This window comes from Canis aureus, chromosome 26, assembly GCF_053574225.1.
Source record: "Canis aureus isolate CA01 chromosome 26, VMU_Caureus_v.1.0, whole genome shotgun sequence".
Lineage (NCBI taxonomy): Eukaryota > Metazoa > Chordata > Mammalia > Carnivora > Canidae > Canis > Canis aureus.
The window spans coordinates 42,784,278-42,855,660 of record NC_135636.1 but is presented as its reverse complement, the minus strand read 5'-3'; the positions used below and the strand labels follow the sequence as shown (position 1 = coordinate 42,855,660).

Genomic DNA, 71,383 nt, shown 5'->3' with positions numbered 1-71,383 from the left:
TGTTTCAAGATGAATGTGTGGATCGATGACCATGCAAGCTATTTCTACTGCTGATGGCTAATTTTTCTTCTTCAGATTTTTCATTCCAGCCCACACGAATAGAAACACAAGAACTACAGCTTTACCACTGAGAAGAAAGTGTATCTTTTAAGCACTCAAGGTCCACGCATCAACAAAGCATTTGGCACACAATAGGTGCTCAATAAACCCACACGGACTTGACCAGGGATGTCACCTGGAAGCCATAATTCAGCCCCAAACCCATCCCACAATTCCTGAATGCCACAGCATCCTATCTTAAATATGAACATTTATGTTTTTGTTGCCCTCTCTGCCCACCTTTCCCATGGAGACTCTGCCCCAATAAGTCAGAGGGACCCACATTGTGTGGAATAGAATAAAAGCTGTTTCTGCAGAAATAAAAGGAGAAATTGGTAAGTTTCCTTTGGGTTTTTTTTTTCTTACTTCAAAAGGAAGCTTTTGAAAATAAATGGGAGGCCTCAAGGGGAACAAGGCATAAAGCATATGTCATAATAATGTTATGAAAAGAGAACAGAGAAATTGCCAGAGACCGCCATCACGGGGCAGCTGGAAGAGATTCCATCAGCCTGGGAGCCTTAGGGGACCAGACCTAAAAGAAGCAAGAATAGGATTCAAGTCAGCATTGTGAGAGTCTGGGAAGACGGGTCAACCCTGCACACCACCCACTGCCAGTGAAGTGTCCTACATAGAGCCAGGCAAGGGCCTTCCATTGACAGTTGTTCAGAGGCTCCCAAGGATCCTATTGAGTATTAACTGAACTATTGTGGGTCAACCTTCTTGTCAACAGTTTGAGATACTTCTACACTCCACCCCCAACCAGCCCTCTTGATGTTCAAAGGGCCACCAGTGGTCTATGGGAACAAAAGTCCCAGAGCTTGGACCTACCAGAGACTGGACAGTGAGTGGCCAAACCCAGGGTAAGGGCTACCTGAGACCTTTACCTCCATGAGCCTCTGTTTCCTCTCCTGTAAAATGGAGAGGGTTAAACTTGACCATCACAAGCCAAACAGCTGGCAGATTGAGAGAAGTGGGCCCTTCCTTCCCTGGAAGGGCCTTCCATAGTATTTTGTGCAGGAGGAGCTTGGGGGGGAAGAAAGAGACAAGAGCCAGCCAGGCACAAAGCAAAGATGGTTCCCCAGGAGCTTGCCTCCAAAGAGCTGGGAGAGTAAGCCAGGCTGCCTGTTCCAGAAGCACTCTTCTTGAAGAAAAGACAGTGGGATCAAGGCAACCAGCATTCATTCACCCAGCTCTCCAGTCATTCATCCTACAAGTATTTATTGAGCATCTCTTATGTGCCAAGCGCACCGTGTGAGACCCTGAGAATAAAGCTCTGAAGAAGGGAGCATAGAGTTTGTGAGGTAGACTAAAGTACCTAAAGATACTTAAAGATACGTCTTAAACTTTAGTTTTAAAATGTGCTGCAAGGAAAAACAAGAGATTACTATTCTCTAGAAGGATGAAAGGTCTGAGATTTATGCTACTTGCAGCTGGCAAGTCAGCCTGTTGCAGGTTGAGGGATGCTGGCAGAAGACAGGAGACCCCTGGATCGGAGACAAGGGACAGTTTATTATTCACGGCCCAGCAATAACCAGAGTATTAGCATTTTCCTGCTCCACTTCCCCAAGTTGCAAAGATGTGCAATGAGTCACCTTACAGGACAGGATAGGATAGGATTTCTGAGCTTAGGAAACCCAAAGTGTGTGTGTGCGTGTGGGTGGAAGGGGAAAACACAGAACATAAAATTTACTATCTTAGCCTTTTTTCTTTTTTTAAGATTTATTTATTTATTTATTTTAGAAATAGAACCAGCAGTAGGGAGGGGCAGAGCAGGAGGGAGAGAGTCTCAAGCAGACTCTGCACTGAGCATGGAGCCCAATGCAGGGCATGATCTCATGACCCTGAGATCATGACCTGAGCCAAAACCAAGAGTTGGATGCTTAACCAACTGCACCACCCAGGCATCCCTATCTTAACCATTTCTAAGTGTACGGTTCAGTGGTGTTAAATATATTCTCATTGCCGTGCAACAGATCTCCAGAGCGCTTACTTCTTGTAAAACTGAAACTCCACACCCATTCAATAACAACTCCCCATCTGCCCTTCCCCCAGCTTCTGTTGACTATCCCTCTACCTTCTATCTCTCTGAATTTGACCACTCTAGAGACCTCAGGTAAGTGGAATCATACAGTATGTCTTTCTTGTGACTAGCTTGTTTCACTTAGCATAATGTCCTCAAGGTTCATGCATGTTGTCACCTGTGTCAACAGAAGAATTCCCTTCCTTTTTCAGTCTGAATAGTATTTGGGAACTCAAATCTTTTTTTTTTTTTTTTAAGATTTTACTTATATATTCATGAGAAACACAGAAAGAAAGGCAGAGACACAGGCAGAAGGAGAAGCAGGTTCCCTGTGGGGAGCGCAATGTGGGACTCGATCCCAGGATCCCAGGATCCCAGGATCACACCCTGGGCCAAAGGCAGACACTCAACCAGTAAGCCACCCAGGTCCCCTAGGAACCCAAATCTTTTATAGTGGACAGTAAACATGCCTACCTTCTGCTCTGGAGAAGGATACTATCTCTATCTATTACTACACAAACAACCTCTAAAATACAGTGTAGAAGGAAAGTGGTTAGTAATTCTGCTTGTGAGATGTGCATAAATTTAAGACACCCATGGAGAATTGTCTCCAAACGACTCTCAATCCAAAACAGACTCAGCCCTCATCGATGCTGGGTATGGACCAGCTACCAAACACAGTGCTTTGAATTACAGTGATCTGGGCCCTCACACAGTTCACATCCAGTCTTTGGTCACATCTACAGACAGAAGCTTCCAGCATAGAGGGGTAGTCTCTCATTACTATTGAGGACACAGGATTTTTCTCACCTACATTCTGCAAGTTCTCTCCTAGGAATTTATTAAAAATGAGTGCACATGTCCACAAAAAGACTCACATACAAATGTTCACAGCAGCTCTATTCACGAAGCCCATAACTGGAAACAACCAAAGTGTCTGCCAACCGATAAATAGAAAAACAAAATGTGGCGTGTCTGTACAATGGCACACTGCTCGGCATAGAATAATAGGGGATGAACTGCTGACACTTGCAACAACGTGGACTCTGAATACCAAACTCGATGCTGAGCAAAGGAAGGCAGACACAAGAGGGTACAATGTGTATGATTCCATCTCCATGACATTCCAGAAGACACAAAGCTAATGGTGAAAGAAACTGGGATAGTGTTTGCCCTCTGGGATGGCAGGGCAGGGTAAGGCAGGCTTGCCTGGAACTGGGCACGAGGGAACTTTCTGGGGTAATGGAGATGTTCTATTCCTGGACAGGTGTGTGAATTATTACACAGGTGTGTGCATTTGTCAAAACTATACACACAAGATCTGCTCATTTCACTGTATATAAATTACACAATGATTTTTTGAAGATTTTATTTCTTTATTCATGAGAGACACAGAGAGAGAGGCAGAGACACTGGCAGAGAGAGAAGCAGTCTCCCTATGGGTAGCCTGATAGGGACTCGGTCCCAGGACCCCGGGATCACAACCTGAGCAGAAGGCAGACGCTCAACCCCTGAGTCACCCAGGTTCCCCACACAATAATTTTTCAAGTAGTTTCAAAGGACTGTGGGCTTTGGAATCAAGCAGACCAGCAGATCAACCCCTAGACTTTTTCAACCACGTGACCCAATGGATTCTCCTTTGTGTTTAAGCCAATTTGAGAGGATTCCTGGTGAACCCCAGCCTCTTCTCGTCTGTGCACAGCCAGCCCCCCTCACAGAGCACACAGCATGGCCCCCAAGCTTAGCAAATGGTGTCAAATGCCCCAATCAATGGCCCTGGGGCATTTTTAGGGGTGGACTTTGTTTCTACAAATAAAACCTTATCTAAAGCAAATGAAGGTGATTCTGCAGATGTTTCCATTTTCATTGCACTGAAAACTGTTTCCTTGTTTAAGGGCCATTTGAAGTCCCCAAAATTTACCTGGCTAGGTTTTTCCTGCATCCCACACACGGTTGTGGAGCCTCTCCAGTGCCAGGTGCTTGAGAAAGAACAGTGAATAAGCCAGCCTGCAGTCCTGCCCCCATGGGGCTTGAGTTCTGGTGGCAGAGATCATAAAAATGTAAATTAGACTTTGATAGGGGATCATTTCTGGTGCTGATCAGAGCTCTGAGGATAAAAAGTGGTGGATGTGAGAGAACGTGGCAGAGGGTGGCGCTGGGGGGCATTGGGCTGCCTCTCTGAGGAGTGAACCTCTCTGAGATAACAGACTGGGAGAAGGAGCAGCCTCTCAGACAGCTGGCGGAAGAGCGTGCCAGGTGGCTGGTGCATAGGGAGGGGGGCCCTTGAGGCTTGGTCTTCTGAGATCCTAAAGAGGCAGCTGGGACCAATGCTGCCGGTTGTGCTCTGCCTCATTTGCTGTGCAAACCCTACATCTCTCACCCTCTCTGAGCTTTGTTTGATTATCTGAGCCCTGAGACAAGGTTTGGACCACCATCTCTACGTGCCATTCCAACTGAGAGATCCAGGAGGGTTTGACAGGACACTTGCAGAGCACAGGCCACACTCTCTTAAGATTTGGAGTCCCCAGGGGCAGAAGACCGAGGGACAGAGTCCACCAAGGCAGTGCCCTCTGAGGCAAAGGGGATAGAGCCGAGACTCGAAAGCTCTGACAGCTTTGCTGCTCCAAAATGAAGATGTTCTCCTGTCTCCCATCCCTGTCTGCAGGAACAAAACAAGGTGGCAAAAACCCAGAGTGCTCGGCTTAGCTGTCGGCAGCCCTCCGACTGGCTGCAGCCTTGGAGATAAATGGTCCCGTCAGCTGCCGAGGAGGGTGAGCTCAGGATTTCAGATGGAAATGAAATAAGAGGGAACGCAGCCCAGAAGCAATGCAAAGTAACGACAAGGGTACTAAAATCTTCCACTGCAGCAAGACGGATGCTCAGCGGGGCACTGACCTCAGACCTGGGGACACCGGCAATGAGCTCATGCCCAGGGGCTGCTGGTGGGCCCTGTGCTTCGGGGATCCATGGGCTGTCTAAGGGGACCTGGCCCGGGCTGGGGGGCGGGGGGCACTGCTTTCTGGCCTCACCCGCACCCTGTGCTCCCCTTGCTGAAGCCTTTTTCCCCTGCTTGTCTCCGGATCTAACAGACCTGCGGGCCGGCTCATTCAACCTGTGCCAAGGAAAGAATGCCCCAAACCTGACAGGAGGGAGATAGGCTGCATCCCCAGAAAATGAGGCAACAACCCCAGCCAGAGAAAACAACAATAACGAATCCATCATCTATCGGTGCCTCCAATCCTGCCAAATTCGAGATCCCGGGTCATTCCGGCTGTGCTGCAATCGCAGCCTCACGCTTCCTGGCTGCATAATCCTGTACAAGTTACCAACCTGGGCCTCCGTTCCCCTGCTCTAAAATGGGGGAAATAATAGTACTGCCCGCAGAGGGTGAGAAATATATGCGGAAATCTGAGAACAGTAGGCTCTCAATAAGTTAATTTTAATTTTTTAAATGGATTGTTTTATATTCACATTAAATACATCTCTGCACGTACAGATAAAGCAAAATGGTACCAGCCAGGTTCAAACCCCCATGTGAGTTCATTGATCCTAAGAATCTATGGACTGGATTCATAGCAAGCACCCTCCTGGCTTTCCCCTCCCTCGTCTACCCAGCAAATCTTCAGCAATCATGGCCAGACCATGCTAAGCATCTGCTGGGACAGAGCACTCTGATGAGCTGTCTCTTTTTAAAGAAAAATGCTGAAAGCAGGGGTTAAAATTTCAAACGCCTATGGGGGTCAAAACAGTAAACCGGATGAATAAAGGGAGCCCCCTGTTAGACATGAAGGAGTAGTGGGGACTCTGGCAAATCAGAGAATGAAAACTCCATCTAAAGGAAAAAGTTGTCACCAGCTCTAGCCAATTTTGGCCAGGGAGGAATATGAGGTTCGGGGTTGGCACATCTTCTGTGTTTTCAAGGGAAGCCAGAAACCCAGATTTTTATGTGAGATCTGATTTACAAATATTGTCACATAATTCATTATTTTTAAAACATGGAGGCCCTAGCAAGGTGCACCTGTTTGCATCCTGGGAGCTAAAGGACAGAGCCTTCCCAGCTGTTACTGACTAGCAGACAAGTAACCTCTCCCTGCAAAACCCAGAACACCCAGCTGCACTAGAGCAAAAGGAACTCGAGACAAATCTTAATTAAACTCCAGGCAGAGAGCCTATTAGTTGATAAAGGCTTTGGACAAGAGTGAGGGAGAGTCCCCTGAGGGCTGGGGCAGTGGAGGAAAGCCAAAGAAAGTGGTGGACTTTGAGACAGGCTTTGAGGGCCATCAGGACTAGGAAAAACCACAATCTAGAGGAGGGATGGAGGGAGAAGGAGAGTTAGAAGGAACTGGAAGCTCTGACTCAGGGCTCTGCCCATTCAAACATGGATCTGAAATCCCGCAGCACTCTCTCGAGAAGATTCTATTAGAAAGGCGATCATAAACTGCTCTGGGCTGATGGCATTTGGAGATAGCAGGTTGTAGGGTCCTCACAGGAGAAAGGACAGAGCCCAGTTCCCTGCATGGCCGGAAGTCCTCTACCTCATGCAGATTGCTCGAAGCACACAGATCTGCTTATGTGCAGTCTCCCTCAGTAGAATGTAAGCTCTTCTAGGGCTGGAAATGTGTCTTGTATCGCGAGTGCTTGCTCGGTGCTTGGCCTCTAGAAGGTTCTTAAAGAATGTGTGTCACGTGATCCGATGAATGAAACCAAAGAATAAAAAGTAAGACATCAAAGAAGACGGTGTATGATCACACTTCCAAAACAGGAAATTTCCCCCAGGACAGGGAAAATAAGCCAGAAAATCAATGCTCATTGCTCACAGTAGCGACAAAGATTCAGTGTTTGCACAGAGGAACACCTGCCTTGGGGTACCCAGAAGAAGACGGTGGTGTCTCATAATGACCAGAGTCAGTAAGGCCTAAAAGAGCCCCAAAGCCCCCAGGAGATGGACACAACGCACAATCCATCAGCTCTACTGGGTGTCTTGGAGGGCTCTGGAACTAGCGTCAGATACACCCCTTCCCTGGATAGATGGTACAGCCGAGAGGCACAGGGCACCACCGAGAGGACTCGTGTCCATTCACCCACCTTGTCTGGTAGCACAACCTGAACCAGAACCCAGCTCTCCTGACTGCCAGTCCCGAGCACCCTGGACGAGGAGCCAATCTGGGGCACTCAGCTGGGATGCAGAATTTCAGGAAGCACTACAAAGCTCAGCAATCAAGATAAATGACATCTTGATGCAATATTTTTTAAAAAATCAGAATTGAGTCCAAAACAAATCCACGATGAACAAAACACCAACTTTGAAAATAAAGACTTGAATACAGCCGTGCCCTTGCACTCCCCAACCTCACCCTCTGCACCCTGATCTGGGCCAGTAGGCCCGCAGGACCAGGTGAGATGGGGAGGACTAGTTATGTGGAAAGCTTAGGGCGGGTCACTCCGAGTAAAAGGACAGAGCTCTTGCTTGGGGGTGTCCAAGGCACACAAAGACAGAATGCCTGGGGCAAAGTGATGGGAGGTGTCAGAGGTGGCCGTGAAGCCATCCCCACCCCACCACCACTCAGAGAGCAGCACTCTTCCCACTGGGTGTGCACTCCTCAGACACCCAGTCACATCCCTGCCAGGAGCCAAGGGAGAAAATCCCATCTCCCATGGCCCCCCTCTCCAGGCTCCTTTCCTAACTCTTGCCAGTTATCTTGCAGATTGAAGCCCTCCCATCTCAAGGAGAAGGTTGCATAAAAAAAAGCTTGGACAGCTCTGGATAACCCTTCACACCATGGAAAAATGACCTGGAACTTTATGACTTACTGACAGTTGGTTATGAATGGGAAGGAAAGCATATGCTTAAACTGCTGGCAGTAAATCCCTTTTAAGGTATTTCTGAGGACCAGTGAAGCCGCATCCTCCTCCTGCCCCCATACTAATAGCAGCTTCCTTCCCATGACAGGCTTGGGCTTTTAGGTCAGACGGGCCTGGATTCGGATCCAGCTCTGCCATCAACTGTGTGCCCCTAGACAATCCGCCAAGACGAGAGGTCAGCGATTCATGCTTCCAGGGGCCCTGCAGTCGTGCAAATGACATGACATGGGCTCAGGGGCTGAGGTGAAGGGGTGTCCCCAGCCCAGCAGCAGTGCATGGCTCACTGGAGGGACGTCAGCCAGATCTCTCCATGTTTCTAAAGAAAAAATACCATGTGAAATCTCCCCATTTTTAAAGGTTGGCAACTAATTTGCAATTTTTAAAAAAATTAATCCAGCAGAGCCAAAGAAAACGGGTCTTAGAGCCAGAGCCAGAACCCATTTTGTGCCTCTGATGCCTACAAACCACCCAGCAACCTGCCTGGCACCTAGTAGGTGCTCAGCAAGCATCGATGGTTCATCTTTCCAGAAAACCTTCTCCGGCATCGTCAACGTGCATTTCCACACAACAGCTTGAGAAGGAATGCTTCTCAGGAGGGAAATGAAGATATGATGAGACGAGCTGAAAATCTGGAAAGCTCTAAAGGGAGGGAGGAATTGCAAAGAGGGAATTCCTTAAAAGGATTTAAAAGAATTTTATTGGACATAGTTTAGCACAAGTCAGGGATAAGATCAGGCCGTAATTCAACTCCTGGGCACAGCAAGTGAGTCTGTGTATGTGGGTGGATTGGGGGGGTGCGGGAGGAAAGGACTGTCCCTACTGATGGTCTCCAACCAGCGTTTCAGGGTCCTCTGTCCACAGATCACCCCAATATTTGTCTCTGGCACATAGTGTTCTGGGTGACCCAGCCCCCAGGGGCAATACTCCTCTCCCAGGAGTGGTCATAAGGGTGTAGGGTCCCAGCTGACCCTACACCCCAGTGGATTCAGTAGACCATGAGGGCTCTGAAGTCAGACCTAGCTGGGATAGGCTTCAGTCTTCCACATCGATGGTTCTTTTTTTTTTTTTTTTAAGATTTTATTTATTCATGAGAGACAGAGAGGGAGAGGCAGAGACACAGGCAGAGGGAGAAGCAGGCTCCATGCAGGGAGCCCAACATGGGACTTGATCCCATGTCTCACCCTGGGCTGAAGGCAGCGCTAAACCACTGAGCTACTGGGGCTGCCCCAACATCAATGGTTCTCAAAGTCCCAGACTAGGAGCATCAGAATGACCAAAGAACTTAGGAGAAGGGTCCCGCCCCAAACTACTGACTCAGAAGTGGGGGGGGGGGGGCACTTCTGCATCTTCATCCTGTGCTCTTCAGAAAGCCCTATATCTCCCTGGGACCATCACATCTACCCCCAATAGATGTTCCTCCCAACAATTATTTCAGAAACCTGGTCTGTCGGTGCCTGGCAGTGTGGAAGATGCCGGAGGGAGCACACATAGTCCCAGCCCTGATGGAGCCCGATGTCTAGTGTGGAGAGGGACAACAAGGGACAGACAACAAAGGAAAAGAAGATACAAATGCCAATTTTCAGACAGGAGAGGAAGGCAGGGGCCCACTGCGTAGGCACCTTATTTCTCAAAGTGTGCTCCAGGGGCCACCTGATGCCAAAGCTCACACAGCTAGGAAGACCCTCCCCAGTACCTCCCTCTGGTGTCCCTGCGGTCCCTCAAACAGGCCTCCCTCTCCTTCCTGCTTCACGGTCATTGCCTTTACTGGGCCGCCCACCTGGAAAGCTCTCTTAGGAGATCCTCCTTGTTCGGGGCTGTGTGAATGTCCCCACCTCAAAGGTCTATGGAAAGTGCTCTCCCCCTCACTCTGCGCCCCCCACCCCTGCTCTGGCTTCTTCCCTGCCCCCCCCCGCCCCCCACGGACTGCAGTCTTGCTCCCTAGCTAGCGGTTTCCTGGTTCAGCCTCTCCGTGAGCAGGTGAGTTCTTGCGGACAAGTCCTCTGTTTGCGGTCACCTCTGCGGCACCAGTAAACCACCTGCTGCCCAACGGACCCTCTTTCTCTTCAAGTCCCAGGAAACGTGGGCTTTCAACTGCGGAGCCCGCTCCCCACCCCCGAGGGTCGAGGCTGGAAGGATGAGGAAGGGGGGCGGGGGGCGAGGCAAGCGACCCTCGGAGGCGGGCTCTGCGGGGGCGCGGGTTCAGGAAGAGGCGCTAACCCGCCCCGCGCTAAAGGGCAACTCCTACCGACTCCCAAGCGAGGCCCGACGGGCTGCCTACGCACGGGTTGCTGGACCCGGGACCCCAGGCCCGGTGTGAGCGCCCCGCGTCGGGCCGGGCGTGCAGGCGGCCGGGCCCCGCGGCCCGAGGGAAAGGCGCCTGGCGCGGCAGGTGCGATCCCTGAGCACTTGACGCTGCGGGCCGTGCGGTCCCTGCGGTGGCACCGGGGCACTCGGACCTCGCGGGAACAGCACACGACGGGCGGCATGTGGCCCCGGGGCGGCGGAGCGGGGGTGGGGGGCGCTTCACGTGGAGGACCCGCGGGGGGCACCCGGGCGGCGGGGGAACGCAGGTGACCAGGCGCGCGATCCCGGGGTATGGGGGGCGCACGGACGGCCCCGGGGCAGCGAGCGGGGGAGCGCGGGGGAGCGCGGAGGGCCGGGGGCGCGGGAGGCGCGGGGTGGGGGGCGCGGGGCGCTGGGTCCCGGCCCGAGCCCGGGGGGCGCGGAGGGCGCGGGGTCCCAGCCGGAGCCCGGAGGGGGGGGACGCTGGGGTCCCGGGGATGCGCGGGGTCCCGGCCGGAGCGCGGGGGGGCGCGGGGAGGCGCGAGGGGGGCGCGGGGCGCGGGTTCCGGCCGAGCGCGAAGTGGGGGTGGGGCGCGGCGGGGGGCGCGGGGTCCCGGCTGGAGCGCGGGGAGGTGCGGGGGGGACGCGGGGGAGCGCGGGGTCCCGGCCGGAGCGCGGGGGCGGGGGGGCGCAGGGCGCGGGTCCCGGCCGGAGCGCGGCCCACCCGCCGCGCGGGCCCCCTCTCCCCGCCGCGCCCCCTCTCCCCGCCGCGCGCCCCCTCTCCCCGCCCGGCGCGCAGTCCCTCCCTCCGTCCCGCCTCCTGCCCCGCTCCCTCCCTCCCTCCCTCCTCCCTCCCTCCTCCTCCCTCCTCCCTCCTCCCTCGGCGGCTGCGGCGCGGCGCTCCCGGCGCACTCGGAGCGCGGCGGGGACCGGGAGGCGGAGGCGGGGCGGCCCTGGGTCCGAGTGCGGAGCGGAGCCGGGCCCGGGGACCGAAGTTGGCCCGCGGCTCCGGGAGGCGGCCCGGGCGGCTCCCCGCCCCTGCGCGCGCCCTCGCCCGGGACCCGCCGGCCGCCCGGGGGGACGGCAGCCGCGGCCGGGCCAACTCCGCCGCGGAGACGCCGTGACGGGAACTTGAGGTGGGAACTTTGCGCGCGGCAGCCCCGCCGGCGGCCCCCGGCGCCCGCACACTCGCTCGGCTCGGCTCGGCCCGGCTCGGGGCGGGGGCTGCCCGGGGCGGGGAGGCGGGGGCGGCGGGAGCGGCTGCGGGGGCGGCGGGGGCGCGGGTCCGGCTCGGGCTGTCCCCGGCGGGCCCCGGGGGCGAAGGGCCGGCCGTGCTCCGCCGCGGGGCCGGGGCCGGGGCGGGGGGCGCATCCTGGCCGCCGCGGCGGTTTCTGGATCCCGGGAGGAGGGAGAGGTGGAAGAGGGGGCCCCGGCCCTGGCTTGTTCACTCCACCTTGGGCAGGGACGGAGCATCTCCACCAGCGGGCTTCATTAAGTCCGTCATCTACTCAGCCAGCTTTTATGGAGCGCCCAGTGTGTGCTCGGCGCTGGGGATTCCGAGACAGCTGTGGTCACTGGAGGCTCTAGCATCTCATAGGAAAAGTGGGGGTGGCCTCCTCAGCCTCAGGGACTCCATACCCCCCCCCCAGGGGCTCTGCCAGGGTGGACGGGAATCTTTGGATAAGGCAGGAAAGGAGAGAAGTTCGTGCATTCATGAATTGGACAAAGATGGGTTGAGTGAGCACCTACTAGGCGCGGGTCACCATGCCGAGTGCCCGACATGCATTATTTCATTTAACAAACAGTTCCTGAGCTGGGACATGAGGGACTCTGAAGGAGAGGGATGGGGTGGATGGAAGCATCTTGCAGCTTGGAGCGAAGTAGGGATTAAGCCCCAGCCCTTGCCTAGAGGAGGCCTAGCCTGCGGGGGTGGCTGACTGCCGCAGCCCCCATGTCTATAGGGAGAAGCAGAATGGCCCTTCCTTGGTTCCTGTAATGCAGTCATTCTCAAAGAGAGCGGGAAAACTGAAATAGGTTCTTGGATAGGAAGAAAATGTCCTCAAAAAGCTCCTTAGGGGAGGCTGATCATGGCGGGAGAGAAGAGGGGTGGTGTGGTGTTGGGAAATACTGGCCTAACGTTCCGGGTGAATGCAGACTCCGACCGATAACGGTTTATTAAAGTTGTCTGTTCAGCAGGCATTTTCTTAAGCACGTAAAGGGTGCCCGGCACCAAAGTCACCCAGAGGATGAGAGGACACAGACTTCCTTCACTGATACCTTGAGATAAGTGCTGGGGTGGGGGGCGGCCAGGAGGAAACAGGAACTGCTCTGATTCACTGGGGGGGGGGGGGGGCTCCTGCTTGTATGAATCTGAAGAGGTTTATGCACTAGGGTGTGTCTGATACCCACACACTTGACTGCAGTCAGTCACTCCTGAGGAACAAGTCTCCAAGGAAAGTTCCGCATGCTGGAGACCCAACGCCAGTGCTGGGGCCAGGGCACGCTGTCTTTCTTGAGTGGATTTCTTGGGTTCTCCCAGACCTGAGCTTGACCCTGGTGTCCTCTGTCTTGGACCCCAGCAGAGGCCCCTCTGGAGTGGGGAATGAGGGAAAGGTGTGTTTGAGAGACAGGCTACGATGGCCTCTGGGGATGGCCCTTATGAGTCACTCCCTAACACTGCCCATTCCAGTGGAAAGATGTCTATTGTGGGACATGCCCCAAACCCATGGGGGACTGAAACAAGGCAGCCTTGATCCCCGTCCCAAAGTTTGGGAACCCAGGCCGGGGGCACCCTGGAGCCCAGCCAGGACAGATCTGGGAGCCCAGCTCCATTCCCACTGCCACTTTGAATTCTCTGCATCAGACACACAGCTGGGCCCCAGCGAGAGGCTCAATTGATGCCCCCAGGGAGCATGAGAGCAGAGAAATGTGTTCTGGATGCAGGGCTAAGACACTCAAACCAGAACTAAGGAATTAACCCCCTTGACCCCTAAAAACTGTGTTGACTGGGCTGTCTTTCTCCACCTCCCCTTTCTGAATACATGATAAAGAGTCAGCATTTCCGGTTGCCAAAGACACAGGGGTCTGGGAATCTACTCCCGGGTGATTTATTAAACCCAGAAAATGTAGTCCCTGGGTGGAAAATGGTGGCTGGAAAAGCCACTCTAAATAGAATGAATAAGAACAGAGAGGCAGGAAAGTCTAGCCTGCAAGCACTCAATCACCCTTGGCCATTTTTATTATGTAGCAGACAGTATGTGGTTAACAAAATCATAACACAAAGTAGCATGCCACACACCGGATCTGAGCGATTTGCCTCAGACTTGTCCCTGCTCTGTGGTGACTGTGCCTCACACCTGCGTGTCCCCAGGCAGGCATGTACAACCAGGCTCTCCCTCGTTCCTCAGTGGCCCACCTCCTCAGTGGCCTACCACAGCCACCAGGTGCTGCAGCCTTAACACTTATTAAAGAGAAAGAATGGAGGGACTGTGTATGCAGCTGTCCCCTTCCTGCTGCCCAAGGTCCCGGCTACCCCCCCTCCCCCCTCCCCCGCTCCCCACCACCAGCCTCTTCCTCTGCCTATGCCTGTGCTCCCAGGTTTCAGGCTGCAAGGAGGCAAATAGAAAAGCACTTTTGGCTCCCCTACCCCACCCCAAAACACGTCCTGGTAGAAGGCAAATGTGCATTTGGTGTTATTTTGCCACAAGCAGAATAAGGAGGCTCCAGAAGCCACTTGGTCTTTTCCATGGCGGGAGAGGTGGACTCTGGCACGCTTACCTTGGGGAAGCAGGTAGAGATGGAGGGAAGAGCCCAGCTCCCAGCAAATACTTCACTATCACCAGTGTCTTGGGCCCAGCTCCCAAGCTGCGGGACTGAGATCCATCCGGTGTGGTTGCGTGGTGATGAGGATGGACAGCAGGTAGCTAAGAAAGACAGACTCTCCATGTGGGTGCCGCATCTCGAGGCGGTCCAGCAGGCTGGGACCTGGGCCAGCCTACTGGCAGGATCCATTTTGATTAACATTTTAATTGGGAATTGATGCAGCATGACCCGCCTCTGAGTCACCCCAGCCAGGAGCCCTAACCCTGACAGATGAAGCCCCTGGCAGGGGAAGGGCAGCGTGGAGAGATCTCAGGGTGAGGGAATAGCCCAGGTTGAGAATCGTGATGTGAGAGGTAAAAAACAAAGCCCGAGTTGCCCAGGAGAGAAATGCTCTTCCTTTAGAAAGTTGCATTTGAGGTTGTGTTAGTTCCCTCCTGCCACATATTACCACCAATTTAGTAGTGGCTTAAAGCAACACGAATTTAGTATCTTACAGATTGGGGGATCAGAAGTCGAAAATGGGTGTCATTGACCTAAAACCAAGGGGTTTGCAGGGCTGTGTTCCTCGTGGCGGGGATTGGGGGGGGGGGGCGGTAATCCCACTTCCCTGCCCTGGAATTCCAGCTTCTAGAACCTGCCCACACCCTTGGCTCCTGGCCCCACATCACTCCGACCTCTGCTTTCACCATCCCATCTGCCTCTCTGGCTCTGACCCTCCTGCCTCCTCTTTAAGGATCTCTTATAATTCGATGCGGCCCCACCTGGATAATACAGGCTCATCTCCCCGCCTCAATTAAATCTCATCAATTTAATTAATCACACCAGCAAAATCTCTTTTGCCACGTAAGGGCCCATATCCTCAGGGTCTGGGGATTAGGACATAGCCCTCTTTTGGGGGACCATTACGCTGCCTACTTTAGGGGCATGCCTCATCGGTTTATGTTACAGATGGGGAAACTGAGGCCCACCAGAGTGAGTGATGTCGTGCCAGGTGAGAGGAGAGTCAGCACTGAAGCCTCCCTTCTGGAAAATGTTTTCGGCTTCACATTTCTCCTCTGAGAAAGGAAATGTGAAGGGAGGTGCCAAGCTTGCTTCACAAAAGCCATTCTAGCAAACTCAGAGCCCTAACATGTGCAGACACAGCTCCAAGCACCTACAAGGAAGTATGATAATGACCCTGGTTTATAGCTGAGAATGCTCAGGCACAGAGAGGTGAGGTTATTTTCGTCAAGGTGCACAGCTAGAAGTGGTGACACAGGCATCCCGGCCCAGAGGCCACACCGTCACCTCTGGCTGGTACCTGTTCACGGCACAGGAGGGCTCTTCCATCGGAGGCCAAAATGGCAAGTCAGAATTTGACACCACCAGGAGTTTTGTTGATTCCTTCCCCTGCTCTTATGTGAATATACAATAGGAATAAATGTGTTTCCCCCAGCCGTGAGCAACTGCCTGCTTCTCGCCATCACAGAAGACTTTCCAAAAGCGTGTCTATAGAGAGATGGGAGATCAGTCCTGGCTTGCTACAGGTAGTTCCCCCTGGGAACCAGTAATCCAGGGAGACAGTCAAAGAGGTCAATACCGAGGTCAAAGAGGTTTGCCTTGGAGTCCTACAGACGTAGATTGATTGTGGCCTCGACACTCATATCCCCAGAGTCCTGAGTTTTTATTGTCAAAGCCTCAGTTTCATCATCTATGAAATGAGGGTGTTAGTGGTAGCAGCCTGGCACAGCGCCTAGCACTTTGTGTGCAATCAAGGGTGGCCATGGCTGTTGTCATTAGAGCACCGTGCGTGTCCAGCACTCTCTCTGCCTCCCCCTCCGACTCAGAAGAGGGGCCGAGAACTCCGTCCCAGGGGAGGGGCTCAGGACTAGAAGGACAGTCAGGAGAGAGCGGTGGTTTGGTAAAAGTACCAGGAGGTATTGTAGCAGTTAGGATCAGTGCATCACAGTTTATGGAACCCCGTTCATGACCTTGATGGGAGGTGAGCGATCTGGCGACACTGCTAATTCCTGCAGCAAACCTCCATTCACTGGGTCATCACAGCAGCCCTCTGCATGGGCATGCTTCTCCCCCCTTTATAGGGAGAAAAGAGGCGCAGAGAGGGCAGGTGACTCGGTGGGTGCAGATGACCGTCTCAGGCCAGAGGGTCATGAACAGAAGCAGCTGTGGTGGCCGGGCAAAGCCTGACTTTGTCCCACCCCGCTATCCCCTCCTACCCTGCACCCCTGTGTCTAGCACCTCCATTCGCAGCAGACACTGACCACAGAGCGGCCTCTGCCACTCAGAACTCCTTTCAGGGTCAGTGACCATTTCTCTTTGGAAATGAGTACTCAGCCCTCCGTCAGAGCTTGGGCACCTCATCATTCTCCCAGGAGGAAGGAAAAGAAGCTGCATGGGAAGTTTCAGCAAATCTGGGGGCTCCCAAAGGGGAATTGGACCAAGGCAGCCTCAGTGCAGAGGTTTTTCCCTCGAAGCAGAAGGGTTTCGACTTCTCCAGGGAAGTTCCCCAAGATTGGGACCCACAGAGCTTTCCAGAACCCCCAAAGAGATGGAGGAGTGGGTCAGGAGGCTCCCCACCAATATCCAGAGCTTCTTGCAGCCCCCAGCCCCTGGGGTATGGACTCCAGGTATTCAAGACACCCTCTCTTTTTATCCCTTTTGAACTTGAGCGTACATGAGAATCTGTGAGGGAGCCTGCCAAAAATGCCAATTCCTGCCCTCTCCCCCCGCCTCCTTCGGGGATTCTGACCAAGAAGGTCTGGGGATGGTCCTAAGAATCTATCTCCACTGAGCACTCAGTGCAATTCAGAACCTGGTGGCTTGGTTGGTTTTGTGCTCTTCATTTTCCTTTACCTGGATTAAATCCCAGAGTTGTGTTAACCACGCTCTTCACTTCATGCCACTATCCATCACTGGCCTGTGCCAGCCTGCCTTACCCCTTGTTCCCACATTCCACACCACCCTCCTGCTTATCCCCTTCCCCTGTCCTGCCAGGCACCCTCCCTGTAGTTGATATAGATCCTTCCATGTGCTTGAGTCTTTGTCAAATATGTAACGTGTGTGTGTGTGCGTGTGTGTTCATTTACATAAATAGCATAGTGCTATAAACTTCTGTTTCTTTTCCACTCGGCATCATGCTTTTAAGATCTAAATGTGTTGCTAAACCTACATCTAGTTCAATGCTTCTAAATCCTGTGCAATGTATAGGAGTCCACCATCTGTGTCTACCACGACTCACTTGGCCCGCCCCCCAGCCCCAGGATGGACACCAGGGGGCCACAGGCAACGCAGGGCACGCATTCTTATACCTGGTTCCTCCCTTGGGTCTGATTCCCCAGAAGCAGACCCTGAGTCAAGAATCTGAGTATAGATAATATCTTACTGTGTGCCACACCCCTGTGGACCCTGGGAAATACACCCAGGACTGGGATTCCTGGGTCAGACAGCAGCAACACCCTTCACTTCCCTCAGCACCCCTGATGGCTTTTCCTGAGGCTCTACCAGACTGTACTTCCTCCAGCAGGGAGCTCTGGGGGTCAGACAAATGCTGCATTCAAATCCCACTGGATCGGGTCAAGAGAGGAGTCACCCTTGGCTGGTGAAGAGAAAGATGAAAGACCACCCTCGTAGCTAACAGTACAGCAGGTGTCTGTTGAGGGTTCACTGTGTGTCAGGCATTGGGCCAAGCATATCACCCATGTCATCTGCCTTAGTCTTCACCATAACTCGGGGAGGTAGGAGCTATTCATGCCCCCATTTTACAGACGAGGATAGTGAGTCTCAGAGGTAAGGTGCGACTTGCCCGGAGTCAGCGTAACCGGCCTTGAACACAGGTCTCCTGGTTCCAGAGCCCATGGGCTCTTCTGCTTCCCCAGATTGGACTGGGGGAGCTGTTCCCAAGCTGCAGTAGGACCTGCTTTTTGTCAACATCCCTGTGTTACTCTCTCCTATTGCTGCTGTAACTGAGTACCCCAAACTGACTGGCTGAAAACAACACAAACTTCTTACCTCACATTTTGGAAGACAGAAGTCTCAAATGGGCCTTACAGGGAGGGCTAAGATCAAGGGGTCAGCAGGCTGCATTCCTTTCTGGAGAGGCCAGGGGAGAGTCAGGTCTTGTCTTTTTCCAGCTTCTAGAGGCTGCTGCTGTCATCAGCCTGTTGCCCCTTTGACCTTCAAAGCCAGCAGTGGCCAGCAGAGTCTTCCTCACACCGTATTGCACCCCTCTTTCCTGCCTCTTTCTTCCATCTCTTAAGGACCCTTGGGATGGCTTGGGCCCCTGGAGAATCCAGGATCATCTTCCCATCTCAAAGGCAGCTGATTAGCAACCTTAATTCCTCCTCTTATGTAGTCTAACTTATTCACAGGTTCCAGGGATTAGGATTAGGGCATGTTGGTGGGGGCACAGCACTCTGCCTACACATCTCCCCCAGTGGTGTCTACCTGCCTTAACCAGGCCTGGTGTGGAGTATAGCTTCTATGGGAGAAGTGGGTGCTGGGTGCTGGGCACAGGGAGCAAGCACCTTGGCCTCTGGGCTCTGCTCTTTCTCTGCTAGCCTGGTCCTCCTGCCCTCTACAGCCTAGCGCTGTCAGATAGCTGATACTACACCCACCCCCAACACACACACAATCATCAGGACAGCTTTGGTGTGGTCTGACTCCATCCATCCATCCATCCATCCATCCATCCATCCATGCAAGCCACCCTCATCCCTACTGTCTCTCCCTGCTTTGCCCATCTGCCCTCCTGTCTATCATCCCACAGGCAGCAAATGCTGCCCGCTATGCAAGGCTCATCATAATGCCACCTAGTGTCACCTCAGTGAATGGCACTACTGGAATCCATTCTCTTTCCCCCTTACCACACTCCCCTCCCACATCAAGTCCTGGCAGCAGTTCCTTCAAAGTCTATCTGGAACACAGCCAATTCTCCAGTCTCCTCCACTGGTCCAAGCTTTAGTTGACTCTTTTGAGAATGACTGCAGAGAATTCCAGCCTGATGTGCCCGGCCTGCCTGTAATCTACTCCTGAGGACCCCCGCCTCCATCCCTTGGAGAGTGAACCCCAGCCCCTTGTCATGGCTTACTAGACTGTTCCATCTGGTGTCTTCTGACTCCCACACTCAGCTTCTCCCACCTTCCCCTCATTCCCTGCACCCCACCACTTGGCCTTCTTTGGCTTGACCACCCAAGCCCACCCCCAGGTCAAGGAGCAAGCTCTTCCCATTCCCTCAGCCCTAGACACCCTCCTCCAGGGCCTTATAGGGTGGATTCCTTCCCACCCAACCTCAGCCTCCAGGCTCCCTCCTCTTAGAAGCCCTCCTAGACCCCTCCAGCTCATGTTGCCATCATGTTCTTGCTCTCTTTCCTGAAATGATCTGTATACTTACTTAGAGACCACCTTCACCATTGGAATGTCCACTCCCTGAGGACAAGGCTGAGTCTGTCATGGTCTCTGTCATGCCCATAGACCTGGCACAGGCCCAACATGTGTAAAATGTTGAATGCCAGCCCAGAACTCCTCATCATCCTCATCATCCTCAATATCACAGCCCCCTTCTTGAGTAGCTTTCCCTTCCTAAGCATCCATAGACCCTCAGAGACAAAAATCACTAAAATCCATCATGCTTTGGACGGACAGACCTAACACTGTAGAGAAATCTTAAAAGACCAAACTTCTCATGAGGGTATCAGGCTGGGTAGAAGGTGGCATTGCTTTCCAGAAGCAGGGTTTGGGGGCCTGTTTGATTTATGAACTTCACTGGAGACTAGAGTCTAGCATGCAGAGCCATCTCCCTATAGACCCATCAGGCTGGGTATCCCCAAGACCAAAGGCCCAGGAGAAGTGTGCCCATTCCTCTTCATTTAGCAAATCCCAGCATCTAGCCTTCCAGGTACAAGCAGCTTGCATGAAGCAAGGTTTTTTTTCCTTCTCCATGCCAAACAGTGTGCTGAGGCAGGATAACTTTCCACATAGAATGCTGAAGCTTTAACTCACAACTGACATGGGTCATGAGAGAAAGAAATGAGGGATTGCTAATTGGGGGAGCTTTGTGCCAGAGGGAGAGCTGGGAGCTTGAAAGAAGACATTCTGTAAAAGGTGATTACAGCCAAGGGGGTTTTACAGGGGCTCTTTAGGACTTGCAGGACAAGAGGAAGGTTCCTTTTCCTCCGTCGTCATTCTTGCCAAACAGAATGTCACTTTTCCTCTTGTCTTCTGTGACAAAGATAAAACAGGGGAGCTGAAAAGCGGTACCACTAACGTGAAGTGCCTGAAAGGGATTATTCTCACTCCTCCAAGGGAGTCTGGCAGGCTGTGCCTGAGGAGATGGGTTCCAATTTTAGGTGAAGTTCAGAAACATTCTCAACACTCTAAAATCTAATCATTTTCATTTCAAACGCAGGTGTACCTAGTTTTCCAGAACCCAATCTCTGAACCTGTAGCTTTCCCCAAAGATAAATGAGTGGAGCAACGATTTGCTTTCCGTAAAAGAATTTCTGGTAGGAAGGATTCTCTTTCAAATGGAACCCCCCCCTCGGCTCCTGTTGAACACTTTCTTGTCCACAAAGGTGTGTATGTGCGTGCGTGTGTGTGTGTACGTGCGTTTCCCCTGAGCAACAGATCAGATACAGATCGACGCTCAGGTATTGGAAATGGGTTTCCATCAGAATTGGTAGACTTCTGGTACCACTTGCTTCCATGGGGGACTGGGCTGGAGGGAGGGGTGGTGATTTTATAAAGCAGAGTATTAGACTCTTACTTCTTTCCTATGGATCAGCCTAATTCTGGATGGCTCTACTGCTATAATCTGGGGCTCTCAAACTCAAATGCCTACGGGGAGCCAGGAAGGAAACATACATGTGAAAGACAATGGGTACAAGGAAGATCCCAGGGAATGGGGGACTGTGGTAGATTGTAACATGTGTGCCCTGCCTACAGCGGGCAGTCATTTCTCAGCTGGAATTCAGGCCAAATGTTGCCAAATAGTCTTTTTTTTTTTTTTTTTTTTTTTAAGATTTCTTCATTCATGAGAGACATAGAGGGAGAAGCGGGCTCCCTATGGGGAGCCCAATGTGGGTCTTGATCCCAGGACGCTGAGATCGTGACCTGAGCCAAAGGCAGACGCTCAACCACTGAGCCCCCCGGGCACCCCAATAGTCTGACTTTTCAAGAGAAACCAAGAATGTAAATTTTTACACAAAATTCTTCAATTTTCAAAATCTTCTCCAAGCCAGGCATATTACGTGTGAACCAAATTCAGCCCATGAGCTATGAATGAATAAGCAATGTCATGCTAGTAGCACACACCTTTAGTTAGCTGCGAGCACTGGGAAGGGAGGAGCCTGTGTAAGCGGATACTTTGACCTCAGGTTCTCAGAAGTGCCTTCCTCGTGTTGGCCTCATTCCGCAACTACTTCTTTGAGCTCTTACACTGCTGGACACAGAGATGCAGAGCTGGGTAAAGCCCAGTTCTTGCCCCACAGAGCGAGCAGCCTTATAAAGGAGCCAGGCTTGCACACAGATATAGTAAGGATAATGCTGCAGGCACAGGGGTGAGAGGACTCACCCCTGGGAGTGAACCAAGGAAGAACCAAGGAGAGGCTTCCTGGAGAAGTGGACGTGCCTGTCCAGCTCACCCCTATAACGTCAAAGTATCACTGTTATGATACTTAGGCATTTCTTTGGACATTGCCTCTTATTTATGGCCATTGATAATGGGCTTTCCACTTATGGAAGCAATACAAGGTGTCTCTTTAAGGTAAACACAAATAGTAATAATGGACAGCAATGATTGAGTACCTACTGTGTGCCAGGCATTGTGTTATTAAGTGCTCTTAGGCACGGAATTCATTGAATCTTCTCTAATCCTATGAAGTAGGTCAAATGGTTTTACCCACTCTCCAGATGAGGAAATTGAAACAGATCAAGGCTGAGTAGCATGCCCAGGCCATGAGGCTCCAGAGGCTGTGCTTGTCCCCACAAGTGCTTGGAAGTCAAGGTTCAGGGTGCCCACGTGGTTGGCTTCTGGTGAGGACTCTTCCTGGCTTGTAGGTGTCTGTCTTCTCGCTGTGTCCTCACCTGGTGGAGAGAGAGGGAGCTCTGGTGTCTCTCCCTCTTCGCACAAGGGTCCTGCTGGCTTGGGCTAACCGTAATCACCCCCCACCCCAGGCTCTGCCCCCTAATACTGGCCCACAGGGGTCAGGGCTTCCGCTGGGAATCTGGGGGCAGGAGCGGAGGTGGGGGTGACACAGTTCGGTCCCTAACAGTGAATGTCTGCAGAATCAGCACTGTCGGCCGAGACTCCGGCGTCACTGAGGGTCTGTCCTCCCTTCTCCACCCCAGGCCCGAGGGCGATGTGAAGGCCCAACATGACCCTCCTACCGGGAGACAACTCTGACTACGACTACAGCGCCCTGAGCTGCGCCTCGGACGCCTCCTTCCACCCGGCCTTCTTCCCGCAGGGCCAGTCCCTCAAGGGCGTCTTCTACCGCCGGGCGCAGCGGCTGCGGCCCCGGCCCCGGCCCCCCGACGCGCCCCGCCAGGCCGGCCAGCCCGAGGACCGGCGGCGCCAGATCATCATCAACGTGGGCGGCATCAAGTACTCGCTGCCCTGGACCACGCTCGAGGAGTTCCCGCTGACGCGCCTGGGCCAGCTCAAGGCCTGCACCAACTTCGACGACATCCTCAACGTGTGCGATGACTACGACGTGACCTGCAACGAGTTCTTCTTCGACCGCCACCCGGGCGCCTTTGGCACCATCCTGACCTTCCTGCGGGCCGGCAAGCTGCGGCTGCTGCGGGAGATGTGCGCCCTGTCCTTCCAGGAGGAGCTGCTGTACTGGGGCATCGCCGAGGACCGCCTGGACGGCTGCTGCAAGCGCCGCTACCTGCAGAAGATCGAGGAGTTCGCCGACGTGGTGGAGCGGGACGACGACGACGACGAGCCGCTGTCCAGCGAGGACCCGGGCAGCGAGGGCCCGGCCGAGGGCGAGGGCCGCCTGGGCCGCTGCATGCGGAGACTGCGCGACATGGTGGAGAGGCCGCACTCGGGGCTGCCCGGCAAGGTGTTCGCCTGCCTCTCGGTGCTCTTCGTCACCGTCACGGCCGTCAACCTGTCCATCAGCACCCTGCCCAGCCTGCGGGAGGAGGAGGAGCAGGTAAGAGCCACAGCTGCGCGGGGAGGCTCACTGCAGTGAGGGAGGGTCTCTAAGCTCAGGAAACAGAGCAGTCTGCAGCCCCCTCCCCAACATCCACATCCTTCACACGGGCGCGGTCACCTCCACCAGGAGGCCTTCCCTGACTGCACTGGCCGAGCAGCATCTCCAGTCCCTTTCTGACAGCCTGTTTACATGTGTTGTCCACCTCCACGTTCAGACACGAGCTCCGTGCCTGTCCTGGTCTGTCCCGTACCCCCAGGGTCTAGGACAGTGTCAGCATGGACAAGGCACTCGGCCACTCTGTGGAAGGAACGAATGAGCGAGTACATGAATGATGCGGTTTATGGTGTGCCTGCCCCGAGCTAAAGACATGTCATCAACCTTTATTTCACCCACATGAGCCCTATCTCAACCTCCCTAATTCCCTCATTTAAAAATATCCCAGAACCGTTTTGTAGGTCCTGCATCTAATTTTTATCAATAGTTAATGCATGCGTGCACTTGTGCTCCGATAAGGAGCATCTCTGTTAAACAAGAGAATGCGTGTAAAGTGTTTGCTCCGTGGCCTGACCGAGGTGTGTGCCCGGTTCTCAGGGGCAGCATGCGGCACGCAGTTAGCAGCAGCCAGTTCTGCCTACAACTTAGCATTCTCGGTGACTCTTCCAGCAACCCCGTACATGAGGCGTTCTCATACCCAGCTGACAGACGAGAACAGTGAGGCGGGGCAGCTTGCCCAGACCCAGGTCTGACTGAGTCTGAATTCTACATTCTTGAACCAAGAAGTCTGGGTCCCACCTGGCAGCCCAGGACTTCATGTAGCCCCACAGAAGTGCGTGACTGGCCCACACTGTGCTCCCTAAAAATTCTACTCGGTTATCAGCATTTCAAAGTGAAGTGTTTTGCATTTAAAAATTCAAACTCTCAGCTTCTCAAAATATATACAGTCCCAGCCCCCTGGCCTGCAGTCCACGCAGCAGCTGTGGGTGGCAGCTGAGTCTATGCAAAGTGCGTGTTCCCCCCATCCAGCTTCCTAATGTATGAAATCTCTGGGTTTTTTAATGGGGACCCTCTCCCCCATACTGGGGAGCAGGGTGGGGAGGTTTCTAGAAGCATAAAAGCATACCAAAACATTTAGGCAAGTACAGATTGTACAGGCAATGGAGAAATAGGTTTGGCTGTATGAACTCACTTGATCTTAGCCAAAAGGCCGAGAAGCGATGTATGAACTCAACACAAACATCGTGCCGGCCAGCATTTATTGAGCACTGGCTGTGTACCCCGCACGTGCTAAGTGCTTCACATGAAGTGTCTGATGGAAAATTGGAACTACTCACGACACAAGGGTTTTTCTGCATAAGGGAGGAGGTAGTGATGGCTTTTGCATTTATAATACATGGGGCGGGGATGTTTCTGGCACTTTTTAATACACTGAATTTTTAAAGTGAATATTAAAAAAAAATGACACTCAACCAGTAAAATCAATTTTTGATCAGCAGAAGAGGGAGTGATGACGAGGGCAGGGCTAGAGCCCAGTGGCCTGAATTTGAATGCCAGTGCATCCACTCTGGCTGCACATCTGTAGATCAGTTGCTTAACCTTGCTGTGCCTCAGTTTCCTCACACATCCAAGGGGGCTGTGCACAGGCTCAACTTCACAGTGTTGAGAGGATTCAGTGAGTCCAAGGGAAGTGATTGGAATAGTGCCGGGCGCTTGAGCATGCAGGAAGCGCTAACTATAAGGATTACACACACCTGCCAAAGAAAGAGAGAGAGAGAGAATGCTCACCATTTGAGAACTGTCTGGAAGTACCTGCACATGGTATAAGTTTTTTCTTGGCTCCAACATATGCAATCCTGATTTTATCAGGAAAATACTCATAAAGCTACTGTTTTATTCAACTTCTGACATTTACTTTTTTTTTTTAATAATACCTGGACTTTTCTTGATTCAGTGAAAATGCGGTTCTTTGACTTCATTCTGGAGGCCAGTGGGGTTCACTGTTTCACTTGCTCCTTGAGCATACATTTGAGCGCCTACTGTATTCAGGCATCACCAGGCATGCAGGGGGGCCAGAATGAGAATGCCAGCTACAAGGACTTCAGGTCTGGTGGAGGAGGGACAGTGACACCCCTGTGACCATAAGTGTGAGACATAAGCCAACGGAGCTGTTAGGAAAGGCCCATCAACTGTGCTGGGGGTACTTGGAGGAGGCACACTCCAGGAAGGCTTCCTAGAGGAGAGGGCTTCCCATCCCAGAGGGCTGAGACCTCAAAACCCCACCAAGTACTAGTTCATTTGTCTCCAGTCTCTAACATATTCCTAGAGAGAGAGCTGCTAGTACAGGACTCCTAGAGTCCAGCTGTGCCCAGGAATGACAGATGCCCCGGGCTAAAACCATGTGTGCCTTCCCACTCTGTCACAGGCCCCTCTGAGGTTGAGGCCCTAAGTCACTGGGGACAGTCTACTGTCCACTTCTGTTGCAGACCAGAGACAAGCTGGCAGCCTGCATGCCAAATGCAGTACACAGATGTGTTGGAGTGGTCCACAGAGTGTTTGCTTTGTATTGAATTAATACATTTAAAACCCAAGAGATTTCATGCAAAACTCCACATTTCCAGCCTCCAGCCTGAATTGTCCTGGCACGGCAATCAGGAGCCACTTAGCAGGACAGCTGTGCTCTCTGGCCGGCCTCCACCCCGCCTGGCCCAGCTTCCTCGGGTTCCCTGTGCCCACCTGGCCTTGAGTTGGCGCCCTCATTTAACACCAGTCCCATGGGCTTCCATCCACCCCAGTGACAAACATGAATTTGTCACTTGTCAGGTGCTGGGCTGTTCCAGGTACTGGGGTCCTGAGAGTGGATGATGCACAAGCTACCCCTCCCTATGGGGCCATGATCTGCTGGGCAAGGGAGGGGGAGGGTGGAAACAGATAATAAACATGATCAATAAGTAACTTATAAAGCATTTTAAGAGATGATGAGTTCTCTGAACAAATAAAGCAGGAAAGGAAGAATCAGGATAGAGGACAGAGGGAGGGGGGACATTGAACTGAGGGGGTCATGAGCCGGAGGAAGGGAGGGCAGAGCCATGTGGGTGTTGAAGAGGACTCCTGCAGAGGGAGCAGAAAGTCAAGGCCTGACTTGGGGGCACAGGGGTGCGGGGAGGAGCCTGGGGTGTAGGCTGGAGCACAGGAACAAGGCAGGCAGGGGACTGGGAAGTGGGAGAGGCAGCAGCCAGGCCCTGTGCACCCCCGGAGCTATCTCTCTGAGCCATGGAGGGTGCTGACCAGAGCACACACGGGATCTGATTCACGCTCTCAGATCCCTCTGGCTGTGTGTGCAAAATGAACTGTAGGGACCAGGGATTCCAGGAAGGAAGTGGCTGCAACTGTCCAGGCAAGAGATGATGGTGGCTGGACCAAGGTAAGGGCAGCGGACACATGAGAAGTGGTTAGATTTCTGGAATCATTTTAAATGAAGAACCGATGGGATTTCCTGAGGACTGTATGAGAGGTGTCAGAATGAGGCCTAGTCTCCCATCCTGAGCAACTGGAAAGGTAGGATTGCTAAGAAGGGAAAGCACTGGTGGGCGGGTGTGCAGGAGAAATCAAGAGCCCGAAAAGGCTAATTGTTTCCACCCCAAAAAAGAAATGATAATTACCTGGCATGACATGATAAAGGTGTTAGCTTAAGGCTATGGTGGTAATCCTATTGCAATATGTAGATGTATCAAATCAACATGTTGTACACCCAAAACTGACACAATATCATATGTCAGTTATATCTCAATAAAAAGAATTTTAAAAAGAAATCAACAGTCCAGTTTGGGATGTGAGATGCCCCTCAGACACCCTAGGGGAGCAGTCCAGGAGGCAGCCCCTTCTGGGGTCTGGAATCCAGGGCCGAGGTCTGGGCTGGGGAGGGAGATGAAGAGTGGTCGTTGTAGGTGCTTCAAGCTCTAGGCCTGGCCAGGGTCCCCGGGGAAGTGAGCTTAGCCGGGGACCGGGTGGGACCAGGGCCAAGCCCGCGGCCTTGCAGGTGGGACCACTGACATCTCCCCTGACCTCCTTCCCCCCCACCCCCCGCCTCGCAGGGCCAGTGCTCGCAGATGTGCCACAACGTCTTCATTGTGGAGTCGGTGTGCGTGGGCTGGTTCTCCCTCGAGTTCCTCCTGCGGCTCATCCAGGCGCCCAGCAAGTTCGCCTTCCTGCGGAGCCCGCTGACGCTGATCGACATGGTGGCCATCCTGCCCTACTACATCACCCTGCTGGTGGACGGCGCGGCCGCGGGCCGCCGCAAGTCGGGCGCGGGCAACAGCTACCTGGACAAGGTGGGGCTGGTGCTGCGGGTCCTGCGGGCGCTGCGCATCCTGTACGTCATGCGGCTGGCCCGCCACTCGCTGGGGCTGCAGACGCTGGGGCTCACGGCCCGCCGCTGCACCCGCGAGTTCGGGCTCCTGCTGCTCTTCCTCTGCGTGGCCATCGCCCTCTTTGCCCCCCTCCTCTACGTCATCGAGAACGAGATGGCCGATAGCCCCGAGTTCACCAGCATCCCCGCCTGCTACTGGTGGGCCGTCATCACCATGACAACTGTGGGCTATGGAGACATGGTCCCCAGGAGCACGCCGGGCCAGGTGGTGGCACTCAGCAGCATCCTCAGTGGCATCCTGCTCATGGCCTTCCCGGTGACCTCCATCTTCCACACCTTCTCCCGCTCCTACCTGGAGCTCAAGCAGGAGCAGGAGAGGGTGATGTTCCGCAGGGCCCAGTTCCTCATCAAGACCAAGTCACAGCTGAGCACCATGTCCCACGACAGTGACATCTTGTTTGGAAGTGCCTCCTCGGACACCAGAGACAACAACTGAACCCAGAGGACGTGCCCCGCTGCCGCCGCCGCCACCACCACCGCCACCGCCAGGACACCCCCAGCCCTGCCTGCCCTCCGCGGCTTGAAGCCATCGCCGTCACTACAAGAAGCCTTCAAAGGCACCTGCTGCTCTGAGCGCGGCCCTGGCGCAGGACCCGCGCCAACCACACCCCGAGAAGGAAGGCTGGGACATCCACAGAGGGGTCCCTACCCTCCGCCTCCACAAGTGGGGCAGAAGCCGGTCAAGAGCCCAGCACACACCTATGACAGCCCCCTCCAGCCCCCCCAGCTCCCACCTCTGTTTCCCCCCAACAAGGAGATGGCTTTGTCCTTTCCACCATGTAAATAACATGCCCGGCAAAGACTTGCGTTATGGGTCCTCCCAGAGGGAAAAAAGACAAATTTCAGCAGCAGTATGTCTGCGTTTAGCGTGGACCGTGTGCAGTTAAAGCAAAGCGATGAAAAAGGGAGAAGATGCCTTCCGTGGGGCTCTGAAGAGAGGACGCTGCTCTCCAGCAAAGCCAGCCACCGTGGGTACCGGGAGGACGGGGCCTGTTTCCTTGGCTCGTTCAGGCCTGGTCGGGCCCGGCAGGGTTTGGGGAACAGGGAGAGAACAGATACCTTTGGGGAAATTGCCAGTAAATACTGCATTCTCTCCTGTTTCTCTTTGATTCCTCCTACCTCCTGGCCTCGCTTCCTCCCCTTTCCTTCTCCTCCATCCTCTGTTCTCTTGTTTTGTACCTTCGGGTTCTCAAACCTTTCCCCAAAGGCACCCCAGTGGTTAAGTGGACACGGAGGGGCCCATCGGCATCTCCGACTATGGAAGTGAAATCGTTTCATTTTATCTTTTAAAAATACTATGGACTTTCTTCTCTACTCCACATGTATTGTAACAGTCTAACAAAAAAAAAGTGATTTAATCACTTACCTGAATCTAAATCTAAATCCAGAGTGGGATTGATGCTTTGGGAAGATGGGCCGTGGTCCCCCGGGGAGTCTGAGAAGCACTGTCTGGAGCCTGCAGAGGCCTCCCTGTGCCCTCCAGAGGCCTGCAGAGCACCCACCCGGCTGGGTACTGCTCCCGATGTCACATAGCGCGGGTGAAGCCCCCCCGGCCAACCAACAGACTGACCTAGTTCGAGGGCATCAGAGCCCCTCAGTGCTTCATCCCCCGGGGACAGCCACACCCTGGCTTCACCCTCACAGGTACGACAACATTGCTGTCTTCGTCCCAAACCCGCTGCTGCCCTGGCCACGGCCGCTCCCCTGGGCTGACCGCAGGAGGCACGCTCTGACACAGATCTGACCACCTCACTGTCCTGCCTGAGTCCATCGGGGGCCATCCCCTACATTGAGAATAAAACCCTAATGCCCTGAGTGACTCAAGGGCCCTGTCCTCCCTCCAGCCTCCATCCCGCACCTCTCTCTGCTTTGCTCACTGCACCTGGCCACGGGGCCCTCCAGCCCGTTCCCATCTCAGGCCTTCACGTCTGTGGATCCCTCTGCCTGGAATGCCCTTCCCGAAGAACCCTGCATGGCTGCCCCTCCCCTCACCTCCCTGACCACCTCTCTAAAGAAGGCACACCAGCACCTCCACCTAACTCCCTCCTACCCTGCTTGATCTTCACCGGCCTGTCCACCTGCCACGTTGTCCCGTGTCTTCCCTGCCACTCGATTACCGTCTCTCTCCTGCCCAAGGAGACCAACACTCCTCTCGCGCTGTGAGTCCCTACTGAGTAATGAAACTCGCTGCTGACTCCCAGCACCTAGCACAGGGCCTGGCACCTGGTAGGTGCTCCCGAAATGTCTGTGGAGTGAATGAATGAAGGGAAACGGGAAAGACGGCCAGAAAGTAGAAACGCCTTCGAGCATGTCATGTCTCTATCTTGGGGGGGTGGGGAGGCATGGCCATCTCAGCATGGGGTACACACAGTGAGGCAGAGTGGAAATATCACTTGAGTCACGAGGACCTTGTGAAAGCCTCCCCTGACACCTGCTTCCCGTGACTCACATCTGAAAAGTAAGTTTTCCGACTAATTATCTCTACTTTCCCCAGCCTGGTGGGTGTCACAGCCATCAGGCATTGCTGTCATGGTAATAATACCGTAGATTTATGGAATGACCTTTAATTCTGCTCCCCCCCCCCCAGAGGCTGTGAGAGACAGGAGATCACTGAAGATGCTAAACAGACAGGAGCGTGACACAGAGAGCTATACAATGGAGCTGTTTAAAACTCAATGGAGTGGAAAGCAAATACCATGTGGGGTGGAGAAGCCCCAAATGGGACAGCACCTGGTGGGGGAGGACAGACTCTAGGGTCATAGAGGAAGAGCTGGGGTCTCGCACAGATTCTGATCTGTGCTGGTGGCTGAGATAAAGGCCCAGACTTAGGCACCTCTCCAGACCTCCCCTGAGGGACAGAGGGGCTCCAGACACTGACCTGCACATCCAGAGGGAGCTTAGGGTCTTTGGCCCTAATAAGAATTAGGAGGCCTTGGAACTTCTAACCAGCTGCTTCTAGAGTAGAAGTGACCAACTTTACGATGGTGGCTCTTCTACTTTTTTTTCTGGCAATGTGCAATCTGATGCAGAAAGCCCAACTATAAATCACACTGAAAGATAATGCTTCTCATTGAAGCGTAGAGGCAAATTCACGCTTCCTAGTGGGGCTAGTGGGGCTTCCCTTTTGACCGTGCTACAGGCAACTGGCCCCGTATAGCTGGGAGACCGTATGCGAAAGTCACTGTCCTAGGAGAAACAGCGGGGGTTTGGGAAAGCACATTTAACATACAGATTCTCAGACCCCACCTCTGAGCAGGTTCAGGACTTCTCGCCTTGAACACAAAATTTAGGAGCCAAGAAAGACTCAGTAATCAAAATCAACCATATTTTAATGCGGTGTTTTGTTTTGTTTAATCAAAATTAGGGACATCTGGGTGGCTCAGTGGTTGAACGTCTGCCTTCAGCCCAGGGCATGATCCTGGAGTCCCAGAATCTAGTCCTGCATCGGGCTCCATGCAGGAAGCCTGCTTCTCCCTCTGCCTGTGTCTCTGCCTCTGTATGTGTGTGTGTGTGTGTGTCTCATGAATAAATAAATAAACTCTTTATAAAAAAATAAAAATAAAAATTAGGGGTGCCTGGCTGCCTCAGTTGGTGAAACATGCAACTCTTGATCTTGGGGTTGTAGGTTTGAACCCCACGCTGGCTGTAGAGATTACTTTAAAAAAATGAAATATTTAAGAAAGAAAAAATCAAAATTAAGACCCTAAATCCAGAATGAACAAAATATCAGAATTTTAAGTAAAGATAGGATCTGCCTTTGCACTTAGAGACTTGGCCCCACTTGCCCCATCACCCACCTCTCTGTTCTGATCCTGAGCCACCCCCCTGGCATATCCTGCAAACCAGCTCCTATTAGCCAAGGGCCAGCCTCCCAAGAAGTACAGGTGGGAGCCTTTAGCACCTGGCACCCACAGCTGCTGGGGCCTGAGCACCCATCCCACCGAGGGGGCTGAGGGCAGGCATGAAGACCACGTCCCACCGCAGAACAGGGCCCACACAGCAGGCTGTGTGAACTGAAGACGATCACTTCTGATGTGGGTAAGCACAGAGTGACCTGGCAAGGAGTGACTGGGACCAGCAAGAGGTGGAGAGCAGCCCACCTGAGAAGATCAGGGAAGGGGCCACCTCGCTGACTCAGGGAGAGGAGCCTGTGACTCTCGACCTTGGGGTTGTGAGTTCGAGTCCCACATTGGGTGTAGACATTACTTAAATTGTTAAAAAAAGGTCAGGGCAGGACTCTCTAAGGAGGTGGTGTTTAAGAGGGGACCTGGAGGAGGGGGGTGGACAGCAATCTAAGCACCGAGGGGACAGCCAGCGCAAAGGCCAAGAGGTGGGGAAGACAGAGACATTCCAGCAGGTGTCAAGGGAGCACGTGGGCATGGAAACACGTCCCTGCTGGGGACACCCTTCTTCCCAGGGAGAAACCTCAGATGCAAAGTAGATGCTCTGAGCAAACATTTCCAGACAACTGACCCTGACACAGGCCCTATCACAGCAGCTGGGGACCAAACGAACAGAACAGAACCGGACTCGGTCCCTGCCCCAGAGGTGCTGATAATCTGATGGAGAAAAAGACACGGGAACGAGGTGTTTCCAAACCTATGGAATGAGTGACAGGGGTGCGGGCACGGGGGCGGTAGGAGCACAGAGAAAGACGTCAGTCAAAGAAAGCGTGGTTTTCACTCGTTTCCACTTGCTAAAACGGCTCCACGTATGTTTTCCTTCAGAAGCAGATAAAGCGCTCCTCCTAACGCAGGTCCTGTGGCTCCCACTGTCAAAGCTCTCCCCACCCAGGCCTGCCAGCTTATAGCAGGGACCCGTCCACTGGCTCCTCCGGTGGTGCAGCCCTCAGCCTCGCCCCCCTGGGTTGTTGCCAGAGCCTCATCCCCGGTCCCCCTGCTCTCCCGCCTCCCCTCCCACCCCTCCTCTGCACGGCAGCGGAGGGGCCCCGTGAGAACCCAAGTCAGCTCATGCTCATCCTCTGCTCAAAGCACCCCACCTCCTGCAACCTGGGGACACCCCACCCCGTGCACAGTACCAGCCAGAGTGTCTCAGCCCTACCTCCCTGAGCAGCTTGGACAGACCAAATCCAGTCCCACCTCAGGGCCTTTGCACATGCTGTTCCCTCCGCCTGCAAGACTCTTCCCTAGGATGTAGCTGTTCGCTCCCTCTCTTCATTCAGTTCTCTGCTCAAATGTCACTTACACAGAGAGACTTACCTGACCTCTTCCCCCAGCCCTGGGTAAAGGCCACATTCCCAGAACACCCCCGGCGTATTAACCTTGTCTCTATTGTCTGTATTCTGATGCTTTGATATCTGAGGACTCGCAGACGGTAGGGGGACTGCCCCTCCTAGGATTAACCATTTCCCAGAGATGACGAGCAATGCACCCACAAATGTGCTCTTCACATACAAAGCAATCCAGAGCCCACACCGAACCACCTTTTTTTCAGGCTCTCATGCACTAGGACGCTCTCCATCTGCCCTAATCACCCAGGGGTCAGGTACCAGACAGCCAGGAGCAGCCCTCATGCCCGGAGCCGCTGAAATCATTCAACTAGACAATCCTAAGCCTGCTTGCCCAGCTTCACCTCTTCCTTCCCTCAGAGATCACTACAAAACCTCTTGCCATGGATCTCCCCACTGCCACCTCTGTCTCTGACCAGCCCTGGGCCCCCCAATTTTGTGGTGTGCCCCCTCTTCTTGGGAACTGTGAGTATGACAAACTAGCTTTTTTTTTTTTAAAGATTTTATTTATTTATCCATAAGAGACACAGAAAGAAAGGCAGAGACACAGGCAGAGGAAGAAGCAGGCTCCCTGCAGGGAGCCCAAAGGCAGGACTCGATCCCGGGACTCCAGGATCACGCCCTGGGCCAAAGGCAGACGCTCAACCCCTGACCCACCCAGGTGTCCCCAAACTAGCTTTTTAATGGCAGTTTCTTCTGATCTTTTGGCCTCACCATACCTAAATGATAATAAAATCTATATTCTAAGGCACCCAGCCCCCTTACCCTGCTTCATCCTTCTCCAAAACCCTTATTATCACCTAACATGTTGTGTATTTATTTACTCATGGTCTTTTTTTTTCTCCACTAGATATTCAGTTCCATAAGGGCAGGGACTTTCACAGGAGTATCCCTGGTCTAGGACATCAGCTGGTACATAGTAGATGCTCAATAAATATTTGCTGGGTCAATGAATCCATGAATCCCTCACTTCTACACGGAGTTCTACAAAATATATGCACATATTGGGCATATCTGTTCATGCACATGGTGACATGAATCTCATTAAAATCTATTCCTAAGAATTGACACCACATTTATGGCAGGGAGAAAACCTGCACCCTCCCCTTCCAGGTCACCTGATGGTTTCTGCTTGGAAACAAAGTGTACTGTGTGAGTTTAGTCTTCCACCAACATCCTTATATTTCAGATTAAACGTATGAAAACATACTGTGGGATTTTGTTTGCAACCGTAAAACGGAGGCTGAAGGATTTTTTTCATTTCCTTTTCTGGAACGAACGTGCCACGTATGCAAAGGACCCATAAAATCCAAATAAATGAATTTCTTGAATAAATTTAAAGCCATCAACTGGCCTTGCTTTCAGAAATAAGGAGGGGTGGGGGGAATGTAATAGGACTAGATCCTAGGTCTCAGTTACTTGTTATTAGGTTTCTTATTATATACACATGGGACCCAAGAAAAAGTAATTAGAATCATTCTGTAAATGACAAGTGCATTTAATAGGCGGCCAGAATTGCTGCTAAATGGACAGAAACTGTTCCTCCATGAAGTCGATTAAATAGGAACTGCCTCCTCACCTTAGAAGCTCAGAGGTCTTTTGCAATTGGCATAAAAATTACTCAGCAGCGACAGTCAATCACGGTATCTGGGGACAGTTGTGGGAAAAAGAGGAGAGCCTGCAGAAAAGAAGCGGTATCTTTCTCTATTCTCTTGCCCTCTACTATTCAATTTTATCCCATCAGGGGCTGCTGGGCTATGTTTCAAAGGAGAATAAATCGGGAGGCCTCCCTCCGAAAGCACATCCCCAAATGCTGAGACTGATGGTTTGCTAGCAAGGACTCAGAGTGGGCCCTCCAGCCTCCTCCTCGTGCGTAAAGCAAGAGCATGTGCCCTTCCCAGGAATTGCAGGGCAGGGTCTGGGACAGTTAGGAGGGGACAGGGTCTAACATATTTGCCTGCAGCAACCACAGAATGATCTAGAGGGGAACCGACAACCACTTGTGTCTGTGATAGATTGGGAGCAGACCCTGCTGGTTGCCTACGTGAAAGCCATTCCCCCAGCTTTCCCACCAGGAGGTCGGGTGTTTGCCCTGTCCCAGGGTTCATGCCAACCGTGGTCATCCCATCCCATCACGTGAGTCCTGGGGGTGGGCACACGACCAGCCCCGGCCAACGGCACCCCAGAAGAAGCAGGCCTGAGGTTGCCGCAGCTGTCTTTCCTCTGATGAGAGAAAGCCCTGCTCTCCTCTTCCCTCCCTTCTGTCCTGGATGCTGTTGAACGGGGACATGGGACAAAGATGCTGTGGGGGCCCAGCCCCAGCTTCTGTGTGCCATCGTGCTTCATGGCGGCCCCCCCTCCAGGGAATCGCAGCATGCAGAGAGGTCACCCAGGCAGCTCACAGCCAGTGACCCGGCGGACCCAGGCACTGGGTCCATGCAAGTCCTCGGGGAGAACGTGTCCCGTGTCGGGGTGTGTGCACCCCAGCTCCCCATGGGGTCAGGCTGAAACCCAGCTCCAGCTGAAACCACATCTTCACTTGTCCTCCTCCCCACCCAGTCCTGCCTCCCTCCTGCCCCCTGGTTTGCTTGGAGAGCACACCTGGCAAATCACAGGCACCTCACTCCCCATCTCAGCCCGTGGCTTCTGCAGCTCGGGAGCCCAAGCTCAAACAGTGGGTGCCGGAGCTGGGTGGCCACGCTCAGGACAGTGGGCTGGAGGAAGGAAACCCAGCCTGTGAAGGAGGTGGGGCTGAAAATCGCAAAGAACCTGCAGGACCCACGCAAGCGATGCCTATCCCCAAACAATAAAGGTCTATCTGGTTTAAGTTACTGTTACTGGGATAACAACTCCTGGTTTGTCCAGCCCTGGGGCGGTTCCTGGGATGCCGTGTTCAATTCTGACCCCGGGAAAGCTCCTGGAAAACCCAGATAATTCGGTCACCCTACTGCTCTTCAGGCATTCTCCGCTTGCAGCCAGAGGCATATCCAGCAGATGTGATGCTCATCCCCATTTTATAGTTAAAGACACTGAGACATGAGAGGGAAAATGATGTGTATGTGATCACACAGCCGGTTAGTGGCAGAGCTGGGATTAGCGATCACGAATTTACAGCCACTATTCCAGACCTCTTTCTAAAATACCCATTTCAATGAGGAGGAACTATACGACCCCAGCACAACACCACCTGCCAACGTTAGTGGACACCTGTAGTTCTTCTCCCCACCAGCACCTAGCAATGGCCACTGAGACAGACACTCTAGCTGCACATCCAACATCCACACTCCCCTTCCTTCTTACTAATGTCGGGATAAAATCCTACCAGTTTGATCCAGACACACTGCCACTGAGAATGGGGATTATGTTTCCTAGGACCCCCACCCCTTGCAGCTAGATGTGGCCAAATGGAAAAGTTCTGGCCTGTAAGACATAGTCTTGTGGGGGACTTTGAGAAGGTTCTTTAAAAAGGTAGGAGATGGTACTTCTCTTCTTCCTGTCCCTGGATCATACATGTGATTGCTGGATCTCTAACAGCCCTCTTGGACCATGAGGTGACCAAAAAGATACAAGCCAAATGCTGAGGGTGGTGGAACAAGAAGATGGGAATCTAGGTCCTTGAGGATACCTTAGAGCTGTCACCTTCCTGGACTCCATGCTCTAAATGGATGTTAGGATTCGATCCCCTACCCTCAAAGATCCCTCTTGCTCACTGAATATAAACCTGAGTGGTATAGAGATGAGAGCCTGAGAATGGAGCCAACACAGAGGAAAGAGATCCAAGGGATGGAGAGAGTGAAACTAGGTTCTAGTCAATGATGAGTCTCTGGAACCAGCCGTACCTGAAGCTATCTCTTCTCCTGGACTTTTTTTTTTTTTTTCATATGATTCAATAAATTGGGTTTCTGTCATTTTCAACCCATGGTATGTACCTGAGTCTGAATCAGAAGTTCAGGAAGGATCCTATGAACTTTAGCATCTACCAAAACAAGCTTAACAAGAAGACCGTCTTAAAGTTCAACTTAGGGGGCACCTGGGTGGCTCAGTGAGTTGAGAGTCTGGATCTTGATTTCATCTCAGGTCATGGTCTCAGGGGCCTGGATCGAACCCCACATCAGGCTCCATGCTCAGCAGAGAGTCGGCTTGAGGATTATCTCTGCCCTTTCCCCAGTGCTCGCTTGTGTTCTCTTTCTCTCAAATAAAAATAAATAAATCTTTAAAGCTGAATTAAAAAAAAAAAAAAGCTGAATTTAGCTCTCTAGCCACACTTAGGCACACTTGCCTTCGGAAGAGTCAATCCACACAATTTTCTTAATTAAACCACCCCATACCAGTACATGAGTGGGACGAGCTGGAGTAGCAAACGGTGGTGCATGGACCAGAACAGAAAGGAGGATCTCGGGCTTTGGAGCCAAGGAATCTCCAGTTCGACTCCCTGACGAGCTACTGCCTTGCTGTGTGTCCCCGGGTGAGTTACTACACCTCTCATTTGTCCTCTGTGAATAAGTAATAATAATACGCACCATCCTGGAGCGTTGGGAGGATTGAATGAAACAAAGCATATAAAGCCCCAAGAACAGAATCTGGCCCATGGTAAGTGTTCAATAAATAGTAGCTATTGCTATTATTGTTCATTACTCGCCAAGAACTCAACTAGCAACAATGAAAAGTGTCTGGTAAATTAATAGCATACACTAGATAACTAGGGTATGCGGTAGCCTGCTTTTTTATAACATTTCAGGGGACTTTCACACATTTCTCATTTGCCCGCATGGTGGCGGCTGCTAATTACAAATGCATGTTCGCACTTTGTTCCAACAGATTTGGCAGAAGCACAATTCGGAGATCTTTTCATTAGCAGTCAGGTAATGAACGTGGGGGAGCTGCATTGTTGCACAATTACTCAGGGATCCAGATTTCTCCCCTGCCTCCCCCCTGGGACCAGGGTGTCCTCCCTCGGCTGCGATGCACGGCTCAGGCCACTTGTGAAGGCGGACAGCCAGCTTCCCTCTGTTGGGAGGCAGCCTGGGGCTCTGTCCTGCCTCTACCACTGACTAGCTGGGTGGCCTTGAGCTGCTTACCTGGCTACTCTGAGCATTGTTTTCTTTTTTCTTTTTCTTTTTTTTTTTTTTAGATTTTATTTAGTTATTTGAGAGAGAGACAGAAAGCCCATACACAAGCAGCGGGGAGGGGCAGAGGGAGAAGCAGACTCTCCGCTGAGCCCCAACACGGGACTCCATCCCAGGACCCCAAGATCATGACCTAAGCCAGAGTCAGATGCTTAACCGACTGAGCCACCTAGACACCCGAGCACTGTTCTTCTTCATCTGGGAGGGGATAATAATAATAATAATAACTTCCCCCAAGGCTGTTTGGGATGGGGATGGGGAAAGGATCCCATGACATCATGCAGTCGAGTGCTTGGAGAGGGGGGAGATATTTAGTCATAGTATTTTCCTACAGCCATTGTGTAAGAATTAAATGGGTATTATATCAGGGAGGATTATTATATTTCTAAACAGCAGAGAACCCAACTCAAACTGGCTTAAGTGCCAGGCAGGGCCAGGGAGCGGGGTGGTGGTTGCTGGTGGAGGAAGAAGTGTAGAGAAAGAACATTCATAGGTTCACATAACTGAGAAGTCCAAGTTCCTGCCAGGCTCAGGTGCAGCTCAATGTCAGGAGGAGTCACTTTCTCTCCATCTTAGAGTCTCCACCCGGTCGGCTTCACTCTCTGCTTCCACCTGGCAGCTCAAGACTCTCCCGCGTGATGACAACATGGCTGCACCTGCCTTGCCTCTCATCTCCCCAGATTCAAGTCCAACAAGCAAGAGCAAGGCACCTCTTGGGTAGCTCCTGCCAGAAGCTCTGAGATTCACCCTGACTCTGTGTCAATCAGGGAGGCCAGCAGAGCCTCTGGCCTGCTGATGGGCCAGGCCTGGGGACAGGCTCCACCTGATGGGGCTGAGAGGGTGCAAAGGATGAAAGCCGCAGAGCCAGCTGTGGCCCTCTGGCGCTGTCTACTGATAGAGCCTGACATTGCACGCATTGCACAGGAGAGATGCTTAAGCAACCCTGGGCATATCACAGAACAGCTAGTCCTGAAGGATGAATTTGGAGCTGAGAGGCAAAATATGCTGGTAATTGGAACACATCCTCGGGCCTGGAGCTAGAGAGACATCTGCCCAGCAGAGAGAAACACACAGCTTCAGGCCAGAGTAGGGAGGAAACAGGTAATAAATAAATCCCCCCAGCACCCACCTCCTGCCAGTGCCTCTCTTTGCAAACCCAACCAGACTCCAGAAGGCAGGATGTCCGAGTGATGCGGTTTCTGATGGTCAGTCCCCCTGGGGCAGGGAATGGGTCTGGGGAACAAACAAGGAATGCCCAGCTCAGAAGGCCCAGTCGCTATCCCCACATTACAGGTGGGGTAAGAATGTCACCAAGGTCACGCCCCACTCAGCTCCCCCATGCTCAGCTGCCCTGCCATCGGAGCCATCCTATGTAAGCAATAGTGCAAGGGGGGCAGAGGCGATGGGAGTGGGGCGGGGGGCTCTAACAGGCTCCTGCTCTTCGAAACAACATTTCTAGAACTCAAATATCATTGTTGTCACCTCCAGCAATTTCAACAAACCTGCCTCTACTTGCTCAGGAGAGGGAAGAGGGGGAAGAAAATCTTTATTTCAATCACTCTCCGGCAGGCAGCGCAGCAAGTGTTCTCATCTTCCCTGGGATTGGCCTCATTGGCACATGGACCCAGGCTCCTGTGGGGTGAAAACTAGGTGAGCTACAAGGAGGAGAAAGGAGAAGAGGTTGCCAAATGCAACCCCGCTGCATCCAGTTAGGAAGCAAAGCAAGTCAATGGTGCCTGTGAGGGGCGTTGTGTGTGAGTGGTGTGCATGGATTTTAAACTGAAATACGTTCAGCAACTGAGCTGCACTGCAAATCTGAGGCCAGAGCGACCCAGTGGAAATACCAGTGTGTTGTTTGGATGAGCAAAGCCTCTATCTCCCTCCCCTAGTTGGTTTGCAATGAGCCTACGTGTACTTTTAGCCCTTGCTACTGAAGCAATGGTGCGTGGACCAGTGGCACCCACGCTTCGCGAAGCCTGTTCAAAATGCAGATTCTCAGGCCCCATCCCAGATGTAGAATCAGTCTGCATTTCAACCAGAGTCCAGGAGCTGATGTACATGGTGAGGTTTGAGAAACACCTGTCTCAACCCACAGTGGCGGGACCAGAGCAGCCCAGGATGAAGGTGCAGGGACGCTTAGCTTCCGCTAGAATGACCACCTGTCTCTGGTTTGCCTGGGGCTTTCCTGGTTCGGCATCCTGTGCAAACCGAACAGTTGGTCACCCAGCTGCTACCCCAGCCATGTTTACCAGCTTCTAGGCCCTACATGCTTTAAAACAAAAACAAAAACAAAAAACAGAGGAAACATCTCAGCCCTCAAGCTAACGTCTAAGAGGCCTCAGGCCATCTTGAGTCATCCTGGCCAGGCCCCAGCTCCCCTCCCCATCCTCCTCCTTCTCTACTTGTCCTTCCTGTCTTGGAAGCTCCAGGAGGGGTCTGCAACCAGGCCATGGGCATGAAGAGGACAGGAGGCTCGGGCGCAGGCAGGCTGCAGTCGATGACTAAGAATTCATGTCAAACTTTTCAGGTCCTCTCGCTGCCACCTTGCCGAGCTCGCTACCTGGGAGGCCCTTCCAGCCTGCCTTCTCCTCATGCCCTGCCTCCCTGCCCAGCCCCACTGTGAGCAGCTGTGTCTCTCCCCTCCTTCACCGCTGCATCCCAGCACCGACCTGGGGCCTGCCCATCCAGCGAGTGGACGGCGTGTAAAGAGGACTCATCCCGCTGCGCTGGGCCAAGATTGTTTCTGAAGGTATCCAGAGGGTCTCAGCCATGCTCCCCAGAATCTTCTGGGGGCTTTTTTAAAAATTATTGATACCAGAGGTTCTGGTCAGGAACCACTAAGATAAATCTGCAAGACACCCCCGGCCCCCATTCCTGCCCCAAAGGTCTCAGGGAACTGGGCAGGGGTTGGAAACTCAAATGTGGAACTACAGGACTCAGACCAAAGACTTGCATGTGGAAATCGGGAGCCGTGTCAGATAAGAGAGGGTGGCGGGGCTGGTGAAGTACACGACCCACTCAAAGGCTGTCAACGTGGCAGCCGAAGCAGGGCACAGTCAGTGAATGGCATTGACTTTTCTCAGACTTAGTTTCCTCATCTGTAAAATGGGTATGCTAACAATAATATCTATCTCACAGGGTTGCTGTGAAGATAAAATAAGTTACTGCACAAAAAGTGCTTAGAATACTGCTTGGCACACAGTGAATATTCAATTAGTATTGCTGTAATTACTATTATCCGCCAACTACAGCCTCCTGCCTATGCGCTGCCAGAAGTTGGCACCCACCGAGCAGCCAGGTTTATGTTAGGGTGTGTAGTAAACTTATTTTTGTTTTGTTTTGTTTTTGTCTTCCAAACTTCCTTCCAGTTCTGTGGAAGCCCCAACTTTACGATGCAAAGCCAGACCCCTACCATTAGACTCACTTTCCCAGCCTCTCTCGCCACAGGGCACAGGCACCTGACGGGATCCAGCAATGAGAGGCAGGGGCCCAAGGGTGGCCCAGAAAAGGCAGGGACTGTGCAAGATTCCTCCCATGCCTGCTCTGGGCCTGGGCCCGTCTTTGGCAGCAATAACAGGGACCTGCCAGTGTTCCATTGAACTGGGAAGGCTGCAGGGACTTTTAGGAGAATCTTTCTAAATAGGCCCAGCCATTAACACCAACACTTCTGTTACCATTTCTAGGCACGAGCATAATGGTTGGGAGCAGAGGCTCCATGTCACTCAAATCCAGGCTCTGACTTTCCACGTAGGTGACCTGGGCCAAGTAACTTTTCAGATCTTCAGTTCCGTCCTCTGCAAAAAAGAAGTGCTAACAACAGCACTGGTTTCGAAAAGCTGTTGTGAAAAAGATATATAAATATAATTATATATGTAAAAGCTCGTAAGGGGGCACCTGGCTGGCTTAATCGGTAGAGCTTGCCACTTTTAATCTCAGGGCCGTGGGTTCAAGCCCTACGTTGGGCATGAAGCCTACTTAAAAAACAAACTAACAAAATAAATAAATAAACTGTTTTGAAAGTTAAGTAAGGCAGGGCATATATGTTGCACTAAAAACCCAGGCCCTTAACCATTTTGTGCCAAGGACACCTGCTCAGAACATTGCTTTTTTTTTTTTTTTAAGATTTTTTTATCTATTTATTCATGAGAGACACAGAGAGAGAGGGGGAGAGGCAGAGACACAGGCAGAGGGAGGAGCAGGCTCCACGCAGGGAGCCCGTCGTGGGGCTCGATCCCAGGACTCCAGGATCACGCCCTGGACCGAAGGCAGCACTAAACCGTCGAGCCACCGGAGCTGCCCAGAACATTGCTTTTCAATTCAGAAAATAAAATGCATAGTATTGCAATAGAAACCCATCGTAATGAAATACAGTTCCCAAAATACTTTTTTTCAAACAAATTGGTGGTACAATAATACATGAGCTGGGAACTTTCCAGAACACTCGGTAAGACGCAGAGGAGCAGCGGCTGCCCTAGCTGCGTCCAGCAACGTAGTCCTTCCCGCTCCCCCACACTGGCCTCCGCCCTCTCACCGGCTGTAGAAAATGGTGAAAGAAACCACTTACTATGATGTTTTGGGGGTCTAACCCAATGCCACCCTGGAGGAATTGAAAAAGGCTTATAGGAAACTGGCCTCGAAGTACCACCCTGATAAGAATCCAAATGAAGGAGACAAGTTTAAACAGATTTCTCAAGCTTATGAAGTGCTCTCTGATGCAAAGAAAAGGGAATTACGTGACAAAGGAGAACGGGCAATTAAAGGTGGAGCTGGTGTGGTTTTGGCTCCCCCATGGACATCTTTGATATGTTTTTTGGAGGAGGAGGCAGGATGCAGAGAGAAAGGAGAGGTAAAAATGTTGTACATCAGCTCTCAGTAACCTTAGAAGATTTATATAATGGTGCAACAAGAAAACTAGCTCTGCCAAAGAATGTGATTTGCGATAAACGTGAAGGCCGAGGTGGTAAGAAAGGAGCAGTCGAATGCTGTCCCAATTGCCGAGGTACTGGAATGCAAACAAGAATTCATCAGATAGGACCTGGAATGGTTCAGCAAATTCAATCTGTGTGCATGGAGTGCCAGGGCCGTGGGGAGCAGATCAGTCCTAAAGATAAATGTAAAAGGACTGGAACCAGGAGATATTATCATTGTTTTAGATCAGAAGGACCATGTTGTTTTGATTCCACGAGGAGAAGATCTGTACATGAGTATGGATATACAGCTGGTTGAAGCCCTGTGTGGCTTTCAAAAGCCAGTATCTACTCTTGACAACCGAACCATCGTCATCACCTCTCATCCAGGTCAGATGGTCAAGCATGGGGATATCAAGTGTGTGCTAAATGGAGGCATGCCAATTTGTTGTAGACCATATGAGAAGGGTCGCCTAATCATCGGATTTAAGGTAAACTTCCCCGAGAATGGCTTTCTCTCTCCTGATAGACTTTATTTGCTGGAAAAACTCCTACCTGAGGGGAAGGAAGTAGAGGAGACTGATGAAATGGACCAGGTGGAACTGGTGGACTTTGATTCCAATCAGGAAAGATGGTGCCATTACAATGGGGAAGCATAGGAGGATGATGAACATCATCCTGGGGTGGTGTTCAGCGTCAGACCTTTTAATGGGGCACGAATAACACTGCTGGCAAAAAAAAAAAAAAAAAACACTGCTGGCATTTTATATGCAGTAGTGAATGAGTGAAGGACCATAACCATAGCTCACTACTTGCTATTGTTTTTGTTTTAATATTCAACTATAGTAGTGTTTTAAAAGTTAAATGAAGAATGAACTCAAATATAAAAGCAAAAAAAGAAAACAATAATACAGGAGCTTCTTTATTCACCCATTAACAAGATAGAGCAGTGTTTCAAATTAAGCATAATTTGGAGATAACATGGAACATAAAGAATGTTTCAAAATATCTGCAGCACGTGTAAAGAATTATGAAGAGATCTGAGATTTTATCAGTGATCCATGTAGGAGAGGAAAAAAATCTCTTGCCTTCTACCTTCTGGGTTCTCGGCTGGGTTGTGGAACAAATGATAGATTAACAAGAGAGAAAGCACAAAAACTTACTTAAGGGGCACCTGGGTGGCTCAGTCAGTTAAGTGTCAGATTCTTGGTCTCAGCTCAGGTCATGATCTTGGTAGTGAGATCGAGCCCCAGGTCGGGTTCCAAACTCGGTGGGGAGTCTGCTTAGGATCCTCTCACTCCCTCTCCTCTGCCCCTCGCCCCCACTCGCTCTCTCTCTCTCTCTCTCTCTCAAATAAATCTTTGAAAAATTATTTAATAAGTTTTATGTGACACCAGAGCCCTCATAAGGAAGTGAAGACCCAAAAAGTGGCAAGGCCTTGGCACTACACTGAGTTGAACAAAGCATAAAAATTATGGAAAAGTGACTAAAATATACGGGAAGGCTAAAGGAAGACCAGTTATTTCAACAAACTTTGTGCAGATTTTTCTCAGCCAAGGCGCCCCCGTCTCTGGCGATAAGAATGTTGCTCTCCTCCTGCTGCAGGGAGAAGACATCTTTCACGTGGGTATTTGTCCTCTGCTTTCAAAAAAGAAAAAGGGAGGGAGGTCAGAGTGCCCTTTTTTTTGCACCTGCTGTTTTTCCAGTGCCTTCCACTCAAAATAATCAATATGTCAAAGCAGCACCTTTGGAGGCGGCAGGTCTAGAATTCCTTCCCGGGTCCTTAACTCCACCATGGGCCAAGGGCACTGCTCAGGCTGTGGAGGGTCGTTGCTGCGTACACGGTGGGAGAAGATGCTAATTTCAGTTAGAGGTTAGTGAAATAAAGATGGGGTTGTTTTTCCCAAGTTCATTAAGGAAAGAAGTTCATTTGGTTCATTCCCCAAGTTCAAGCACCCTCTGAATTCTAGCTCTGAACCCTTGGCCCAACACAAAGTAACACTTAACTATTAGCTAACCCCTTAGCATCAATTAGTGGCCTCCCCGCCTCCGCTGAGGTTTAGTTGGCTTGAGTGAGTTTAAAGTGTTGGCTCAGCCACTTACGAGGTGTAGGATTTGGCCACGTTCCTTATGAACTCTGTGCCTATTTTGCTCATTCTTAATGTACCCAGAAGTGCTCAAAGTGGTCACGGGACCTACAGCATCAGCCTCGCCTGGGAGCCTGTATAAATGCAGATTCTCAGGCCCCGCCAATGACAAATTGCATCCGAAACTGCGTTTTAGGAGCTCTCCAGGTGACTAGTGTGCACAGGAAGCCTTGGGGTGATGCACAAAGGCCGTCTCAACACAAGAGGGGAAGGGAATCCCAGTCTGATTTCCCCCACCCCCAGTGGCTTTCTCTCTCTCTCTCTCTCTTTTTTTTATTGTAGTAAAATACACACAATGTAAGGTTTACCATCAGTGACAATCAGCACATTCACAATGTTGAGCAGCCATCATTACCGCCACGTAGTTCCAGAACATTTTCATCACCCCAGACAGAAACCCCATCCCCATGAAGCATCACCCCCCATTCTCTCTCCTCCGGGCCCCTGGCAACCACGAATCTGTTTTCTGTCTCTATGGATTTGCCAACCCAGGACATTTCATAGAAACGGAATCACACGATTCAGGGGCTTTTGTGTCTGGCTTCTTCCACTTGACATCATGTTCTGAAGGCACATCCATGTTGCTACATGTGTCAGAACTTCATTCCTTTTTATGACCGAGGAACATTCCATTGTGAGGGAGAGACCTCATTTGGTTTATCCACTCACCAGCTGATGGACATCTGGGCCATTTTCACCCCCCAGCTATTCTGAATAGTGCTGCTGTGAGGCAGACGAATTTCAAGTGGATGATTTCCCAATGTCCGGTCACCAACTTCTGAAGGAGACAGTATGGTCCAGCTTCCAACTCTGCTTTGCCTCTCATTAACTAAGCAACCCCAGGCAGTGGCTTGAGCTTATCAGCCTACTCAGAATGGCCACTTCGTAGAGCGGACAAGACAGTAACATGAGGTGACAGGCACCAAGTCTCCTCCCAAGCACCCGGTGACACTCGCCAGGGCTCCCTTCTTGCCCTAGTCAAGAGACCAATAGCAACTCTTTCCAGAGGTGGAAAACTAGTGGCATGGAGAACGCCTTTAGCCCCTGGAAGCGATGAATTTGGGCTACACACTGTATTGTGAGTCGCTAACATCTTAAAACCTGGAGCTTTTACATAATCTAGATTCCTGGCTTCTCCACAAAATTTGAACCTCTGGAAGCACCAGGCCTGAATTCTTGCCAAGCAGGCTCTCAGGTGCAGCTGAGTAACAGGCATCCCCTTTGGATGGGCAGGTGTTGTCCTTTGGCTCAGACAGGCAGACCAGTCACGCCTGACCTCCCGCCAGAGGGCCTGTTGCTTCTCTGAAGCCTATCATGTTTCTTATAAAAGGAAAATCTTTCTCAGTGCTTGTGATGCCTACCCAAAATGGAGAAATGAAGACATCACAAAAGAGCATGTGTTTCTCACACCCCATGCCTTATCCACTCATCTACATTCCCTGCATGATCCCTGGTTTATACAGCAGTGGGAAGGAAGAGGGAGATGCTTCCATGCAAATAACCTGGAGGTGCCTCGACCCATAACAGGTGCTACATAGGCCTCCTTTGACTTGCCTCCTGTGGAGCTCGTGCACACTCAGTCATACTAATGGAGCAGAAGCTGCCATTCCTATGCAGTACTTTTCGCTGGATGCAGGGCGTGATTGGCTCAAGCGGACCTGCAACTGTCCGGATGCTGCCGTTTTGACTGTTCCCGATCCTTCAGCCCCGCCTACAGGCCTTTCTAGGGACTACAGCCTTCAGGACCATCAAGGTCCAGACTGAGCTCTCCCCCACTGACCTTGCTTGTAAAGTATCCAGGTTTGCAAAACTCCATAAAGAAGGGAAGAACCCTAAAATATCTATGCTTCTGGAAGAAGTTCTCTCCAAACACCCCCTCTATGTTCCCCATGCTCCTCTGGACCCTTCCATAGGATTGCAGGGAGCAATCCTTCAGGCTGTCTCTATCGTGCGCTCTCTGTCACGTGGAGGCACTTGGTAGACTGTCTTCAGGATGGTTTTATGGTTTCCACCTCAGATGAGACGTCAATCCCAAAACTTGGATAATGTAAGCACTAGAGGAATACACATGCCTGCCTACTTCTGTCCTCAGACCTCAAACTCCAAGATCACCCACTCTATAGGATTACCCAGACTTTTTGTATGAAGCCACCATTCACCTGCCCACCCAGTCAATCCCTCTTTTCACATCACCAGGAATTATTTCCTTCATAGCTAAACTTATTTGTCATTTGTTTTCTACCTGCCCATAATCTGTTGACCCCAATAGAATGTAAGCACCCTTCCTACTCGAGGTACGTCATAAAGGTGCCAGTACCAGTTGCCGCCGTGGGACCCAGGGCAGGTCCGGCAACCTCGGCCTCAATTTCTCCATCTGTAAAGTGAGAGTAATGTTAGGACTCACCTCATAAGGCTGTCGTGTGGATTAAATGAGGCCGTATTTATAAAGCTGTTAGAACAATGCCTGGCTCACAGGACGTGCTCTCTAAAGATTGTGGTGGTTAGGATGTATTCATTTTCACATATATTAGTCTCAGTCTCAAACTGAGACTAGAGTCTCTTTTTAATTTTAGTCTAATTTGCCCCCCCCCACACATACCCTTTAGGACTAATATTATTTATATAATATCCCCTTTTTAAATGTAAAGGCAGTGTTTTCTCCTGGTAGAAAATTGAGATCTTTGCCCCAGCCATTGCATATCTAGAGAGCTGTCCTACAGAAATAAGTAGGTATGTGTACAGGATGTTCATTGCAGCTGGGAACTGGGAACTAGCCAGGGGTCCTTATTGCAGGGTCCAGACTCAACGTGCCCATGAAGAGAATTTCTATACACTGTAATCGGTTTTCTTATACTCTTGTATATTTTTCTGTATGCACAAAAAAAAAAAAAAAACATGTTGGTTGTTTGTTTGTTTGTTCGTTTTTTCCTGAGGTCTGTAGGTTTCAGTGGACTGCCAGAGGGAACTATGGCCCAAGAAAGGATGATCCTTTGATCCTTCATCAAAAGAGATTGGTTAGGAGTGTCTGGGTGGCTCAGTCAGTTAAGCATCTGCCTTCAGCTCAGGTCATAATCCCAGGGTCCTGGGATGGAGCCCCGCATCTGGCTCCCTGCTCAGCGAGGAGCCTGCTTCTCCCTCTCCCTCTGCCTGCTGCTCCCTCTGCTTGTGCTGTCGCCCGCGTTCTGTCAAATAACAAATAAATAAAATCTTTTTTAAAGAGGGAGAGACTGGCTATTGTGGTTATGGTGTGTGATACAGTGAAATAGTAATGGAACTGTTAAAATGAATTCAGTTTATGTGCATGTGCTGATCTGGAACCATCTCAAAAGTTCATTTGCTAAGTGAAAAAAAGCAAGGTGCAGAATGGTGTGTAGAGTGTGCTCACATGTGTAGTTAAGAGGAGGCTTTCCTATGCTCACTTGGGCACACACACGAGCCATCTCAGGAAGCAGACACACAAGCCTGGTAACTGTGGCTGCTCTAGGGCATGAATGAGGGGGTCGAGGTGGGGGGGGGGCTGGGGGAACAGGTACTTACTTTTTTTTTTTACTCTTTTTGTACTGTTTTTTCTTTTCTTTAAACACTGCAAGGCATCTCTTTTTAAAGAGTTAAATTTGGAAAGTATAAATAAATCTGAAGCTTAATCCTTGAAGCCACAGCATTTAATAGAATCCTATTACATTTGTTGGGGGAAAAGGTAAATACATACACACATGATGAAGAGACCACATTTGTTTGTTTGTTTGTTTGTTTGTTTGTTTGTTTTAGGGCATGCTAGATCACATTCATTGGTCCACCCTGCTCAGAATCCTCTCCCAAACAAGGGCCCTTGGAGTGACACCAGGAGGGCATGGATATCACACCACCAGGCTGTGAAATCTGCCACTCACACCTTTCTTTTTTTTTTAAGATTTATTTATTTATTTATGATAGACATAGAGAGAGAGAGAGGCAGAGACACAGGCAGAGGGAGAAGCAGGCTCCATGCCGGGAGCCCGACTTGGGACTCGATCCCGGGACTCCAGGATCGCGCCCTGGGCCAAAAGCAGGCGCCAAACCGCTGAGCCACCCAGGGATCCCCCACACCTTTCTTTCTATAGTCCTTGAACGTTTCATGTCAAGGTTTTGCATTGGAAAAGATATATTCTTTATTTTGCATTGCACAATATCTAAATGGCTGGACCTCCGATAAGAAAAAAGTTTATTCTACTTCTTAAAAAATGTTCAATGGAGGCCAAAAAAAATTTACCATCTGAACCCTTTTATCTGTACAGTTCAGGAGTGTTCAGTATATTCACATTGTTATGCAACAGATCTCCACAACTTTTTCATCTTGCAAAACTGAAACTCTGAATCCATTGAACAGGCCCCCAGTTCGCCTCCGCCACAGCCCCTGGCAAACCACCATCCGACCCTCTGTTTCTATGGTTTTGCCTACTGGAGGTGCATCATAAAGGTGCCAGTACCAGTTGCCACCGTGGGACCCAGGGCGAGTCTGGCAACCTCTGCCTCCACTTCTCCACCTGTAAAGTGAGGGTAATAATAGGACTCACCTCATAAGGTTGTCGTGTGGATTAAATAGGGCCGTATTTATAAAGCTGTTAGAACAATGCCTGGCTCACAGGACGTGCTCTATAAAGATTGTGGTGGTTAGGATGTATTTATTTTCACATGTATTAGCGAAAAGATTGGCTGGGACAGAAAATCAATGATTTCATGGATGTTATTTCTCAAATTGAGACTAGAGTCTGTTTTTAATTTTTAAAAGTTGATTTTAAAAAAATAAAAAATAAATAAAAGTTGATTTAAAGAACGTTACATTTTTTTAGGATCCATCGTGACACTTTTTAAAGTGACCTAGCGCCCCCTCCTGGTGCCAAAGCGGCAGCTATCTGGCTGAGCCTCTGGTTCAGCAGCAGAAAATCAGAAAGGCAGAACGTGTGGTGTTCTGGATGGCCAGCCCCAAGAAATGGGGCCCTTGCAGCGTTGATGCAGCTTATCGTGAACCCACCTTCCACGCCGCTGTCGTCCAACGGTAATTAAGGGCTCAAAGTGGCCCAGGCTGGAAGGTGACTGAGACTCAGCCAATCGCCCTGCACTTACCCAGGATCCCTCTCTGGTTTCCCAGTCTGGCCTGCCCTGGACAATGGTTTTCTCCAGGGAAGGTCTGCAGGCTTGAGGAAGCCCAAGGGAAGGCCTACCAGGTGGTCCTCCCCACTCCAGCAGGGGTCTGGGCCCCTCCAGCTAAGACCCATCAGGATGAACTCACCTTTGCTGCCCTTTTGCTCTTTATACATCATGACATTTCCTTGGTAGGTCCTTAATACATGAATTCCCCACTGGGCTCTCCAGTCCCTACATCCTCTGACCCTGACCTCATCCCACTCCCTCTTCTCTCTCCCCAAGGCAGCACACTGGCCTCTGCCCTCCAGGGTAGGGAGCTTCTTCCCATCTTAGAGCTAGTTTTTCTCGTGCTGATTCCTCCATCCAGATTTTCACATGCTCTGTCCCTGCCTACAGGTCTCTCCTTGCTGCCATTCCCTCCTAAAGGCCCCACTAACTCCGGCCCCCAACCCAGATCACTCCCTCAGCTCTCTATGACTCTGTCCCGTTCTAGTCCGTCCCTGACATTCTCAATAGGGCAGTTACTTTCTTTCCTTCCCTGTTTGTCACCTATTTGTCTCACCAGCTGTGACCTCTGAGGAAACAGGTGCCCACCTGGCTGGCTCACTCGCCATCCCCAGCTCCTACTTCATGTTCAGTAAATATCAGTTTCCTGAATGAATGTTACACACAAGGAAACTTAGAGAAGTGGAGTGACCTCCCAGGTAGTTAGCAGTATCCCAGAAGTTCATGCCTTTGACTTAAGCCACATTGCCCAGGTCTGGCATGGCCGCACCAGAGTTGGGTCAGGCATCTCCAGCTGAAGTTGCTTTTTTTCCCTTTCGGTGGGGAGTGGGACTGTGAGTCTGGTGACATCACGTGGGGGAGATTTAGTCATCGAGCCAGCTCACTGGCCAACTCCATGGTACAGTCCTCAGCCCCATGATTCATCCCCACTGACATTTTCAAAGAATGTGTAGACACAGTATCAATGGAACTTTTCACTCACAGGCAAGAGCAATAGATTACTCATTCCCTCGGGCACCAAACTGGCAAGTGAACTGCCTCTGGGGCCATGGACAGAAGGGGAACCCTTGTGCATACTCAAAACTCAGACACATCAAGCAGATTTAAAAAAAAAAAAAAAAAAAAAGGAGTCATTGGCTATTCCAAGCCCTTATTCAGACCGTAAGGTGGTTGCCCGGGTGATTTGATCAATCATTTGACAAATATTTATTGAGCACCTACTGTGTTCTAGGCACTGGGATACAGCAGGAAACACAACAGACACAAGTCCCCACCTTTGCAGAGCTGACGCTCTAGAGACAGATGGTAAACAAATAAACAAGGGAAGCATATGGTACAGCAGAGGGTGACACTATGGAGAAAAACAAAGCAGGAAAGCCCAAAAGGAGATGCAATTTGAAATTGCGTTTTTAATTTTAAATTATTTAAATTAGCTAATTAGGGAGGACTTCCCTGAAAAGTGACATGTGGGCAAGGCAGCAACAGCCTGTGCAAAGGCCCTGAGGCACACATCTGGTGTGTCGAGGCACAGCAGTGAGGCGGTGTGACTGGGGCTGAGTGAGCAGGAGATGGGAGGAGAGCAGATGGCAGTCCTAGTCCTCTGGGCAATTTGGTTTTTGCTCTGAGTGAGATGGGAGCCAGCCAGGACCTCCTTAGACCTGCTTTAGAGTACAGGTGTGACAGGACACCACCTAGGCATTACAGGTTCCCTCTGGCTGCTGAAGTTGAGGTGGGCAAGGTGACACAGGGATTCCAGGGGCCCTAGAGATGGTAGTGCCTGGACTAACAGAGGCAGTGAGGAACGGGCTGGTTCTGGCTGTATTTTGAAGGGAGAGCCAACAGGGTCTGATGACAGGTGGGATGTGGGGAAAAGAGAAAGACAGGGGATGAGGGTGAGTCCCAGGTCTGTGGCCTCAGAGCCTGGGAGGATGGTGGTGGCTCTTTCAAAGCTGAGACTGCTGGAGGAGGGGCCGGTTGGGGAGATCAGTTAGCAAACCAAGCTTCTTTGGGTCCAGAAAGCTCAAGATGATCCCAAACCAACCCCTCACAAAAACCCCACCATCAGGCCAGCGCCAGGGCGGCTGCTCAGCTCAGGCACTTTGTGCTAAGGGCAGAGAAAACCGTTGAACGTGGGTGTGCGGATGCTCCTGCTGGCATCCGATGAGGAACAAAAGGGGCGGCTAAAGCCCGGGGGAGGATGAAGGCTGAGCACAAAGGCCTCCTGCGGGAGTTGGGTGGCACCAAGCCCTCTCCCCACGCGGAATCCAGGCCCCCATCCTGATGTGACAACCACAACACCGCCAAGGACGGGGCTTCGGATCTGCAGCTTCTGATGAACGCCAGGCTCCCTGGGGAAGGATCTCAGTAAGGAACGAGGCAGGAACAAAAGGGGGCAAGACCCCTTAACATGCGACGTGTCTCAAAACCTGCCAGTCTCCTCCCAGCAGCACCCGTCAGAGTGGCAGCTGCCCCGCCGCGTGTCTCTCACTTCGCCCAACGCCCACGTCTCTCAGGTGACTCCCACTCCCCTCAACGCCTGAAGACAAACATCTTAAATGGCTCAGATCACCCCCTCGCTCCCGGCGACAGCAGGCACAGTTTCTGGATGGCTGTGAATAAAGCAGGAGGGGCTGGTGCCAGGGGAGGTGAGAACTGCAGCCACTGTCAGCTTTTAAACTGACAGTGGTCCCGAATGGAGCGCAGTGGCAGGTGCACCCAGGGACCCGTGACCTGGGGCGGAGAAGCCTGGGGAAGACCCGGACCCTCCGTCAGACCCAAGGAGGGCTAACCAGGGGGCCCTGGGTGCAGCGAGCCCCATCGACAGGGAGAGATGGCCCTTCCTGGGGCGCGAGGGTAGAGAAACGAGGAGAGCCAGGCTCTAATTTGGGGTCAGAAGCGGCTAGAACTGCATTTCTGTAACGTGCATCTTTTGTTTCTGCCTGCCCAGCACCTGTCTCTACTTCTGCCCACGGAAACTGGATTTTTATTTGGAGAGCTGTATTAGTTATGTCTTTTCATTATGTATTTTTTATGCCTTGCTGCCCATGGAGGGGCTGCCCTAAGTTAGCCAGTTCCTAGAAAGCTTCTCTGCCCCGGAGCGCACTTTTCATATGCAGATCAACCAATCCTGAGCCGCATCCCCAACCTTCTCCTCCATCTCCTCTTATCTTCCAGGTGGCTATGACCTGCCCTAAACCCCAGCACCAGGTACCAAGCAGCTAGGGACAGTCCCCCTGCCCCCAGAGCCCAGGGAAATGACTCAAATTAGCCAATCCTGAGGCTGCTTACCCTGTCTCCCTGTTCCTTCTCACAGAAACCACAAGAAAGGCACTTGTTCACGTTCCCCCCACCCCCGCACCTTGCCCAATGCCAGTGCTTCCCCATGTGGCTCCCCCTCCCCCATGGCATGACCCCTCCGCTTGGGAGCTCTGGGTGTAAAACCATCTTATCAACAGCAGTCGTCTCCTGATCTGCTGACCTCCCCATTCCTGAATAATAATAAACCCTGCATTAGCCAGAGCCACCTTGCAGTCCATGGCATTAGGTGGAGCTTCCCCCCCTCCTAGCCCAGTTCCAGGGCAGCATAGGTAACCAGACCTGGCCAGTCAGGGCATCCCATCCCTGCTTCCCACAGTTAAATGCCCAGTGAGAGTCTGTCTTGAGGTTTGAGTTAGCGCAATGGGCAAAGTGCTTGAGAAGATGATCTCAGGTGTCTACTTTGCTCTTCTGCTCACTTCTCAAGCAGACCTTCCCCCGTGGGCGGCCGGACCCCACTTGCCTGAACAGCAGCAAGCAGCACATTGGTGTTTTCTCCAGCGGTGTTGAGCTGCACACGTGCAGAAGTAGATCAGAGTCTGGAGTTAGTTAGCTCTGGGATTTTGCCAACAGCACATATAACACAGCAGGAGGAGCAAGGGTGTGGAGTATGGCAGAAAGTGGTGATAGTGATAGAATCTAAAATGGGTTAGAGGGAAGTGAAATTATGGGTCGGGGTACAGCGAGAAGGCTGTAGGATCATGGATTTGTAGGGCCCCAGGGTCGAAGCATGGCTGGGATTGAGGCACTAGAGAAAGTGAGCTGAAAGGTGGATCCAGGCCTGAGGAGCCCAATTCTCATATAATCTGGGGATCCTCGTTAAGAAAAAAAAATTACAAAATTCTAACTACAAAATTAGTAGGATCCCATCCAGGGCCTTGAAAAAGGATTCAATGCTTAAGCTTCATTAGCTTCATGGTGAATTGGGCACTGACTAGGGCATACCTTGACATTTGATTATGGAGGACAAATGATTGATTATTGGTACTCATCAGGTCTGGGTCCAGGCTGTGATTAGGTTGGAAGCGATCACCTTCCGGTTCTAGTAAAGCCTCACCTACTAAGAGACTGAGTTTTGATAACAATTGTTGCTGATTTTATTGTGGCTTCCAGCCCAGTCTGCAGGCTAGACTTTTCAACCACATTACAGAGAGTCTGGCTTTAAATAATTGCTGCCAGGCCCACATTGGTTCTGCTTAATTGGCTGCCCCCAATTTTATGACTATTTTTGAGGGAATTACTGTTTTTAATACTTCCCTCGAAAATAGTCATAAAATTTGGGTTCTGCACAAAGTCAGATCTGATCAGGGAATTGAGGAGGAACGGAGATAGTCCAAAACCTATGAGCTTTGTTCCTAACATCAGAGCAGAAATAGTGGGAAAATGAAAACTAATATGGGTCACTCAAGTTTTTGCAACTCCAGGTGAACATATTCTTGTAGACCATGAAGGGCAGCTAACATCACAGAGAGGCACTCAGACATTATGAACCTCCTGCTGGAGGAACGTACCACCACCTATGAAGATGTTTTGTCTAAAGAAATTAGTCCTAAATCTGATTCAGCCACTAGATCTAACTACCAATTTACAGGAAACACAGAAGATAGAAGAACATTTTAAACTATAGTGCAGGGCTGCAATCAGCAAAACCCGGACTGCTGGAAACCCTACAGGACACACCTCGCAGTGTGTTCAACCAACACACTGCCAGGGAGAAGGGAAAGGTGGAGCACAAAGTCTATAGATTAAAAGATACATAAAACATATATCAATCAACTAGAATATGTGAACATTATTTAAATCTTCATTCAATTTTTAATGCTAATATTTAGGAGACAATTAGAAATATGAATATTTACAGGATATCTATTGATGTTCACATCCAATTAATATCCAGTTAATATCCAATAATAGTTAGAATCATTATTTTTAAGATACAATAATGGGGACACCTGGGTGGCTCAGCCTGTTAAATGTCCCTGTCCCTGCTCAGTGGGAGCCTGCTTCTCCTTCTCCCCCTGCTATTCCCTCTGCTTGTGCTCTCTCTCTGTCAAATAAATACAATCTTTTATTTAAAAAAAAAAGATACAGGGCACCTGGGTGGCTCAGCGGTTGAGCATCTGCCTTTAGCTCAGGGAGTGATCCCGGGGTCCTGGGATCGAGTCCCGCATCGGGCTCCCCATGGGGAGCCTGCTTCTCCTTCTGCCTATGTCTCTGTGTCTCTCATGAATAAACAAGATATTTAATTAAAAATAAATAAAAATTAAAAATTATAAAAAGATACAGTAGGGACACTGGGTGGCTCAGAGGTTGAGCATCTAGTTTTGGCTCAGGTCATGATCCCAAGGTCCTGGGATCAAGTCCCTCATTGGGCTCCCTGCAGATAGCCTTCTTCTCCCTCTGCCTATGTCTCTGACTCTCTCTCTCTCTCTCTCTCTCTCTCTGTCTCTCATGAATAAATAAATAAAATCTATAAATAAATAAATAAATAAATAAATAAATAAATAAATAAATCCAAATGAGCCTTTCCTATGGGATAAGACTAGCAGGAGAAATCTGACTGCAGATGTTCTTAAGCTAGGTCCATAGACTTCTAGAAACACCTAAGGTGTCTCTGAACTTGGATCAGGAAAAAAAAAACAACAACAACTTTATTCTCACTAACCTTTAACCAACATACTATGTTTCAGTACTAGCAGATTAACAGTACCTAGGACTTGGTCACCAGCAGAAATCATAGGTATTTTTATGATGCATCAGAGTTGTTGCAAGCATTTCAAAATACTGCTTCTGCTCAGAGTTGGGGCGGTTGACCTTGCCATCAGATTGCTATCCAAGTCATCAATAACATGAAAACCACAATGAGCACAAATATCCCTACCTCACAAATTTGTCTCTATAAAAAGGTAACTGTGTTTCCCTGTAAGTCATACAGAGGCTTACAAAGGAAACCAGTTAGATATTCTGAGAATGGATTCATGGGCAGCCCTAATCAGCCAAAGGCACTAGGGCATGCCCTCCTCCCAAATTAAGAACCCTTGTTAGCCAAGTGTAGCTCACTCCCACAGAAAAAAAAAGGAGGCCAGAACGTCCTCCTGAGGACATAAAGGCCAGGCCCTTTTTATTTTTTTTTTAAGATTTTATTTATTTATTCATGAGAGACACAGAGAGAAGCAGAGACAGGCCTAGGGAGAAGCAGGCTCCCTGCGGGGAGCCCAATGCAGAACTCAATCCCAGGACCCTGGGATCATGACCTGAGCCACAGGCAAATGCTCAACCACTGAGCCACCCAGGTGCCCCAAGGGCCAGTCCTTGACATAGGTTCTCACCAAAAACCCATGCCTGCTTTTCATAAAGGCCTTGGAAACACAGGCTCTCAGGGGAAGCAAACTTAGGCTTTGGACCAGCTCAGGCTGCCTGGATTCAAATCCTGTCTTTACCACTACTCCCTCAGTTGTGTAGACTCGGATCCAGTTATCTAATTGCTGTACAGTAGTTTCCTTCCCTGTAAAACTGGAATATTAACAGAATCTGCCTAATGAGTTCTCATGAAGATCAAATAAGTAAATAAGTATAAGACACTCAGATCTGTGCTGGACACAGTGACCTGAATTGGATCATTATTTGCTGTAGATGATTATCCTATGTGGGAAGGAAAAAAGCTCAAATAAGATCCTATTTTAAAGCTTGGCAAAAAAGATAGAAACAATTTAAGTGCTACTCTAAGAGGAAGAGAGTCCCATGAGTCCATGGTTTTCACCCCAGGTAGGGTAAATGGCTAGAACCAAGAGTAACTTTTTGGTGGGAGATTGCTCCCAATTAAAGGATTGGCCAATCACAGCCCACCACCTGGTTTTGTAAATAAAGTTTTATTGCCACACAGTCACACCCTTTAGCTGAATACCGTCTGTAGCTGCTTTCACGCTACAGTGGCCAAGTTGAGTAGTTGCAAGGGAGACCATATGTTTGGCAAAGCCAAAAATATTTACTTTCTGGCCCTTTACAGAACAAGCTTTCTGATTCTTTTTCCAACTGGATTTATGTTTACTAGCCGTGGGCATGTGGAAATTCAGCCTGGCTGTGTTGCATCCTGAGGAAGTTGGTATTGTCTGGTCTTGTCCTTAGCAATAATAATGTGGGCCTGGGCGATATTAAGAGGAAGGTTGTGACATAATCATTTTGCTTGAAGGGCTGCTCGGAGCGGGAATTGCTTCCTCGGAAAATGTTGTGGGCATGGGGCTGGTGCTGCCATATGCTGGTTTCACTTTCTCTCAGCCCTGGAAGCAGGGGCCCCGGGAGACTGATTCAACCTCTGAGATCCTGTAGGAACTACACCTGTTCAGGAGGAAGCAGCCCAGACCACTGTTCCTGAAGGACTCCCAGCTCTACCTGTCATAGTAATGAGACCCTTCATGGCTCAGACTAAGCTGAGTAAGGAACTAGGGAAAATGAATTTGGAGCCTAATTGCTTTGATCTTATAACTTACAAGGCAAGTGGATTGGAGCTCAGCTTTTAGTTCCTTTGGACTTCCATTTATTTGCACTTTCAGTTACAAGGAATCTTTGGACATTAATTCATCTCAGGGAATATAATAAAGACTTTATATTCAAATGCGGGGGAACACACTATTGGCTTTTATTCTGAGAAGTATATATAATCTCATTACTGAACCCTTAATGAGCCACATTGGATAACAAGGCTGGGCATCATTTGAGGTAGGAAAATAAATAGGGGATTCATTTTTGGTGAAGAGTACTGAGTAGGCTTTGTGTGGTTTTAAAGACCAGGCTTTTCCCAGCCCACTGCTGAGCCAATCAGTCCAGGAGGATCATCGAGGAACACTAGCTGATATTGGGGTCCAGGAAGGCAGGCCCAAGTTGGGCCAGAGGGACTGCTCTCCCCCCACGGGGACAGCCCAACACTGGTTATCCGCAGGCTTAATAGTTAATGCTTAATGGATAAAGACAACCAAAGGAAGAAAAATGTGGGAGGACAACCATTTCCTACGCTTCCTGCATCCTTGGTTCAATGGGGCTCAAACTTGCCTGCAGGTGGAAATCTTCTGGAATCACAGGGTTGCCAGATTGAGCAAATCAAAAAACGAGATGCCTAGTTAACTTTGCATTTCAGATGAACAACACACCCATTTGTATTATAAGCATGTCCCACGCAATCTTTGGGATATATTTGAACTAAAAAAATGTATGGGTTTTTTTATCTGAAAATTGACTGGGCATCCTGTGGGTTTTCTGACAACCCTGGGCGGGAGAACTTAAAAAAAAAGAAATCAGTGCCCGACCCCTTAAATTCTGGCTTCATTGAGCTAGAATGCTGCCCTGGCAACAGGGCTTTTCAAAGGTCTCCAGGTTATTTTACTCAGCATCCACGGTGGGGAACACTGCCCTGGAGCAGAAGTCTGTCTTCCCTTGATCCTCACTTACCCTCTCACGCCCTGGGTCGGGGGACGACTGACCCAGCCAGTGAGTTGCAAGGGGTTGGGGGGGAAGTACTGGGCATATACTGGGCAAGCTCCTCTTTTGGAGATTGGTGGGGGCTGTGGTGCAGAGCAGAGCAGCTTTGTCCCTCAGGGTGAGGCCCCCGGCTGGCACAGTGAGTGCGTGGCCAGGACAGAATATTAGCAAGTGTGGTCACACCTGCACACAGTCCCCAAGTAGCTTTTTTAGTTATAAAGGTGGAAGTGTCACTTTTGTCCACCTAAATCCTATGTCTCTTCCTTGCTTGGTTTTGAACCACCGTAGGGATGAAAAGGATGCTAAAAATTCACCTCCCACATAGGGCTCCCCCTCCCCCAGACCTCACCAGCTGACATCTCCCCTCCTGCTTGGCTCATTCATACCCATTCTTTGTGTCTCAATTTAAAGGGCCTTCCTCCAAGAAGCCTTCCCCAGACTAAGGGAGGTCTCCTGGCTGTATGCTTTCATAAAATCCTCTGAGTTTTTTTTTTTTTTTCTGGCACCTATTAAAACTGTCATCGAGGGGCACCTGGATGGCTCAATCGGTTAAGGGTCTGCCTTCGGCTCAGGTCATGATCCCGGGGTCCTGGGATTGAGGCCCACACTGGGCTCCCTGTTCAGTGGAGAGTCTGCTTCTCCCTCTCCACACTGCTTGTGCTCTCATAAATAAAATCTTTTAAAAAATTAAAATAAAAATCAAACTGTCATTGACTGAAGCAGGATATCTCAATGTTGATACAACTGAAATTTGGGGTCAGACGAATCATTGTTGTAAGTCTGTCCTGTGCATTGCAGGATGTTTAGCAGCATCCCTGACCTCCATTCACTGGGGGCCAATACCCCACGCCCCTGCCCATCCCCAGCTGTGACATCACCAAATATCCTACATGCTATAATTGTGCTCAAGGCCAGCTGCAACTGTACTCACAGAGTCCCACATATGGTCTAATGCTCTGCTGCCCCCATCGTGAAATTTTCAGCAGTGTTTGAATAAGGGGTCCCCTAAATTATAAAGCTGGTTCTAGTTCTGTGCCTGGGTCTTTTTTTTTTTTTTTTTAATGCTTCTTTCCCACTACAACAGGAGCTTTAAGAGTGAAGAGCGTGTCTGCCTCATTTACTGCTGTTACCCCAGTGCTGGCACAGAGAAAGTGCTCAAAAAATATTTGAAGGAGACAAGGAGCAGGGGAGAAACTGAATCAAGGCCCTGCAGCCTCTCCTGGCAAAGAAAGAGAAAGGAAATATAACCTCAGCCAACCCGCTGAAGTCGCTCTATTCAATAGCCTTCCTTCCCAAGGCTGCCGGAACATTCTTCCAAACTCCTCATGCGTGTCAAGCGGCAAGTGTACCCTGTGTGGCCCTCCATATGCCATGTCAGCTGGACTGATCAGTAATCCCCAGATGTAAGAAGACAGGGCCAGGGCGAGAGTCCTCACACTGAATTTCTAAACTCTGCCCGTTGAAAGCAGGCTTTCACTTTGCATTAATTCTGGCCAGTTTAGCTTGCGCCCCCATCCAAAAATCTGGGTCCACCAGGCTGCAATACTTAGAGCCAGACGAGCTACAGAGAGCAGGCCCTAGCTAGGCAAGGAGAACTAGCACCAGAAAAAATAATAATAATTATTTTTAAAAAGGCTGTTAATGGTAAATCGACTTAAAAGGGAGGCCCAAGTTTCAGAGTAAATAGTGGAGGGGAAGAAATTGTATTGGGGCTTTATCTTGAAAAATGAAAGCAAAATGTATTTTTAAAAATAAATCTATTTCTGTTCACAGCAGCTGTCTTCAGAAATGGCCCCAGACTGGAAATAACCAGACAAACGATGAAACAAGCCACTGTGCCCTTTGCACCATGGACCCCACTCAGCAATGAAAGGGACCCTCACAACAGCTTGGGTGGGGTTTCCATCAATTCCCTAGGACTGCTGTAACCAATTAGCATGAATTTAGTGGCTTTAAAAAGAAGAATTTGGGGACGCCTGGGTGGCTCAGCGGTTGGGCATCTGCCTTCGGCTCAGGACATGATCCTGAAGGCCCAGGATTGAGTCCCACATCGGGCTCCCTGCAGGGAGCCTGCTTCTCCTTCTGCCTATGTCTCTGCCTCTCTGTGTGTGTTTCTCATGAATAAATAAACAAAATTTTCAAAAAAAACAAAAGGGGGGGATTTTATCCTTGTAGCTCGGGAGGCCAGAAACCCAACAAAAGGTTGGGCAGGGTTAGTTCCTACCGGAGGCTCTGAGGGGGCATCTGTTCCAGATCTGTGTCCCAGCTCCTGGGGGCTGCCAGTGATTCTTAGCATTTGGTCCTGTGGCTGAATCAGGCCAATCTCTGCCTCTGCCTCCACGTGGCCTTCCCTCTGTGTGTTTCCTTGTCTCACCTCTCTCCTTTTCTCTTGTAAGGACCCCAATCGTAGGACTGAGGGCCCAGCATATATCTAGCATAATTTCATTACAAGATCCTTAAATTAATTTCATCTGCAAAGACTCCATTTCCACCTAAGGTCACATTGGTAGGCTCCAAGGGTTAGGACTAAGAACTATCTGTTGTGGAGAAACTATTCAACCCACTGGTGACCTCAGGGAAATTATTCTGGGTGAAAAAGAGCCAATTGCTAAAGGTGATACACTATACAACTCTGTGTATATAACATTCTTGAAATTACAAAATTATTAGTGGCTGCCAAGGCTTGGGAATAGGGGGAAGTGGGTGTGGCTATGAAGGGTTAGCTGGACGGATGCTGGTGGTAATTGAATAGGCTTGTATCTTTGCAGCTAAGAATCTACACCTGATAAAATTCCAAAGCTACACACAAATGAATGTACATATCTGGTGAATTTGAATGAACCCTGGATTGTAATAATAGTATCTCCCCAGTTTTGATATTGTTGCATAGTTATTTATGCAAGATAAAACTTGGGAGGGACACCTGGGTGGCTCAGTGGTTGAGCATCTGCCTTTGGCTCAGGTCGTGAACCTGGGGTCCTGGGATCGAGTCCCACATCGGGCTCCCCACAGGGAACCTGCTTCTGCCTCTCTCTCTATGTTTCTCATGGATAAATAAATAAAATCTTTAAAAGAAAAAAAGATAAAAACTTGGGAAACTACAGAAGGGTACATGGACCTCTTGTACATTTTCTGCAACTTCATATGAATCTATAATTACTCTAAAATAAAAATAATTTTTGAGTAATTTGACTTAATAAGTTAGGTTATTGCAGACTATGACCTCATTTTTAGAACAAAGGCTAGAACAGATCAGGAATAGATTTTTTTTTTGGTAACTTTTCAACAAAAACCATTCCATGGTCCAACAAACATCCACTTTCATAGCCCAAACAGGAGGGTTATTAGTTTCTGGAATATAATTTCTGGACACTCGTGGAAATTACATGAAGTTTCATTGATGTTCTAAATAACTCTCTTCATTGTTTTCATATCATTCTCCTAAAGGAGTGCCACTTGGACCATCATCCATGTGGATTTCCTCTTTGCTGTTGTCTTCCAAATCCTCATGTAGCACCTTTGGGAGTTTCAAGAAGTTTTCCAACATCACCTTTATTAGCCTTCTGAAATCCTGCATCTTTTGTGAGATTTACAATAGATTTGATTCACTGGGTGACTGTCATTGGTCAGTCTCTTGGGGACCATCAGATGTCCCCAGCACCCAGCCAAGCAAATCTGCTAGTTTGGAGCAGTGATGGGCGTGAGGAGGCATTTGTTTCTGCCTGGTCATTTCATTAGTGAAGAATCCAGTGATAGGACAGCTCTGCCTCCTCGTGCAACCTTCTGGACGGGGGGCCTAGACCAGGTGTTGGGGTAGGGGAGGCCCCAGCAGAAGTCCCTTTGGTATGCTTCCTAAAGGCCCCAGGAATAAAGTTCCAGAGGAGAAGAAGTTTCAGTACCTGGTATGTAAAAGAAACCAGAATATTTGTGGTGTGCATAAAATGTAATGCAGTCCATTTAGGTAAAATCCGGTATGAACCAAGACAAATATACTCTCTAGTCCTCCTTTTAAAAAGTAAGTCAAAACCCAAACAAGAAATGAAATCCTAAGCTTCCATGTCGGTCTTTCTCTATATACTTCAGCTTCCAGAGGCATTGTTTAAAGGCTTTCTGGATACCTGCTGTGTCGGGTCCCAGGAGAGTGTTGAGTGAGAGAAGCAGTCCTGAGACAAGAATCTGGGTGAAGCCATCCTTATGGGAGGAGATCCCAGGAAGCTCTAGTGGAGCTAGAGCTCTAATGGAGAAGTGAGACCAAAGATTTGGAAAAGTGGTAAGTGCTAAAACCATTATCCCTGTATATCCAGCTTTCAGAAATTCAACAAGTGAGAACTAGTCCCCACGATATGTTTGTTTTCAAGTCAAGAACCTCAAGTGTGAAATTATATCATAAATATGTACACAGGGAATCTTAAATAGTATATGCAACCCATGCATTGGAAATAAAGAATGTGTGTCAGAAATATCTGAGCTTAGCTTACGATCTAGGTGTCCCAAGTGCCTTGACCTCAACCATTTCCTCTTAAATTAAGACACAAGATGGCACTGACCCCATCAAGAAGCCATCAACAATGGACCAACAGGACACAAGCCTCATTACAGTGGCATTCGTTGCTTACGATGACCCACTGTGGCTCCAAGAAAAAGGTTTTCTGATGACAGTCAGGACACATAAAACACTTGGGAACACCTAAAAAGAATTCACCCAGGCTACAGTAAAATCTTTTCTAAAATGCTGTACAGGGACAAGAGAGGCTGACCTCATTAGTGATGGAAGGGTTCCACTTTGAGAATCAGGCTCCCCACCAACTAAGTTATTTCAAGGAAATCTATTACTGGTAAGAACACATAAGAGGAACCTCTGAATAAGAGTTGGTTCTCTGTATCTCAGATGAAGGACTAAATCCCTGTTGAAGAATTAGATGAAATAATGTAGGTGGCAAAGGCTCTGTAAATTACACGTATAAAGTTGTAAAATGAGATACAAACACCTGGAAGGCAAGCTTAACATCCTAATTATCTCGTATCCAGAATGTGATCAGTGCCCAGTACATAGTAGACTTTCAATATAAATCTGCAAAATGAATTCATTCAAAACTGTTTTGCTAAGGAATGTAGACTTTCTCCTCCAAGTGGTCTTTCTTAAATATATATCTCAGGGACGCCTGGGTGGCTCAGTGGTTGAGCAGAGTCTGCCTTCGACTCAGGGTGTGATCCTGGAGTCCTGGGATCGAGTTCCACATCGGGCTTTCTGCATGGAGCCTGCTTCTCCCTCTGCCCGTTTCTCTGCCTCTCTCTGTCTCTCATGAATAAATAAACAAAATCTTTAAAAAAAAAGAAAGAAAGAAAGAGAAGAGAAAGAAAGAAAGAAAGAAAGAAAGAAAGAAAGAAAGAAAGAAAGAAAGAAAGAGAAAGAAAGAGGTTGCTGCCTGTGTTCTCCTCTAGGATTTTGATGGATTCCTGTTTCACATTTAGGTCTTTCATCCTTTCATATTGAGTCTATTTTTGTGTATGGTATGAGAAAATGGTCCAGTTTCATTCTTCTGCATATGACTGTCCAATTTTCTCAACACCATTTGTTGAAGAGACTTTTTTCTTTTCTTTTCTTTTCTTTTTTAGAGACTGTCTTTTCTATTGCATATTCTTTCTTGCTTTGTCAAAGATTAGTTGACCATAGAGTTAAGGGTCCATTTCTGGGTTTTCTATTCTGTTTCATTGATCTATGTGTCTGTTTTGGTGCCAGTACCATACTGTCTTCATGATGAAAGCTTGGTAATAGAGGTTGAAGTCCAGAATTGTGATGCTGCCAGTTGGGATTTTCTTTTTCAACATTCCTCTGGCTATTTGGGGTCTTTTGTGGTTCCATACAAATTTTAGGTTTATTTGTTCCAACTCTGTGAAATAAGTAGAAGGTATTTTGATAGGTATTGCATTGAATGTATAGATTGTTCTAGTAGCACAGACATTTTAACAATATTTGTTCTTCCGATCCATGAGCATAGAATGTTTTTCTATTTCTTTGTGTCTTCCTCAACTTCTTTCAGGGTGTTCTATAGTTTCCTGAGTACAGATATTTTGCTCTTTGGTTAAGATTATTCCTAGGTATCTTATGGTTTGGGGTGCAATTATAAATGGGGTCTACTCCTTAATTTCTCTTTCTTCTGTCTTATTGTTAGTGTATAAAAATGCAACTGATTTCAGTGCATTAATTTTATATCCTGCCACTTTGCTGAATTGCTATACGAGTTCTAGCAATTTTGGGGTCAAGTCTTTTGGGTTTTCCATATAGATTATCATGTCATCTGATAATGAATGGAAGTTTGACTTCTTTGCTGATTCAGATGCCTTTTATTTCTTTTTGTTGTCTGATTGTTGAAGCTAGGACTTCTAGTACTCCTGTGTTGAACAACGGTGGTGAGAGTGGGCATCCCAATCATGTTCCTGGCCTTAGGGGAAAAGCTCTCATTTTTTCCCCATTCAGAATGATATTCACTGTGGGCTTTTTGTATATGGATTTATGATAATGAGGTATGTTTCCTCCATCCCTCCACTGTGAAGAGTTTTAAGAAAGGATGCTGTACTTCGTCAAATTGCTTTTTCTGCATCAAGGGGATCATATGGCTCTTGTCCTTTCTTTTATTAATGTGGTGTATTACATTGATTGATTTGTGGATGTTGAACCACCCTTGCAGCCCAGGAATAAATCCCATCTGGTCATGGTGAATAATCCTTTTAATGTACTATTAGATCCTACTGGCTAGTGTCTTGGTGAGAATTTTGGCATCCACGTTCACCAAGGGTTTTGGTCTCTAATTCTCCTTTTTGGTGGGGTCTTTGTCTGGTTTTGGGATCAAGTTAATTCTGGCCTCACAGAAAGAGTTTGGAAGTTTTCCTTCCATTTCCATTTTTTTAAACAGTAGAATAGGTATTAATTCTTTAAATGTTGGGTAGCATTCCCCTGGGAAGCCATCTGGCCCTATACTCTTGTTGGTTGGGAGGGTTTTGATTATTGCTTCAATTTCCTTGCTGGTTATGGGTCTGTTCAGATTTTTTATTTCTTCCTGTTTCAGTTTTGGTAATTTATACACCTCTAAGAATGCATCCATTTCTTGCAGACTGCCTAATTTGTTGGCAAATAATTGCTCATAATATGTTCTTAAAATTGTATTTCTTTGATATTGGTTGTGATCTCTCCTCTTTCATTCATGATTTTATTTGTTTGGGTCCTTTCTTTTTCCTTTTTGATAAGTCTGACTAGGGGGTTATCAATCTTATTAATTCTTTCAAAGAACCAGCTCTTAGTTTCATTGATCTGTTCTACTGTTCTTTTGGTTTCTATTTCATTGATTTTGCTCTAATCTTTATTGTGTCTCTTCTCCTGCTGGGTTTAGGCTTTATTTGCTGTTCTTTCTCCAGCTCCTTTAGGTGTAATGTTAGTTATATTTGAGACTTTTCTTGTTTTTGAGAAAGAAACATATACCTCCCTCTTAGGAATGTCTTTGCTGCATCCCAAATGTTTTTGAACAGCTGTGCTTTCATTTTCATTTGTTTCCATGAATTTTTAAAATTCCTCCATATAATACCCTGGTTGACCCATTCATTCTTTAGTAGGTTGATCTTTAACCTCCATGTATTTGAGTTCTTTCCAAATTTCTTCTTGTGATTGAGTTCTAGTTTCAAAGCAGTGTGGCCCTGAAAATGTGCAGGGAATAATCCCAATCAGGTTGAGACCTAATTTGTAACCCAATATGTGATCTGTTCTGGAGAAGTTCCATGTGCAATTGAGAAGAATGTGTATTCTGTTGTTTTAGGATGGAGTGCTCTGAATATATCTGTGAAGCCCATCTGGTCCAGTATATACTATTCAAAGCCCTTGTTTTCTGTTTAGATTATCTGTCCATTGCAGTGAATGAGGTGTTAAAGACCTCTACTATTATTGTATTATGATCAATGTGTTTCTTTAATTTTTTTATTAATTGGCTTATATAACTGGCTGCTCCCAAATTAGGGGCATAAATATTTACAATTGTTAAATCTTTTGTTAAATAAACCCTTTAATTATGATGTCCTATTATGGTGTCCTTTTTCATCTCTTATTACAGTCTTTGGCTTAAAATCTAAATTGGTATAAGAATTTGACAAAAAGGATCACCATCCCAGCTTTCTTTTGATGTCCATTAGCATGATCAATGGTTTTCCACCACTTTACTTTAAATATGGAGGTGTCTTTGGGTCCAAAATGAGTCTCTTGCAGATAGCATATTGATGAGTCTTGCTTTTTTTTTTCTCTTTTACAGATTTTATTTATCCATTTGACAGAGAGAGAGAAAGTACAAGCAGGGGGAGCAGCCGGCAGAGGGATAGGGAGAAACAGGCTCCCTGCTGAGCAAAGAGCCCCATGTGGGGCTCAATCTCAGGACCCAAGGACCATGACCTGATCCAAAGGCACTCAACCAACTGAGCCACCCAGGCACCCCAGGTCTTGCTTTTTTTTATCCAACCTGATACCCTGTGTTTTTTAACTGGGGCATTTAGCCCATTTACACTCAAAGTAACTATTGAAAGATATGGATTTAGTGTCATTGCATTTCCAGTAAAGTCACTGTTTCCGTATATTGTCTCTGTTCCTTTCTGGTTTATGTTACTTTTGGGCTCTCTGTTTGCTTAAAGAATCCCTTTTAATATTTCTTGTAGGGCTGGTTTAGTTATCACAAATTCTTTTAGCGTGTTTTTCCTAGAAGGCCTTTATCTCTCCTTTTATTTTGAATAAGGTCCTAACTGGATAAAATATTCTTGGCATCATATATTTCTCACTTAGCACTCTGAATATATTACGCTAGTCCTTTCTGGCCTGCCAGGTCTCTGTGGATGGGTCTGCTGCCAGTATAATGTTTCCACACTTGTAGGTTACAGACCTCTTGTCCCAGGCTGCTTTCAGGCTTTTCTCTTTGAGATTTGTAAGTTTCACTATTATGTGTTGGGGTGTTGACCTATTTTTACTGATTATGAGGGGGAGTTCTCTGTGCCTCCTGGACTTTGATTCCTGTTTCCTTCCCCAAATTAGGGAAGTTCTCTGCTATAATTTGCTCTGATAGACCTTCTGTCCCTCTCTCTTTCCTCTTCTTCAGGGGTCCCAATTATTCTAATATTGTTTTGCTTTATGGTATCACTTATCTATTTCTTTCCTGGTGATCCACTAGTTGTTTATCTCTCTTTTTCTCAGCTTCTTTATTCTCCATCATTTTGTCTTCTAGATCACAAATTCTCTCTTCTGCCTCATTTATCCTAGCCATTAGAGCCTCTATTTTTTATGCATCTCATTAATAGCCTTTTTTATTTTGACTTGATTAGGTTTTACTTTTATTTATCCAGAAAGGGATTCTCTAGTGTCTTCTATGCTTTTTTAAAAGCCCTGCTAGCATCTTTATAATCATTATTCTGAACTCTAGTTCCTACATCTTACTTATGTCCATAATGATTAGGTCCTTGTCAGTCAGTACTGCCCCTTGTTCTCTTCTTCGAGGCAAGTTTTTCTGTCTTGTCCTTCTACCCAGAGAAGAATAGATGGATGAGAGAACAAAACTGAAATGGCAACAATGACCCCAGAGAAATATACATTAAACAAATCCAAAGAGACCTAAAACTGAAGAGAGAGAGAGAGAGAGAGAGAGAATATAATCAAAGAGGTGAACAGAATAGACCAATATACTGGATCCTATGTATATTTTGGTCTGTTTCTTATAAAACTAGATTCCAAACTTGTAATGAAAGAAAAACTTATATGTATAAAAAATTAAGTACAATGAAAGGAAAGAATATGACTGTAAAAATGAAAAATTTAAAAAAGAGGGAAAATAAACAAGTGAACAGAACAGAGCAACACACTATATTCTGAGTGTAGTTTGGTTGGTTAGAAGAAACCATATTGGGATCCCTGGGTGGCGCAGTGGTTTAGCGCCTGCCTTTGGCCCAGGGCACGATCCTAGAGACCCGGGATCGAATCCCACATCGGGCTCCCGGTGCATGGAGTCTGCTTCTCCCTCTGCCTATGTCTCTGCCTCTCTCTCTTTCTGTGTGTGACTATCATAAATAAATAAAAAACGAAGAAGAAACCATATCTCAAAATTGTAAAGAAAGAAAAACATATGAACAAAAATAAAATTAAATACATTGAAAGAATAGAATGTAACTATAAAGATGAAAATTTTAAAAGACTTAAAAAAAAACAGAAGAAGAAAGTGAATATGATCAGACAGGTGAAGGGACTAGAGCCATATACTAGATTCTGGGTGTATTTTGGTCTGTTAGAAGAAACTGCATCCCAAAATTGTAAAGAAAGAAAAACTTGGGGCACCTGGGTGGCCCAGTTGGTTTGGCGTCTGCCTTCAGCTCAGGTGATGATCTCAGGGTCCTGGGATCAAGCCCCACATGGGGCTCTCTGCTTCTCCCTCTGCCTCTGCCCCCTGTTCACGCTCTGTCTCTCTCTGTCAAATATTTTTAAAAAAGAAAAGAAAAACATATATATATATATATTAGATAAAATTAAAACCAATGAGTCTAATGTAACTAAAAATGAAAATTAAAACATATTTTTTAAAAGTTGATAAAATAAGAAGTTGGTTGAAAAAGGAAAGAGAAAAAAATTAAAATGGAAAGACTAACGAATTGTGTGTTTGGGGGGAATCCTTGAATTCTCTATGCTATATGCCCCTGGCACTGGAGTTTTGCAGGTCTCAATGTTTGGTAGACTTGGTCTTGGCTGGATGGTCTTGCTGGTCTTCTGGGAGAGGGACCTGTTGCACTGATTCTCAGGTGCCTTTGCCCCCAGGTGGATTTACGCCACCCTTGCCAGGGGGCTAGGCTAAGCAATCTGCCCCAGATTGCTCTAGGTGGCTTTTGTTCCCTAAAGGCTTCTGGAGCTGTATTAGAGGATGAGAGTGAGAATGGTGGCTTCCCAACCTCCAGCCACCAAGCTTTCAGCTCCTTAGTGCACCCTCAGTGCTCAGTGCACCCCCAGGGAAAAGCAGTCCATCACTCCTGTCTCCCTGGTTCCCCACCGCACTCAGTGCTCACCCAGCCTGTGACCTAGCATTTCTATTTCAGGCACATCACCCCTTTTCGAGTCTCCGAACCCTGTAGGCTGCTGCTGCTTGCTGGGGCACTGCTCCTCCGTGGGGAGGAAGGGAGGGTCCTCCGGTTTCACCACTTTCTGGGTCCCGCTCAGAGAGTGATTACACTGACTGCGCCCCGGTTCACAGTCTATGGCCACCCCCAATTGAGAGCCCGCTGCTTGGCTTGCTGATTGTAGCCCACTTCCCCACTCCCATGCCTGGAAACTCTGCCCCATTTAGGCACCCCCGGTCTCCCTGTGACCCCTGCGGATCCTGAGACCACACTGTCCCACCTGGAATTCCACCCCTGCTTGGCCACCTGTGCACCTTTCAGGCAAGGATGTCCCTCACCAGAGCAAATTTCTAAAAGTTCCAATTTTGTGCTCTGCTGCTCTACTTTCTGGTGCCCTTCCCTGTCTGTGGTTTATCTTCCCTTAGATCACCTCGGATTCACTTCTCTATGCCTCCTACCTTGCAGAAAGTGGTCACTTTTCTATTTGTAGAGTTGCAGCTATTCTTTTCTTAGATCTCCGGTTGAGAGGCACCTGGGTGGTTCAGTGGTTGAGTGTCTGCCTTTGGCTCAGGTCATGATCCCGGGGTCCTGGGATCATTCCCACATCAGGCTCCCTGCACAGGGAGCCTGCTTCTCCCTCTGCCTGTGTCTCTGCCTCTCTGTGTGTCTCTCATGAATAAATACATAAAATCTTAAATAAAAAAAAAGATCTCTGCTTGAGTTCGCGGGTGTTCAGGATGATTTCATAGATATCTAGCTGAATTCCTGGGAACAGACAAAACTAAGGTCTCCTACTCCTCTGCCATCTTGGTCAGCTCCCCAACTTTTCAGTCTTTGAAAAATATCAATCTTAAACCACCGTATGCGATACTCAATTTACATGGCATGAAAACAAAGAAAAACATACTTTTCTTCAAAACTTTAACAACCTAAGGTGATCAGCTTATAAATACGGTATAAATGAAAAGCACAAAATACAGGTGTTCAATTGTTAAACTGCTTTAAGCTACCCCCAACACTCAACTCTGTGTCCACCAAATTAAATAAGACCCAAATTATGTCTTGTTTTGTTTTTATTTAAACCTAAAGGCTTTATCCAGCCTATAAGTATGTTTCAACTGCTAAACAGTTTTGAAATTTTAAAATTCATCTTCAACATTTCATTTTATTTTTTTAAAGATTAATTTTAGAAAGAGACAGAGAGCACAAGTGGGAGGGGCAGGGAGAGGGAGAGATAACTTCAAGCA

The 71,383-nt window shown here is 49.3% G+C and overlaps 1 protein-coding gene and 1 pseudogene across 1 annotated transcript; both read left to right on the top strand.

Moving 5' to 3' along the window:
- The first annotated feature begins 11,175 nt into the window (after positions 1–11,175).
- KCNG1 (potassium voltage-gated channel modifier subfamily G member 1) lies at positions 11,176–31,233 on the top strand. Its single transcript, XM_077873588.1, has 3 exons — positions 11,176–11,400; positions 22,430–23,244; positions 27,336–31,233. The coding sequence occupies exons 2-3, from the start codon at positions 22,456–22,458 to the stop codon at positions 28,104–28,106; spliced, it is 1,560 nt and encodes a 519-aa protein (XP_077729714.1). The 5' UTR covers positions 11,176–11,400; positions 22,430–22,455; the 3' UTR covers positions 28,107–31,233.
- An 11,338-nt stretch (positions 31,234–42,571) lies between these two features.
- Positions 42,572–53,422, top strand: LOC144298748 (dnaJ homolog subfamily A member 1 pseudogene; annotated as a pseudogene).
- Positions 53,423–71,383: the final 17,961 nt, after the last annotated feature.

Coding starts and splice junctions, on each gene's coding strand:
- KCNG1 (XM_077873588.1), top strand. CDS start 22,456: ATGACCCTCCTACCGGGAGACAACTCTGACTACGACTACAGCGCCCTG. Junction 23,245..27,335: donor TGCGGGAGGAGGAGGAGCAG/GTAAGAGCCACA, acceptor CCCGCCTCGCAG/GGCCAGTGCTCGCAGATGTG.